The sequence below is a fragment of the Cucurbita moschata genome, unplaced genomic scaffold, assembly GCF_002738365.1.
Source record: "Cucurbita moschata cultivar Rifu unplaced genomic scaffold, Cmos_1.0 Cmo_Scf00038, whole genome shotgun sequence".
Classification (NCBI taxonomy): Eukaryota; Viridiplantae; Streptophyta; class Magnoliopsida; order Cucurbitales; family Cucurbitaceae; genus Cucurbita; species Cucurbita moschata.
The window spans coordinates 640,224-708,801 of NW_019268554.1; the positions used below are offsets into that span (position 1 = coordinate 640,224).

Genomic DNA, 68,578 nt, shown 5'->3' on the forward strand with positions numbered 1-68,578 from the left:
ATTATGTTAATAAACTTATTGCAGGTTGAATTAGAAACGATGTCACTTTTGAGCTGTCATCTTATACTAAAACAATGACAAATATGATCTTATGTATATGATAACATCAGATACGATGTCGGTTTTGAAGTAACTTCATAAATAAAATTCATTTCTTTCAAACACAATTTTTAACCGCTATTTTCTTCAACTTTTCAGTTAGTGGGTTCAAAGCGTTTCAGTCGAGTCAACCCGACTAACCCAAATATAGAGTTTATAACATAACCCTACTTTAAAATTTTTATAAAAATTAAAAATATTTAACGTTTGCAACAAATTTCAGTAATGCAGTGTGACTCGTGAATACCTCATATTTGAATTGCATGAATTTTTAGGTAATAATATATATATAACGGATAATTAATTATTTTTAAATAATTAAAAAATAAATAACCCGACAAACCAAATCAACCCGAAAAGTAGAAGGTTGGGTTGGGTTGTGAACTAATACGGGACATTCGGGTCATCAACTCAGCCAACTTAAAACGTCGAGTCGTTTCAAAAAATATCTTTTTAACCTGATTGATTCTATTGAATATAAAATATAAAATTTATATTTAATAGATTAATTAAGTTTTAAAATTTTTGAATTTATAAATAAATTATAAACACAAAATTAAATAATAATAATAAATCATCGAATATATTTATTTTATAAAATAAAAAAAAATAAAAAAAAAATGAAAGAAAAGCGAAAGAAGGGGAAGTTAGTTATAGGCGGAAGGGGGAAGAAGGAAGAGGAAAAAATAAAGAATTAACAAAACTGCGAATTCTCTCCCAATTCCATTCATTTTCAGTTGAGATTACGGTGGTGCTGGCGGCGGCACGCGGTGGCGGTGGGCGTCGTTTTGTCATTGTTCTCCAACTCCGACGATCACCATTCGTAAACAAGAACAACAACAATTACAATAATGGCGTACAGGAGGAGACAAGGAATTACGAGGGCTTCTACTTTCAAAGAGGAGATTCATTATCCTTCCGATGACATTGATCACATTTCCATCTCTTCTTCCTCTTCCGCCTCTTCTTCTCTTGCCGCTCAGGCGATCCGAGCTTCTGCTGCTGCTCGTGATCCTTCGCATTCCTCTGTCTATGGCAGTACCTCCACTTTTTCCCCTGGCCATTTACGATCCAAGGTGCTCTGCACGTTATTATTGTTATTGTTATTTAACTCTGCAATGTTGAATCGATCACTTTTAAGTTCCTATTGATTGACTTGACGATGTGGATTACAAATGATGAATTCCGTGAAATCTCACATTTGATTGTGTTTGTTGCTTTCTCTCCGTTGTTGCGTTAAGTTATTGCAGATCAATATTATTTTTCGAGTACCGAATTCTTCCGAGGAGGTGATTCATCAAATTATTGGTTTCATTTCTCAGAGCATGTGATTTTGCGTGAACTCCTCTGGTTTTTGGCAAATCTTGTGAATTCTAAACGTCAAATTTAATTTCATCGGGATTTTTTCTTGTCTATATGTTTAACTGCCCAACCAATTGGAAGAATCATGGCATTTCTTTGTGGTTCATTGCCGTGTTTGAACTCTACTGCAATTTCTGTTGTTTTTTTTGGTCATTCGAAAACGCTTTTGCAGCTGCTGCCATATAACATCCTTTTTCTGAATTTATCCATTGAATTCCAGAGTTTTGCTGGAGAGAAATTGACTTTCAAAAGTGAGAAATCAGGGTTCTGGGGCGTACTAGCTCGGAAAGCTAAGGCCATCCTCGAAGAAGATGACATACCCATAGAAGAAGAAACAAGTAGGTTCCACCCCATTGATAGCTCAACCCATTGTCAGGTGAGCACCAACTATTTGGCTTCGATATATTGAATTGATACAGGCACAAATAGTTGTGACTATGATTAATATACCTAAGGGGAGCTAGAGATTTTTATGTTACATTTTAATTTTATGCATGTGTCGTCTCTCAAATTTGAAACAGTTGCTTCTTTTTCATTCCTTCCATATTTTTCTATGTCACATAACTCAAAAGGTAAGGTAAAATTTATGGTCCCCAAAACCAAAAGAAAAAGCCATGAATGTCACTTTCTAGTTTATTTTTACTTTGATACATGATAAACCATGCTAAAATTTGTGCAACTTCCACCTGCTTGACTTACATGGAATCTCTTCGATTATCGATATAGCTTTCACAACACACACTTTGTATAACTGTCGAGCCAACGTTTTTGTGCAAATCTATGGAACTACTAACATCATATCATCAAACATACCGTAGGGATGATTCTATCTTTCTTTTAAAGAAGTTATCATCTCCTTGAATGAGAGAGACAATGTCAGCATCTAACCTAGAGCCATTTGACAAACCTACTCTATCAAGACAATTCTTTTCATGTTTCTAGATTGATATGCATTCCCAACAACCTTTCTTTTGCACGAAGTCTTTCTTCTTATTTTTCTAGTTGTTAATTATCAGTGTTGAATAGATTTTTTGTGTTCGTAAGGTAGAAGTGACAAGATAAGTGGGAGTGCCTTATTCTCATCCTTTATCTTCACTTCAATCACCTCTAGCTTAGAGATGATGTCATATAGTCTCTAATTCAGTTCCTCACAATCTTCCTCATTTATGTTGGACTTCTTAGAACCTCTATTCACCACTAACATTTACTAGTTCCTCTCATTCTTCTTCACTCATGTTGGACTCCTTAGAACCTCTATTAGAGCCACTACTGACTTCACTAAATCACCATCACCGCTTATCTTTTCAGAAGCACCACCGCTTGATATTTCCATCAAAGTTTTGTGTAATCTAGATTGCATTAACACGTCTTTAATTTGTACTTGCTACAAGTCGAAGTTCATTCTTCCATCAAATTTATATGTCAATCTTCATTGGACTTATAAAGCTTGTTGAAATTCCATGCACATATGCTAGGGTCCATCACTTTCTTGTAGCTTTCTACGTAGGAATACTACTCTTCTAATATATTTTATTAAAAATCCAACATGTATTAGAATGTCCTTCCACCTAAAATGTCATGCTATATTTTCAAAAAGGAAGGATTAAAATAAAACTCTTTGCAGTTTGTAACCTTCTCGTACCAACATAGAGATTTACCTTGTATGCAATTCAATTGTTCTTAGTGCTTTATTTTTCTGATTTTCATACTCTGCTCGAGAAATGGTTTCAGGAGCCATGTCAGTCTACTGATTGCAACTCAAAGAAATCGGACAATCCTGCAATCACAACTTCGCTTAATCAACGTGGGGACACAGTTGAAAAGCGACTTGAGGTAATAGCAGTGACGCTCCTTCTCACGTAAAACATCTCTGATTGGTTTTATTGTATTCTTGTACATCTTGTTTTCTTCCTGCATCCAAAGTAGCTTAATAATTTGATAATCAGCTGACCCCTTCTCAGATTGATCAACCTTTTTATATTTGAGAAAATATATTAATTATAGTCCAATCTGACTTAACTTTGCAAGATGGTGAAATAAATCAGGATATCCATAACCATGACTCAAAGATTTAAAAGCTTAAGGCTGTTATTAACATCCTTATTTCTTAACATTCTTCTCACTCCTGAATTTTAAAATTAACACAAGATCAAACTGTAATATGAAATGGAACATAGACATTGTAAAAGTTTGAATTCAAAAACCTGTACTCTAATATACTATTGTGAAACATATCGTCACTAAACTAAAAACTGCAGAAATATGAGCAAATTTAATTGTCATTCAGTTCCAGCTGTAGCAGAGCCTGTTTCAAAGTCGAAACTTCATTTAAGAGTATCTTGGACTTGTTTTCTTAGTGGACGGATATTCTAAATTAGCTTTGATCTCACCATTTTCAACATATCTTCTTGTTTGCAGGAAGGTCGCTCAATTATGGAAACTAAGACTGTAGACATCATTCAAGAAACTGGCAAACTGCATATTAGGAGAAAGAGCAACAATTCTGAAGGATTATATCCAGCTTTGAACAGTCCATGGCAGAAATCGAATATGCGTTCTCTCGAACCACAGATGCAAACTCATCATGAAACTCAACTGAAGGCATCTCGAGACGTAAGGTGCCAACTTTGTAATTATGTATTGTAATGCTACTATCGACGTTTTCTCTCTCGAATTAAAGTCAAGTTGTTTGGATTTGAGTCATTATCTTAGCTAAGTTTATTCTGACAAAGTAAGAAGCCTGATATGAACCAAGTTTTCTGATTCTAATTCTGCAAAAGGAATTGAATGTTTCCTAGCGTTAAATTTTCAATGTAAATATCGTCAATTACAATCTGATATGAACCATCTTCTGAGTAGTTTTACGTGATCGAACTTTTGTATAAAAGAAAAATACCTTGATGTGAACCACTTGTCTTGAACTGTAGGTGGCGATGGCGACAGCAGCCAAAGCCAAAGTATTACTTCGGGAGCTGAAAACCACTAAAGCAGATCTGGCTTTTGCTAAAGAAAGATGTGCACAATTAGAGGAAGAAAACAAAATACTGAGGGAAAACCGCGAGAAGGGAGACAATCGTGCAGATGATGACTTGGTATGTTGTTTTTTATTTTTGCAAACTGGATATCTAAGAGTTGACCCTTTGGATCCTTCAAAGGATAAACTGTCTCTAAATTCTAACACCAGATTCGGCTTCAACTGGAGACTCTTTTGGCTGAGAAGGCTCGTTTGGCGCATGGGAATTCAATATATGCTCGGGAGAACCGTTTCTTAAGGGAAATTGTAGAGTACCACCAACTGACCATGCAGAACGTGGTTTACTTAGATGAAGGAATGGAAGAAGTTACAGAAGTGTATCCCATGTCCACCTCTCCAGGGACCATCACCAAGATGCTTTTTAGTTCGGTTTCCCCGAACTCTCCAACCTCACCTTCATTTCTCTCTGTGAGTCCACTAGCAGCAGCCATGGAAGATGTTCCAAAGGAAGACAGTGATGGAGAAGAGCCAACTCCCACAACAGTTTCTGAGGAAGAAGATACAGAAAAAAGCCTCCATGAGCCTTTCTAAATCTTCGTAAGGAGATTGCCTACTATTCTTTGAACTAATAATCTGTGAAAAAAAAGTTTGATTCTTTTTGTTCCATTATCTTTATTCTTTGTTGATGAGGAGTGGGGTGAAATCATACAAGAACTATTGCATTGCGGCAACAAGGCAGAGTTGGTGGTGGTGGTTTCATTTTTTCTTCTTTTTTCTTTTATTGACCATTTTTTTGCTACTAAAATTAACAAGTGAGAATTGTAGAGTATGCCAATGCCAGGTGAATTGTTGCAAAGTTTATCATAATAATAATAATATCAATTCATTCTGTTTTTAATTTCAATCTTATCCCTAAGCTTTTCAAAGTTCACTGACCTTTAGGCACAAACGACTAGACCTAACTAACAACTAAGTATGCACGAGTTGACATACACGTAAGATACAATTTACTGAAAGAAAAGCTAAAATATTTGTTGCTAAACATTTACTTATTTAAACTATAAAATTAAAATTAATTATTCACAATCTTAATGAAAATATGCAAACTTTTAACCTCATAATCGAGAGTAGAGGTCAATTACATCGAGTAGTTTCTTTCATTTTCTTCAAATCCACAAGCAAAGTGAAGGGCCAAAAAACGATCAGATTCTGTATGGGTATTTTAACACTTTCTAACACTCCAAAAGATTGTCATTCTATGCATTTTGACTCATATTGTAAATCAACACATCAACTGCCTATGCTATCAAATTTTCACACAACTCCCAACCAATTCATACAAATTTGCATATATATACATATATGTTTAAACTCATCCACCTCCGCCTCCGCCTCTCGAACGTCGAACGTCGATCGTCCTCCTCTGTAGCACAAAAAGGACTACCATTATGGTCGCCTTTCCGAGTACACCTTGTGAGCAGCAGCAAGCAGTGATGGTTTCGCTCTCTCCAGGGCAGCAGCTACACAGTATTAGTTAGATGTACATTGTGTGTAGGTAAAAATGCTATGGCTGGCTTTAGCTCTCTTCAAACCAGAAGCAAATGCCTTAGAAAACCTGGAAAAACAGACTTGTTGATCCATCCCCAAATGACCTGAGATCCGCAGGCTTAACCAAAGCCCTACACAATGGACATGTCCGTTCCCGCTCGAACCTGCACACAGCACCATCCAGTCCGATATTCATGTCCGAATGAACCATAAGTTTAACGCCAGAAGTTAAGTCACACAACACCAATCAAAGAACAAGACTATAGTGAGTTTGTGTATTATGATATAACCCTTCGTCTCGAACTTTCAACCATATAGAAGTAGATGAATAACTTATCTACTGACCTATGCTCAAAATAACTATGACACGTGACTATTAAACACTCAACACGGTCGAACTTAAAAGGCTCGACACCATAAAATGAAGAAACAAATAGTACTGCCGGGTTACTGAAATCGAAATCATATCCTTTTAGTTAATGCACACAAATTTATTATTATGTATGCAGAGCACAGATTGTATGTGATAAACTTACCACTCTGATACACAATCTTCACAAAATATGTGTTTACATCGGAGTAAGATAGGAGCATGCATCTTCTCTTGGCAAATAGCACACAAATCACCAGCTGCACTGACCTGCATTTCACAAATGTTCGAGTAAGATCTCTACCAAATTTCGCTCTCTCCGTTCCACTTTTATCAAAACTTACAAATACATCGCCAGCAACCAATAACTCGGACCCCTAGAGATTATAGATTGAAAAAAAAAGCCCAAAACATTACAAATACAGCGCTCCAACTACTCCATCGAAGTCGATAGCAGATACAGAGTAGTCGGGTAAAGATAACAGAGAGAATGAGAGGTGGGGCCTTTGGAAGGAAAGAAATCAAAGAGTCTTTATGTAACAGCCCAGCCCAGCCCAAGCCCACCGCTAGCAGATATTGTCCTCTTTGGGTTTTCCCCTTCAAGCTTGCCTTCAAGGTTTTAAGACACATCTACTAGGAAGAGGTTTCCACACCCTTAAAAGGAATGCTTTGTTCTCCTCTCCAACCGATATGGGATCTCACAATCCACCCTCCTTGGGGGCCCAACATTCTCGCAAGCACACCGCTCGGTGTCTGGCTCTTATACCATTTGTAACAGCCCAAACCCACCGCTGGCAGATATTGTCTTCTTTGAAGTTTTCCTTCCAGGCTTCCCCTCAAGGTTTTAAAACGCATCTACTAAGGAGAGGTTTCCACACCCTTATAAAGAATGTTTCATTCTCCTCTCCAACTGATGTGAGATCTCACACTTTATAGACAAAGAGGCCCCCTTTGTAGTGTTTTCGTGGAGTAAATTGTCTAACCTCTTAGATCAATTGGGAAAGTCTTTTGTGACCATAGATTGCATTGTTTTTGTAAATTTACAGATACCCAAAGAAAAAAAAATACAACGGAGAGAACGTTTGGTTAATTACCTGCTCCGATGTTGCATAGGCCCCATAATGCACCTCTTTACGCGACAATGCTTTCAAAGCAGCAAAGAAGGATTGCACCTGAAATCCACATCAGAAAGAAACAGGAGATAACAGACATTAGAGACTGAGACCATCGAGCAACAAAATGCTCGGTATAATAGTAAAGAGTCGAAAAATCAAAATAGTAGAAAACACACCTTTTCAACAACAGATGTGAGTTTGAAAGTTAAGTACAGTCCTGTCAATAGTGACGAAAATAAACTTCCGTACTCTTTGTTCAAAAAGAAACGATACCAGACGGGAGTAGGCAACAATGCACGGTACAGTAGAAGCAGATATTCGACTAAAGTTAGCATTTGTCCCTGAAGATGATGTGTAAATAAATGTTAATAGTGACCACTTTGTTCACTAGAAAACAAAAAATTGTGAAGAGAAATCAATAAAGAGTTTAATTAAAGGATGACATTGTAGCATAGATCCACTTTTCGTATAAATAAAGGAGCTTAATGAACAAACAAGAGTCCACTTCTATATTACCTCACCTGTTTACGATAATTGCGGCCTCGACTGTTCTTGTAATACATCAATAAAACACACTTGACCACCATCCCTGCTTGACGGACCAAAGTGTCTGCGAAACCAAAACAAAAGCATACAATTCACTAAACCAGTTACACGAGCCAATGCAACGTGCATATGATACCGAGAAGCAAGCATTGTGCATTTAGAGCAGAAGATTACCATTCACCATGATGATGAAAATAGCATGCCAAAAAGGAGGTATTGCTCGGGGAGGAAGCATGATCAACGGATATAAGAGATCGTCCTTCTGATACCACCAGTACACACCAATAATATGGAAAGTGAATGCAAGAGAAATGGCAACCAAAACAGAGATCTTCCTCTCTCCCTGCAGGAATCAACAAATCCTATGATTAAAAATCTGTAATAAAGAAAAAGACATCAGTAACATAACGGCAAGGTTGGTGCCATTCCACAGAAAGATATCCAATACGTTTCGTCACCGCCCTATATATAGTGATCTCCTAGATGTTACCCAACAGAATAAGGAGACTAAAATCACATGGAGAGAACACCAAGGGAGAACAATATATATCAAGTGATCAAAGATGGAAATGAAATCTTAGGCCCTATCTTCAAAGACGCGGTGATTCCTCCAAGCAAAATAGACCAAAGAATGGATTTGATGATATATACCCACATAACAGCCTTTCCTTTAGTGAGTAAAGTGGGTGCCCCATTATCAAGGATTCCAGTATGGTGGTCATATTTCTGGGGAAGGTGAGAGACTTAAATGGAAAGACTTGAGGACTTTCTCCAAAAAAAGTCGGGTATACTGACAAGATATGAACCAATGCAGCATAGATTCACTACTATTTCTACAAAGGGTGCAGCAATTTGGAAAGGGGACAATCCAAGGAGTTGTTTTGAGCTAAGTATCTGCTGTATCGTTCGGTATTGGACCCTTCCAAATGTTCTAGTAGAGTTCTATTCTCCGTGCACCACCAAGAAGCTAGAGAATGCAAATTACTCCAAAAGAGGAGGCAGCATCTTCAAAGAGATGATGACTTCTTTCAAGCCATAAACATCACAACAAAGCTCGAGCCACTGTACTTGTAAGATCCCACATTGGTTGGGGAGGAGAACAAAGTATTTTTTATAGGGGGTGGAAACCTCTCCTTAGCAGACGCGTTTTAAAAAACCTTGAGGGGAAGCCCGAAAGGAAAAGCCCAAAGAAGACAACATCTGTTAACGGTGGACTTGGGCTGTTACAGTACTCCACAACACTTTACCTCTTTTCCTCAAATTTCCACCTCCCAAAGCCTAAATAAGCCAATCATCGACTTCGTTAGGTAAACAAAAGGATAGGTTAAACTCCTTGAACAACCGATGCCAAGTCAGAGATACAAACGTATAGTGAAGGAGCAAATGACTTAAGGTTTCTTAATTTTCAGAACACGCAAAGCAAATACTAGGAGAAATAGCCCAATTCACACATTTCTTTTGGAGAAATAGCTCAATTCACCTTAACCTTCTTGGGGGCATCGTTTTTCCAAAGGGCGTCAATAGGAACATGTAACAAAGAGGAAGAATCTAAAAACTTAATAGAAGCAGATTTAATAGAAGTTTTAAAAGCAAGAAGTAATACACCATGAGGTTACTGAAAACAGAATGAGCCAACGTCAAATACCGCCATTTTAAGATGGGGAAAGATTTCCATTAATCAAACTTGAGTTGAACTTCTCTATCAAATGATCCCAGAAACAAAGGGCCTTGTGGTTGATTCCATTTTACAGCCAATCCTGGAAGCAAAATCTGTAAGTCAATGATCTGGAACATTTAACCCAACAAGAGCAGTTTTAGAGATATTCAACACAAAACCCGAGCATTGTACCGTAGGGTTTGCCACATTAATACCCTTCAAAATCCGCACATAGCAGCGAGTAACCATCACGCTTTCCTTACTCACAATAATACCCTTCAAAATCCTCCTTTCACAATAATAGTGAACCAATCTACTAACAGCCTCCCCCACTTCAAGGTGAAGAGAAATGGGGAGACGGGTTCCCATTGTCGTAAGCCTCTTTTAGTTATAATCTTTCCCTAGGGTCTGCCATTAATAACGATCAGAAAAATTATCGTGGAGAGTCATCCCTTAATCCAACTCCTCCATCTAGAGCTGAAGCCCTAAAGTACTCCCAATCAATATCATAGGCTTTCTCGTAATAAAGCTTCAGGAGACACCTTTTCTCCTTTTAGCAATGCTCTCTCCCATTGTCTCGGAAGCCAAAAAAAACAACATCTAGAATTTGCCTCCCTTCAACACAAGCTGCTTAAGAGTAGCCAATTATCGAAGGGAGGAGCTTTTTCAATCTTTTAGCTATCACTTTGGAAATCACTTTATCGAGAGAGGAGACTAGACTAATCGGTCAGTAACGCCCCACTTTACTAGCCATTAGCTTCTTGGGAATTAGCCAATGTAAGTCTCATTCGTGCACATATCTATTTTTAATCATTTCTTCTAAAGCTCCTCCCCCCGCCCCCCCAAAAAAAAGGAAAAAGACTATATAGAACATTCAAATATATCATAACACACCTTCAAAGCTGTTTGTTTTCGCAATATATCATTAGACTTGTACATGAAAGCAGCAATCCAAATTGTCACAAAGAAGCCTGCAAGTAAGTTGAGGAGGCAAGTATCAAAACCAAATTGTCATTAAATATTTTCATATGCACAAGCTACTTATAACCAATAATGTCTTAGGTTTCTTTTTTAGTTCCTTCTCAAACACTGATTAAAGAAGAAAAACATTTTATTTCACTTCTTTTCCTTCCTTTCATTTTGAATTCAAAATTCAATTAACAATTTTCTGTCTTTCATGTTGTCATTGTTCTTCATCTAAAGTATATAGACATAAGTAAATCTTCGGAAAAAAATTGAGAAGTTGAGGTATCTTATCAAGTTTTCTAAAAAAATTACATGCTTTGATTAATGCGCGTTACAATTTGAGATCCCACATCAGTTGGGGAGAAGAACGAAACATTCTTTATAAGGGTGTAGAAACCTCTCCCTGCTGTACGACTGATTTTTGTCCTTTATAAGATTCAGGCGCTAAAAAAGATTTAGTGACTTCTCCCGGGTTGATCCTGGTCGGGATGCTACTGCTTGATTAGTGATCTTGGTCGCATTCTCAATATAGAAATGAAGACGTATTTTAAAAACCTTGAGAGGAAGCCTGAAAGGGAAAGCTCAAAGAGGGCAATGTCCGCTAACGGTAGGTTTGGGCTGTTACGAATGGTATAAGAGCCAGACACCGGACAATGTGCCAGCGAGGAGGCTGAGCCACAAGGGGGTGGATACGAGACGGTGTGCCAGCAAGAACGTTGGGCCTCGAAGGGGGGGTGGTGGATTGTGAGATACCACATCGGTTGGGGAGGAAAACAAAATATTCTTTATAAGAGTGTAGAAACCTCTCTCTAGTAGATGCGTTTTAAAAACCTTGAGGAGAAGCTCGAAAGGGAAAGCCCAATGAGGACAATATCTACTAATGGTGGGCTTGGGCTTTTACATACAATATAATATAATAAACAAGCAAACACGTGTACGGGATTGTTTGGAATAACTTTCCAAATACTTAAAAAAGGGTTCTACATAAATTTCCGTTTTTAAGCCAAGTTTTCTTCGAAAATATGCATGTAAGATTCATATTAACTATTTACTCTCTGTAACTTAAGAAGTTCGTTCAATCGTCAAGGACGGAAAAGAAGAACAAAATAAAAAACATAGCTAAACAGTGAGTTAAAGATTGTCCAAATCTTTCTGTCTGCTTGTCCATAATTCAGCCACATCAATAAAAATTTAAAATAACGTTAAAATCTTGATAAAAGTCGAGGCAGGTACCTTGCAAATGCTGTCGAATGAAGACTACCAGTAGAAGAAAACTAAATGGAAGAATCTGCTCAATCCCCCGGGCAGCCTGTTGAATATCGTACCTTTGGTAAGAAGAATCCCTGCTATTTCCCCCAGCTGCCTCCGATGCATCTCCATCAGGACCTTCGTTAACCGGTTGAGGAATACCCTCTATCACACCTCGTCCAGTAGCAGCATCTCCCTGGCTAAACTCTGATGATGCCAACCCCGAAACAGATTGCAAAGATGCTGAATTCTGACCGCCGACCTCCCTCACTTGCCCAACTACTAGTCCAGCACTGTCCCTAACATGTTCTTGTTCCCCTGCTCCAATTATCCTAATCGAAACCTCTCCGTCGTTAGTGACACCAGAAGATTCTTCAATCTGACTACGAAGATGGTCCCGCAATCCCGAAGGTAATCGTGCACTTATCAATGCTTCGGATTCTTGATGACTAGGTCGGCCACGAAGAAGACCCGAATACTCTAACAGAGCGGAAAGCGGAGCCTGAATCATATTAGAGGCAGCTAACATTCCAAACCTTCTTGAACTACCACTGGTGGAAGCAGTTCTATGAGAATCGGGGTCGCTACCAGACGCTTCCATTCGGGTGAATGGCCTAACCCTAATCGCCATGATATCCATCACAACCATTGCAACAACAGACAAAGATTTTGACCATAACATAAAGAATGACAACAAATTTCTAAGTTAAACATACAGAAAAAGAGCAAGAAAACAATCAAAAATGAAAAAGAATCAGTAAAACAAACAAAATTCAATTACCTTCTCCGCAAACGAGACTCCGTGGAGGATCTCTGATAAAGAAAATCACGACATGGCGACAACCCAGATAAGAAAATCCAATCCACAGTAGTTCAAGCAACAAACAAGAACTCAAAAACAATACTCAATCAGCAAATCCAGCAACTGGGTCGCGATGATCGGATTGAAAGGTCAAAGAAATCGGCGAATCACCGAAAGAAGGGGAGAGGGGTAGGGTTTGATTAGATAAATGGATGAAAAGGGTTTGATGGGGTTTCGATGGCGATGATGAAATGCAAAAATGGCGGAAATTGAAGGCGTATGAAGGACGAGAGAGAGGGAAGAAGATAGAAAGGGGAGAAAGGTCAGGTATCTGTCGCAAACATAATGGATATCTTGATCGCAATTTCAGACACGCTTGAATTTGACACCTTTATTTCTATTACACTCGCTTTGATATTGACAATCGTACATGGAAAACTAGCCAGAAAAATCTTATGGAATGGAAAAATGATTATGAAATTATCGATTTGAGCAGCTTTGATCGATATGAACAACACATGTTGGTTGGTCCAATTTAATCTAATGGATTTTTTTTTTTAATTACAAATGTATGAAATTTTCAATTTGTGAGATAATCCAAGAGATGTCGAGCTTGGGGAGGAGAACAAAATACCATTTAGAAGGGCGTGAAAATCTTCTCCTAGTAGATGCATTTTAAAGCCTCGAGGGGAAGTTCGAAAGAGAAAGCTCAAAAAATACAATATCTACTAGCAGTGGATCTGGGCCGTTACAAATAGTATTAGAGCCAAACACCGAACTATGTGCCAGTGAGGAGGCTGTTCCTCGAAAGGGTAGACACGAGACACACAAAGGTTGTTCCTCGAAAAGGAGGATGTTTTCTACTACTTTATTTATACATATATTTAATTTTTTTTTTTTTTTTAGAGCTTAGGGATATTTTGTAATAAAAATAAAATATAAAGTTTAGGGATGTTTTTATTAATTTAATCTCACTTTTACCTTTTAAACTTTATTTGAGGGCTGCAATATTACACGAGAATAGTTTAGTAAATAAGATATTTTCTCATTTCCTTGAAGCCAATGGTTTAAACTTTTACCCCGACATTTTTTGTATTAAAAAATATATATCATAATCTAGACGTAGAAGTGATGGGACTCTTTATAGCCAACCGCCCACGTGCGCCTCCACTGGTATATCAGACTCCACTTGAAAAGAAAATTGAAATAGCAGGGTTGAGTGTAAAATATATTCAATAAACAACTTGTTGGTGGTTCTTAGTCGTTCTTAAGTTTTATGAAATAAATTTTGATCGTTCATCTGAGTTTGTTTCTAAGAATAAATTCTTTTTAGGTTACGTCCTAGGTTAGTTTGCTTCACCCAAGCTCAACAGGTTCGATAGAAAATTAGCTAGCAAACTTCGTAATAGTCCCCACAAAGTACGGTCATAAATCATAAGTCAATTCTATAATTATCTAGACCCTGACAATTGAGTCGGGTTTACGATTAGAGGCTAGTTGGCAAATTCCTTATCATCCTCGTATAACTACATAAAATCACATGCATGAACCGATCATCATAAGTCTCAAGTTCATATCCCTGCCACTCGTGACACACTCACTCAAAGGAAGCTAACTGACAAGCTCCCTATTAATCCCCACATAATACAGTCGTAATATTATAAGTCAGTTTTATAGTTATCCAGACCCCTAACCAACTCCTTCTCCAGATCAGTCACGAAACCAAGGTTTTCAAGTTGTCTTTTGCCACCTGACTCCATTGTCCTCGACATCAGTGACATCGTACCGTGGCTACCGCCACACGCATTTTCTGTATTTTCATTTTTCTTTTCATTTATTAAAAAAAAAAAACAGATATTACACAATCTGACTTTTCACACATATACTAGTCGAAGTTTATACATTTACTCATCCAAATGGTGGATTCGACAGTGTCAACACGACAACAACGTTACAACAATGACGACAACACGACAATGGTCGAGCATTCAAGCAATAAGCAATGATGGTACTAAGTGTTGCAAAATGTATGGCCGTGACATTCTTCGCTCCTCCATAGCGATCATCGGTCGACGATTGGGTCAGGTAGACGGTGATCGATTGGAGAAGAGGAAACGAGAAAGGATGGAAGAGGGCAAATTTGTAATTTTATAAATATATCTCACCATTTAAAAACAAACATCAAAATAAATATTAGAGGGCAAATTTGTAATTTAACTAATAATTAAATACAATTTAAAATAAATCTCTCTCTTAGTCATGGTTTTGCGTGCTAATTGCCAACTTTAATTTACACGATAAATAATTATTATATGTTTTTTTCAAACTCAACGCACATTGATTTCATAACCAAACCGAAAATTCCACCATTCTGGGGGTAGAATGGTCATTTAACTCCACGCTAACCTTCCATAATTTATCATATTTATACAATTCTCGAAGTGAATTATTTTTAAATACTAATAAAAACTTGCATGAATATTGGCGTAAAAGAAAGATTATTGAATTAAAAAATTAATAAATAATACAAATAACCAAAATTACAAGTTTACCCATTAGGTTCAGGTTTATTTTGATAAATTGAATTTAAAATATATTTCGTATAGATTTTAAAGGTTAGATTCTAAATTTTTTTATTTTTTATTTAATATATCTTTAATATATTCGCTATTTTGTAAAATTTACTGACTTACTAAATCCAAAATTACAAGTTTCATATTTAAAAATTTGAAATATATCGAATATAGAGTAAGAGTTTATAAGCTTTTTATGCTATAATCTAAAATTTTCAGCTTTGTCGAGCTGCTTCGCTCCTGTGGTTGCGAGCTAGAGTTGCCGTAGGAGGCCCCAGCAGGGAGAACAGTAAGGATAACGAGCACAGAGCCCGCCAAGTTGGCGACAGGAGCAGCGGGCAAGTCGATCTGAGTTCTGTTCCACACGCTTTCGTTTTTAAAAGTTTCGCTAATCAATAAAAACCCTAATGAACCTAAAAAAATGATACAAATTTGAGACCGGCCATGTGTGTACATGAGTAGGGTTAGAAAAGTCTTTTGGATCAGCACGAAATTTTGTGTATATTGGTAACTCGAGCAACTTGAATAAAATTTACAACCCAACCAACCCTTTATTTTTTTGGTTGGATTGTCTAATTATTATTTTTTAATTATTAAAAAAAAACCTACCTATCTACCATACACATACACGTTACATTAATAACTAAAATATCTTAAAAGTTCAAATATTAAACATTTACAAGTCACGTGCATCATTAAAATCGGTTACAAACATTAAATATTCTTTATCTTTTGTAAAATTAAGGTTAGGTTGACCGACAAAAAAAATGTCAAACTACAAACCGAACTTTCAATATTTATGGTTTGAATTGGGTAGTCTAAGTTGGTCGAGTTATTGAATTAATTTCATTTTTTATATTATGATTTAATTATATGTATTTTTTTTAATTACGTTAATTTTGGCAGGTTTGAATTGATTTTAAATTTAAATTTTGAAATATTTTTGAAATGCTATTAATACATAATCTTCCAAATTAGTCATCAATATTTAAATTGTCATAATTAATATAACTCCATTTCATTAATAATTTAAATAAAACATATTCTTCAAATACTTTTGTAATTTTTTTATTATAAAATTTTGAATTTTATATTTAATTGATTTTTTTTTTTTACATTTAATAAAAAATAATAAAAATACAATTCTTAAAAGTTGATTTCCAAGAGACAATACTCCAAAAAAGACAAAGTTTGTTTCCTTTTTTGAATGAAACCCACTTACATTAAAAAAAACAAAAAGAAAAGTCCACGTCATCTCTAATTATAACGTGGGTACCATGGACCATGAATCAGGACTGAGTTTAGACATTTTTTTAGACCTAATTTAATTATTTGGATAATAAAGTTTTCAACTAAAATAGTTCTTATTATATAATGAATCGAATTCGACCTAACCATAAAATATTGGGTTGGGTTGGGTTGGTTTAGGTTGACTGTCTCGTCCTTGTGACCATGTATCTCTCGAGCACTCTTCCACCTCGACTACTGAGATCTCATTAAGCAACTTGTAGGTTTTCGAACCTGACCTAACCATAAAATATTGGGTTGGGTTGGTTCAGGATGACTGTCTCGTCCCTGTGACCGTGCAAATTCTTAGCACTCTTCCACCTCGACTATTGAGGCCTCGTTAAGCAACCTGTAGGATCTCGAACTTGACCTAACCATAAAATGTTGAGTTGGGTTGGTTTAGGATGACCGTCTCGTCTCTGTGACCATACAACTCCTAAGTACTTTTCTACCTCGACTACTAAGGTCTCATGCAGCTCCCGAGCACCTTCCACCTCGACTATTGAGGTCTTGTTAAGCAACCTGTAGGATCTCGAACCTGACCTAACCATAAAATATTGAGTCGGGTTGGTTTAGGATGACCGTCTCGTCTCTGTGACCATGCAGCTCCTGAGCACTCTTCCACCTCGACTACTAAGGTCTCATGCAGCTCCCGAGCACCTTCCACCTCGACTATTGAGGTCTCGTTAAGCAGCCTGTAGGATCTCGAACCTAACCTAACCATAAAGTATTGAGTCGGGTTGGTTTAGGATGACCGTCTCGTCTCTGTGACCATGCAGCTCCTGAGCACTCTTCCACCTCGACTACTAAGGTCTCATGCAGCTCCCAAGCACCTTCCACCTCGACTATTGAGGTCTCGTTAAGCAGCCTGTAGGATCTCGAACCTAACCTAACCATAAAGTATTGAGTTGGGTTTGATTCATGATGACTGTCTCGTCCTTGTGAACATGCAACTCTCATGCACTCTTCCACCTCGACTACTAAGGTCTCATGCAGCTCTCGACCACTCTTCCACCTCGACTACAGGTCTCATTAAGCAACCTGTAGGATCTCAAACCCAACCTAACCATAAAAAATACTAGGTTGAATTGGCTTAGGATGACCGTCTCATCTCTGTGACTATGCAGCACCTGAGTAATCTCCCACCTCGACTACTAAGGTCTCATTAAGCAACCGGTAGAATCTCAAACCTAATCTCTAAATCATTTAGAGAGACCTCAAAGTTTCGACCAGTTCTATTAAGAATAGTCTATTTTACCCGCTACCTCAATAAAATAAATCAAATAAGTTAATAGAATCGATGGAAGACGCTAATTAGACATTAAAAAAATAGATTAATTAAATTATATCATTAAAAAAATAATATTAATTGAGAAATGGTTTGACTGTATTAGTACCACGTGGCAGCTGACAGCCATTGAAGTTGAAAAGCTCCGTTTTTTATTTAATTTTTTTTTCCATTTCTTTTCGCCGGTGGGTTTAGTATTTAATCATAATGCGATTTTTCGAAAATCGAAACTAAAAAAGGAAAAAAATCCTTCGCCGTTGTTGTTTGTTCTTCATTCCTCCGCCCACCACTCGCCACTCGCCACTCCCCAACTCACCTGAGTCACTCAATCCGAGTTCCAACAATCATCAAATCATTCCCTCATCTTTTTGCCCAATTCCTTTGTGGGTTCGTTGTTTCAACCTCTTCTTCCTCCTTAATTTCCCGTTTTAACGCCGCCATTGTTGCCCCTTTTCATCACTTCTTCTCCTCTCTGTGCCCTTTTGCTTATTTGCTCTGTTTTTCTTGGAACTCGGAAGTGGGGAGAAGGAAAAGTGGTGGGGTTTCGATTTTCTTTCGTTTTTGTTCTTAGTTCTTCAGTCGTATGGATTTTAGCTGCGACTTCGAGTGATGAATCTGTATGTCTCTTCCATGGCGACGGGTTGTTTGATTCTTTTGATTGCGATTCCCTAACTCGCTTTCTTTAAATACCCACATCTTGATTCTTGGTTTTTCGAGCGGGGTTTCGTTTCATTTCGCGAATCTTTTCGATTCCGATTCGGTTTGAGATTCTTTTGGGGAATGCAGGATGTGTTTTGAGGATTTTTGAGATTATTATCCTCTGCTGCCGTCATGTGCGGCGTAGTTCTTGCGAGGCGTTTATTTTGAAGAATTTAATGATGATTTTCCTCAAGATTCTAGGGTTTATCCGTTCGTTTGCGGCTGATTTCTACTCGGATTTTCAAGAATTTGTATTCTGAGATGGTTTCTTTTCTCCTCCAGCTCTGCGATTATCACACATTGTCGCCATTGGAACCAATTCCATCAGGTACTCCGTCGTCTATTTAATAAAATCGCCATTGTTGTTCGCTTGCTAAGCTCTCTAGGGTTCTTCTTGATTCTGTAACGTTGAAGAATCTGATTTCTGGGTTTCTGTGAGATTCCATTGATTCTTCTCCTTATAAGTACTCTTTTTCAAGGATTCCAAAAGGGAAAAAGTAATTTCTGGAAGAGAATAAGGATTTGCAACGGCTTAAATTTATCTCCTCCTTCAAAGCTGCTTTAGATTTTGACATTATTTTGAGCCATTTCCGTTTCCAAGTGATTTATTGCCCATTTGAAGATCTTTATTGCGTATTTATCTATCATTTGGGCGTTGCTCTCTTCATATCTAAGTCCATTGCTGTGAGTTCTGAGATTTTGAAGCATCCATGGGGCTTCCTAGAACTCAGCTGATGCTGATTGTTCAAATGTTGTTCTTGTTTGTTGCTGATCCGGTTGTGGTTCGGTCGGTCGATATCGATTCTTCAGCGAGTTCTCTTGATGCTCTTCTGCAAGAGTATGCTTATAAGGGTTTGGTTAATCCGAAAACTGGTGTTCCTTATGATGCTGCTGCTCCGTCGAACATGTCTGGTATTAGCATTCGAGCTATGAGGCTGAGGAGTGGTAGTTTTAGACGGTACGGTGTCGATTCGTTCAAGGAGTTTGAGATTCCGATGGGGGTTATCGTGCAGCCGTATGTCGAGAGGCTTGTTTTGGTGTATCAGAATTTAGGTAACTGGTCTGAGGTGTATTACCCTGCATTGCCTGGTTATACCTACTTAGCACCAGTGTTGGGTCTTCTTGCTTACAATGGCTCTAATCTCTCTGCAACGAACCTTCCCGAGCTCAAAATGAGAGCTTCCGGGGACCCAATACACGTCAAGTTCGACAATATCAAGTCCCTCCCGGATGGGACCGTTGCAAAGTGTGTTCGGTTTAATCTTCAGGGAATGCCCAATTTTAGCAGTGTGGAGTCTGGAAACACATGTTCAACCATCCAACATGGTCATTTCTCCATTGTCGTCGAGTCCATTGCTCCTTCTCCTACACCAACGTCGCCCCTGGGGACAGTACCTCCACCTTCAAGGAAGAAAAACACCACCAAAGTATGGATCATAGTAGGATCCGTGTTGGGTGGAGCATTGCTATTGGCGCTGCTCGCACTCCTCGTAGTTTCGATTTGCAAGCTAAAGAAAAGAAAGAAAATGGAAGAGATGGAGAGAGCAGCAGACGTAGGAGAACCTCTACAAATGGCAACGGTCGGCGAAACAAAAGCTCCGACTGCAACCGTGACACGAACGCAGCCAACTCTGGAGACAGAATACGTGCCTTGAGCTGGTTCCGTCGATCGAATCAGGTACTCGAAAAAACACAATTCATCCTCTCTCATTTGATATGGGTTCTGTCCTTGGTTTTTTATGTGTTGTTTTGAGATGGTGTTGTTGTGAGTAGTAGAAGTTTTTCTATGATGATTCTTGTGTAAATGTGTATGATGAACGATTCATTGTTTTGCACCAAAAAAAAAAATTGTAGTGAGAAGAGAGTGTTTTTGTTGTTTTGTTTATGCAATTTCTCCCAAAGCTAATAATAATAAAGAGATTCTCGTGAAATGTTTTGTTTTGTTGAGCTGTGTGTGGGAAATTAAGGTTCGTCGGTGGCTGACTTTAGAGGAAAGTGAGTATTACTGCACTCACGGGAAGCCATTCTTTGTTCTTTTCTGCTTCTATTTTGGTGTCGAAAGCTTTCGTGGACCGACGACGTTTTGCTACAGATGATCGTTAGGTTACCAGGGTGCTCCAATTTGGGGGCTTGAAGGACTTAGCGCCATCACAAGGGGTATCGGAGCCAAAGGTTCGGCCAAGTCATGGCTAGTGGAAAAAAAAAACTGTAGGCTAGTGTCGTCGAAGAGGCTGGGAGTAGACTCGTAATCGTGTGGATGCCTTGTTACACAATTGAAGGGATAGATTTCGAGCAAGTGGGTTGCTTTTTCGGAGAAAGATGCGTTGGTTAGGCGGACCAAAAGACGTAAAGACTTGGGTAGTTGTTGTTTCTGGTGTTTTAGTCATCTTTCAATGGCTCCCTTAATTATGTGCGAGGAATCTCTCTTGTCGAGTAATGGGAAGTGGGCTAGTCCCCAAGAATGTCCATACCTTTGTCGTTGGGGTTCAAAATCTTCCTAAATACACTTAGCATGTTGTTACTCTAACAGCTAAAGCCGGTTGTTAGCAGAAATTGTTCTTTTTGAGCTGTGATTTGACACGGCGTTTGCTAGGAAGAGGAAATGATTCGTTGGAGAGGGGCCGAGGTGAGATTTCACAATTACGGTGTAGCTGCCACCCTCCAACCAAATCTTAGATTCAGATTCTCTTGTACATCTAACGAGATAGAATTGCTCGTTAGCCAGGTTGAACTCAAATGAGAAAAAAAAAACGTTATTTTTGTAATTATTAAATACATTTAAAAAAAAAATCGAAAGGATTTGATTGAGAAGGAAGTGGTGGAGGCCATGGAGGAGAGAAATATAAAGAGTTCAATTAAACAGGCAAAAGCCAGAGCATTTATTAAATTGGCCAACTTGCTTTTCAATGAAACGCTGCGTTTTGATGGTTTGAACACTTTATTTTATTTGGAAGGTTTGGAGAATTTGGTGACATGGAAGGAGGAGAGAGAGAGAGGGACCAAACTGTAATTTCCAGCCTATTTTTACCTGTTTTGTTTTTTTTTTCTTTTTTTTTATTTAGGTTAAATTACACCCCTTAATCCAAAATAATAATAAAAATATATTAAATTTTATTTTTAAAAAAATACTATCTAGATTTTCAAAAGTTTCAATAATATTCTTAAATATTAAATTTTTTTTTAAAAGTTTAAAAAATATTCTTAATTTTGGATAGAAATGGTGAGTGTTTTGTTTCAAAAAATACCCTTCACTCTTATTAGTATTTAAAAAATATTTTAAAAAGTTTTATTAATATTATTTTAACTTTTTTAAAAATAGGCATATTTAAAAGTACACAAAAACAAAATTAAAAAAATAGTATTAACACTTTTAATGTAAAAAAAATAATTTTTTTCATGGGAAAAAACTATCAATAGACACGTGTAATAATGATAAGATTATTTTTGAAATTTTCAAAACAATTTAAAATGAGAGTATAATGAAACTTTAAAAAAATTCTAGGGTATTTTTAAAAAAGTTAGAGTGCTTTTTTTTTAAAGTGCAACAGAATTTTTGAAATAAAGTACTTAACAGTATTTTGATTTTTTTTTTTGTTTTTTTGTAAATTTTAAGAGTATTTGTTAGACGGTTTTAAAAATTTAAGATATTATTAAAATTTTTAAAAGTTATTTTCTTTTTAATAAAATATAAAGTTTAAGGGTATTTTTATTTTGTAACAAATAAATTACCAAAGATTAATAACTAAACTAATACATATTTAATTTGACTTTCAATTTAACCTAAATTGTGATAGTTCATTTATCAATTAAATATATTTACAGAAATAAATATTTATGGTCAAATACAAATAGGTATCTTAGATTTCAGAACAATTTCAATTTGTTAATAGTGAGACAAGAATTATGCACAATAAAAGTAAAAAAACTAAAATAAATTATAAATTATTTGAATATTTATTATTGGACTTAAAAAAATAAATTCCAACAAATAAAGCAACCCATGACAGTTTTATGGGCATAATTTGACTTTCTTTTTGTCTCTACCATTGCCTTCCCCATTTGTCTCTGCCCATCACAAAATTAAAAGAAATATTCCTTACTTATAAATCGATGATCTTCCTCTTAATTAACCAACGTGTGATACTACTCTTCTTAATAATTCTCAACACACTTCACAATATTATGCATTTTTTTATCTAGATTAGGTGTAGGGTAGATAGTTCAACGGCCTTTGGAACACTACGTGTGGACGAGTGCCAAGTTTTCTCGAGTCCTAAGCTGGTTTTAAGCTAGTTTTCCTGGTTTTTCGCCTCGAAAAACTAAGGAAAAAGATCTAAATCGTTACAAATTCAAGCCAGTTTTCCCAAGTTCACTAACAGCCGCAACTCCTTTCTTCCATTCCCATTGTAATTGGGAATCCATACTCTTCCAGCTTTAACTTGCACTGTTTGCCACCCTGTCCCACTTTTTTGACACCTATCAGGGCAATAATTATCACAAACAGCTGACATTTGTTCATGTGGGAACAGTCGTACTTACTATAACAGCCTAAACCCACCGCTAATAGATATTATCCTCTTTGGACTTTTTCTTTTGGACTTCTCATCAAGATTTTTAAAACGCATATGCTAGAGAGAGGTCTCTACACCTTTATAACGAATGTTTCGTTCCCCCTCTCTAAACGATATGGAACTCACACCTACCACCACATGCTCTAATATAATTCCAAACGAAATGGGGTGGGCTCTGCCAATATTTTCTAATGCCCTTTCACCAACATTCCACCACCACTATTTAATGCAAGGCCCACTTCTGAACAGAAACTCAAACTACACAAAGAAAATAATTATTTCAGAATCAATTTCTGTAGGTTTATGGTTGTCGCCCTATCTGTAAACAGCTACTGCCGTTTGCTATGGGAAGGGTGGAGGGCAACAGTACATATTTTCACGAATGCGAGCCTGGAAAGCAACCTGGTGTTATTGAACATTATGGCACATGATCCAGCCACATCCAACTATCATGTTTTCGACAACTCTGTTTCGTATGGGATAAGGGTGAAGAAAAACAAAAATCTACAACAATTTCAAGCTATTCATCAATCATTTAATTTAAGTACAGGGGTTCACCTGTTCGAGTAGGCAAGTGTAGCTTAAGAAAACAGAACTCAGAAATCAACATTCAGGAGAACATCTACTTTGATATAGAAAGTAATTATGGATGATCAATTCTACATATGTTCAGATCAAGATTGGAACAATGAAGAAAACTGACAGTGTATGGCCGTGATCATCCATGCACAAACATCTGCGTTCTGCAACAAAAACTTTTATTCCTTCGTCAAGAGAACATCCGCCATAACTCCTGCACCTAGGACTACATCAGCGTTAGTGCTAAATACAAGAGTCTCCTCAAGTATAGTGAGGAATTAATAGAAAAAGAAAAAGTCTAAAAGGCTTTAGTTGCAAAGCTGAGAGTGGTGAAATAAAATTGAAATCTTGCACGAAACCTTCAAGTAAATGTGTACGTGAGAAAGGAGTCTTACAAATGTTCAAATTTCAAAAGAGAGCATTTTGAGTTTCGAGGCTCTATGTAGCTAACAAAAGGGATTTGACTTGGCTTAGAACTTCCTCTTTTTACGCAAGGCGTTGCTTGATGTGATATTTCAGAAAGAAATCCTTCCAATGCAGCAGCACCACAAAATTCACACCAATAAAAAGAGGAAATAAAAGTCAAGTTTATGCCTAAAACTGTTCAGAAAGGACTAGCTTAGGCTTTAGACATCAATGGAACTTGTCCCAAACTTTTAAGAACTTTATGACAAAATGGGCACTAGAGCTGCCACAAATCCAATTTTCTTGATAAACTCAGAGAGTTAAGCTGGCGCACAAACTCCGAGAGGTGTGAACAAGGGAATCAAGAAAACCAATCAAAACCAACATCGGCCGTCAGCTTGAACCACACACATCGGCTGGAGTGGCCAGAAAATGCCTTTCCAACCAATTGAAAAAACAAGTAAATAAATTTAAAACCTGCTCTGCACTTCTGCATCGTTTGGCTCCCTCTTACCTTCTGTTTTTTTCTTTTTTGTTGAAAATATTTACCTTAGTTTTCTTTTACGTACTGGACACCCTACCTCTCATTTCTCAAATCTCAACCAGCCCTAACTCACTCAGCCCATGCCGCATGCCTCCGACTTAAGCTCCCTCTCAATCCTCACTAAATATCCGCAGCGCAGCTCTCCCTCTCAGTTCTCACTCTCAGCCCTCTAACACTGACTCTTACTCTCTTAATTCCAACTCATGCATTGGCCTTCATCTCAACTTCACTCATTCTCATCTTATCTATCAGTCACCATTGAAACAAAGCCAACCAAACTGACGGGTGATTATTCAATTTAAATAGATCGCCAGAAGCCATCACTTTACACTATGTGAAAACCAATACGCCAGTTATGGCATCAGTTTGGACCCAAAACCACCGCTAACCAATTGTTATGCACCCCTAGTTCTTTCTCTGAGGTTTTTTGTTGTAAATGTACAAGCTCTATAAACAACAATTAACCTAACCAACCATCAGCAGCTAATCAAAAACTGAATCACATAGCCTAGCAACACAATGGACGCACAAACTAGCTTAAATCTGCCATCATATTTTGGGGGAGAAGAGAAACAAAGCACTTTCGATGAAACAGACAATTTTGGAGATTTGGGGATCTTTCAGACCACTTGACCTTGCTAATGGAGTGCCTGGACATTTTTAAAATCAACCTCCGTCAGCTTTAAAATGAGTGTTACCACAACTCCTTTGACTTAGAGATTATCTTATTATTAATACGTATGCACTGGGTTGGGGTAGAGAAGGGGAGTATTGAGGGTTTTAGGGTGGGTGGATACAGAATTGGGCTCTAGTATCTTTAGATTTCTTATGGTACCCTTTTCTTTTGACCCTTCCAAGTTGAGTTCATGAGCTTCTTAGTGTGGTGTTGGGTGAATCACTTTCCTGTGGCTGTCTCATATCCTGGGCTTCTTCCACGTCATAACCTCAGGAGTAAGGTTTTTTGGAATCCGACTCTTGAGAGAATTCAAAATTGTTTCTCTTCTTGGAAAGGACTTTTGTTCCCTGAGAGAGGTATACTTACCCTTGTTTATGCGGTTTTGAGTGGGGTTCAAGTCTATTTCCTTTCTCTTTTTAAAATCCTAGTGTGGGTTAGTAAGGCAGTGAAGAAGATCTTGAGGGATTTCTAATGGGAGGGGGTTGATAAGGGGAAAGGATCTCATTCAGTTAGTTGAGAGTGTTTTGTAGCCTTTAGAGTTGGGGGGTTTCGGCATTAGTGTAACACCCCATGCCCAGGATTCAAACTAGGATTTGGAATCCAGATCGTAGCCCAGGACTCAAGCGTCACAGTTTGTAACCTAAGGTGCCAAAATGAGGCTTTGTTGGCTAAATGGATGTGACATTTCTTTTAGGAGGCTAATGTTTTGTGGCATAAGATCACTGTGAGCAAGTATGAGCCACACCCTATCAAGTCAGTCTCTAGTAGTGGGCATTTGGGTTTGCTTAACGATCCCTAGAAAGCTATTTCTTCCTTGGTCCCCTTCCTCTCTCAATTTGTTTCTTGTTCCATTGGGGATGGATTCATGACTTATTTCTAAGAAGACCACCGGGTGGGGGAGAGATGTTTTCTCTTTATTACCTCAGTTGTATCACCTTTCTGATTTGAAGATGCACCTTGTGGCCTTTCTATTGTACCTTCAGAATCCTCTTCCTAATTGTCCTTGAAGCTTTGTCGTCCATTGACAAATAGGGAGCTGTTGGAAGCTTTTGAGTTGCTAGTTTTTTTGGGGGGATGCCAATGTCTTTCAAGGGAAAAGAGGGACTTCCACTTTTGGACTCCTAGTCCATCCCAGAATTTTCTTGCACCTCTTCTTGTTGCTTTTATATGCCCCCTCTCTCATCCCCCAATGCCGCTGTTCTCGTCGCTTTGGAGGGCTAAAATCCCAAATAAGATAAAGTTCTTTGCTTAATACGAGAAAGTCAACACCCTAGATTGTGTGGAGAGGCATTCTTCTCTCCGTTTGGAACCTCAGTGGTGTTCCCTGTGAGAAGCAGTAGAGGAACTTGACCATCTTCTTTAGAGTTGGGGGATTCCTTTTGTGGGGCATTTTTTTTTTTGGATGCTTTTGTATATTCGTTCAGTTTCTTGAAACATACACATACACACACACACACACACTGAACCTCGAGTATCAAAATCAACATTTTGTAATCGTTGCCTACGACTATTTGCAAGCATTCATTTCAAATTCAACATTCTCCAAGTCCAAGAGATGGAACAACTACCCATCAAGAAAGAGGATTGTCTGATGAGCTCCATACCCCCAAACTTAAGATTTTCAAAAACAAAAAAAACAGTAATAATAACGTATAAACATGTACCAGGAGATGCAGGTCTAAAAAATTATCAATGAGAAGCGGCGGAGAAATTCTCCACGAGTTTCTTGTCCCTGCGTTCCATGGCAACGTCCCACATATCATTACCAATGTGCTTCGGCTGCAAAACAAAAAAAAAAAAAAAAAACGAACAACATATAGAGATCGTTGATCGAAACTGAGAGAAAGGGGATCCATTGAGCAAAGAAGAGAGGAAAAATCAAAATTAAAACAAGTACAAAGTAAATTACCCGGCCATGCGCTGCTTTGTGAATATGATATTGAGCATTCCCCATTATACAGAGCATTCCCGCGATAATTCCTAGAGGAAGTGCCGCTTCCATCCATCTCCATGCCATTTTTCTCTCTACTGTCAAAAATTCCGGTGTCTTCCGATGGCTGCTCGAGCTCGACGATATATCTCACAGGGTTCATGGGCCTTGAATTGGGCTTGGGCGAGATCCAATGACCCATTATTTAATGGGCCAATGGTCGAATACGGCCCAATAATTTTTTAAAAATCAATTAGTTTAATATTATTTTGTCGTTCACAATCACACTCTTACAGCAGCATGACATCGATTGTGCGACACTTGTTTTAATTCGACAAGTCAGCCGTGTGAAAATTAAACTTTGTGGATAATCTTGACGAATGATCGAGTCTCGAGTCACGTTTATAAAAAATATATATATTTATAAAACGTGAGCGATAAAATGCATTCGAAGCAGTTTGAAAGACAGTAATGTTCTCGAGCTGTTTATTCTCGATCTTGATATTGAATCATTAACTAGTCAGATATTTACATATTTGTTGTATAACAGTAAAAACCTTTACAATTATTGCATGAAACTCTTAAGTTAAAGTTTTGTATATCGTTAAAAGTATAATTCCATAAGTTCTCGATGTAGGACAAAAAAAAGAAGAGAAGCTCTGCTCGCTTTCTACTTGAAAATGAATGTTGGAAACTGTTCGACAACATGTCCCTTTGAGAGGGCAATCATACCTTGGTTGTGTCGGTTTAGTATCAAGCTCTTTAAAGGCATTTCTTCGTTCGTTCATGCTGGTAGTATTGTTAGTCGAATTCTTTGTAACAGTCGACACCCCAATATTCAACACGGTTATCACTATTTGTACGTCTCTATTTACATATCATGATGGGACATGTGGCACAGTGTGTGATATTCTTTGAACTTTATCTCAATGCAATCAACAATGTCGTAAATATATGATTTTTGACTCGATGTTTGGGTAAGATAGGAAAAAGAAAGACGTCTTTTTCTAAATTTTTTTTATGGGTAACCGTAGCTTTATGGTAAGATGTCGAGGCGTGTTCGATAAAAAAATTCAAAATTTTAATATATAAATTTTTATTTTTTTTGAAAATTTAATTTAATTTCTTTATATATATATATATGCAAAAATAAAAACCCTAAAAATTAAAGAAATAATTTATGCAAAAGAAAAAAAAGAAAAAGAAAAGAAATGAAAAGAAAAGAAAAGAAAACGACGACCATTAACAATCATAGATTTTCCACATTTCAGCCTCCATATTTACAGGCATCCACCCTTATACTCCTTAGCTCCGCCTCCGCCTCCCTCGTCGGAGCTCTCCTCATCCACCGTCTTCTCCGGCGTCATCGCCGCCTCAATCTTCCAAAGACCCTCCTTCTACTTTCCAATCCCCAATTCTCTGTATCCGTCTCTGCTCAGAGCAATAAACACAAAGCGCTATGTCAGGTATGTACAGTACCAATTTCTCCCCGGCAAGAACTGCTTCGCCTCACATCAGAACCACTCCTGATGTCGACAGGTACCTCCTCTGATAACCCACTTTCGAGAATTTCCCTTTCTTCTTATTTTTGTTTCATTTAGATTTTTGAGTTTGCTCAGCTTGATTGAGTTGATTAATCGCTGATTAATTGTTGAATAATTAATTCTCCTTTCATTCTTTGTTCTTTAATCTCTAGTCAGTACTTGTCGGAGCTTCTGGCAGAGCATCAGAAGTTCGGCCCCTTCATGCAAGTTCTTCCGATCTGCAGCCGACTTTTGAATCAAGGTACTGTTCTTCTCTGAATTTTCGGTGTTCTGAATATCCTTTTTAGTGTTTTTGAGCTGCTTAGTTGTTGTGGAGATGTGTATTTGTATGTTTAGATCGGAACAGCTGGTGGATTTTGAGCTGCGTAACAGCGATTGCTCTCTTTGTTCTTGAGTTTGGCTGTTGAATTGTGGATATGTTAGTGATGGATCATTTATTTCACATTCTACACTCGGGTTTTAAGGGATTGTGTTTCTGGAGGCTTTGATCAATGATTAATCATCCTTTTTAAGTTTGTTTTTTTCTTGTTTTCCTTGTTTTCCTTGTGTGTTGATAGTAATTTCATCTCATCTTTGTTCATTTGTCATTTATTGTTTTTTCTCCCTTCATTACTTAAAAAGTTGAAATGGGTTGTTTTTTGTTTCTTATTCTGTGTTAGCCTATAATAAAAAAAGATTAAAAGTTAGAAATGTTTCTAAATATATAAGAATGAGAGTTCAAAAATATTATGAAATGCATATCCATTTCAAAACGAAGAGCAAGCAAGACAAATCAGTGAGTGAAAACACAATCGAACGAGCTCTTTTGTATTTGATTCAATTGATTCAAGCTGAGGGCTCGTGGCACTAGGCGTGACTGTGTGTTCGTATTTGTTGGGAAATGTCAAGTTAATCTAGCAGACACTTGCGTATTGGTAGCTTTTGTTTTGACTTGTGGTTTCTTGCCTTAGCTAACTTAATTCTTCTAAGACATGAGGTCCAAAGCTTTATACATACCCATTCTGGTGGATTTTTCTTCTTAAATGTTTTAGAGATATATTTTGTTTACACTGATTTCTTTTACAAAAAATCTCTTCTGGTGTATCATGCTCATTAACAAATATACCGTTAACAGACCAACATTGTCATGGCTAAGCATTTTCGAGTTTTTCTGTTATTCCAATTCGAGACTAGAAGAAATGAAAGTTAAGCCATTAAGTTTCGTTTAGAATGTTGTTAACAGTCAATATTTGACCTACTCATCAGTGGTGGAGGCTCAAATTCATGTTGACAATCTGCCCTTTGTTATATATATATATATATGCATTGGATCCATCTGGCCCGGAATCCAATGAACCGATGGTTAACCCTCTTTTTTTAGTGATTGCCAGAGAGAGAAGTTTGCGCTTTTTCCTTAGAAGAAAGGTCCTCAAAGCCTCTTCATTCCAATGAGAATGATGAAGAATCCAATAGCTCCTCTTAGGACCCACAATCATCGAGATTTGAGAAAGATTTGAAATCGGTGAGTGTTTGGGTCAGGTTGTGCGCACCTTGACTAAACTCACTGGCAACCGCTTGACTCTATTACGTTTGGTTGACATGAAAACTTGTAGGATATTTAATATTAAGAAGGTGCCCACTATGGATTGAACCCATTTCCTCTTATTTTTCAAGACCCTTGTGACCAGGAGGTCAACCATGATGGTTTTTTGTTAGTCACTTATAAGTTAATAAGATCTTAATCTTTGACATGAGAATTGAAGGCTGTGTGTTGAATTTGGAAAATCTTTGCAACTGAAGGTTAGCCACTTAAGGTCGTGAAGATCTGCAGTAGCTTAAGAAATCAATGCGTAGGAAATATGGTGCTGTTAACAGTTGTATATGCCTTTACTGGGACAAGATCTATTCTTTAGGTTGTCTTTGAGTTCTTAGGTTAAAAGTCGGTGCGACTACACTTCTGGAGACCTTCTTGGATTATTTTGCAAGTAATGTTCTAGGGGTCGAGCTTCAACCTCTATTTAAATTGCCAAATGAACGTCATCTCGCTCTTAGTCCCTTCCAAATTGATCTTATTACAAATTACAGTTTTTCCTACGTATTCTTGTTCTCTGTAGTTAATGCACAAACAGATTTCTATATATTTCTGCTTTTCAATTCCGTCCGTAACTTCTCACTGCAAGCACTTTCAATGCAGAGATATTGCGGGTTTCTGGAATGATGTCCAACCAGGGTTTCTGTGACCTCGATAGGCTTCGGCATAGAAGTCCTAGTCCAATGGCTTCTTCAAACCTTATATCTAATGTTAGCAGTGCAGGTTTGAGTGGCTGGAATGGTCTTCCTCAGGAGGTAACTACTGTTGCAAAATCGAAACTTATTTGTAACTGGCTCCTGATACTTGTTGATCTCATCATTTTGAGTCCAATTTTACTATCTGTTGATATAGAAAAACATATGCCATAATTATTACTTGATAGATTAAAGGTAACAGTGAAATACCCCCTCTGTGTTAGGCTTGTAGCTTTAGGGAAATCATTTTATTTTGTTTGTTCTCAATTTGACTGTGTAGTAATACATTTCATATACTTATTGAGATTTTGATTCTTTCATTTCTTCTCAATGAAAGTTCGGTTTTCAATTTAAAAAAGGGAGAGAATTTATTTGCACTCGTAAATGCACGTTATTTTACGTAAAAACAAATATGTTTCCACAATATGTTTTTTGTCGACGGCTGTTGACCTGAAAGATCTTGAGACTTCTGGAGTCATGCGACAGTGTTATTGATTATGAGAGGGTGAAACTTGCCTATGTTAAGATCTTATCGTCTTGAGCCCTTTACTAGCATTAAACATCCAATCTGGAAAATAATATCCCAATGTCTTCCTTCAAAAATAAAAGAAGTGAGAGAGAATTTCTTTGTGAGATCCTACATTGGTTGGAGAGGAGAACCAAGCATTCCGTATAAGGGTGTGAAAACCTCTCCCTAACAGACGCGTTTTAAAACCGTGAGACTGACGGCTATACGTAACGGGCCAAAGCAGACAGTATCTGCTAGTGGTGGGCTTGAGCTGTTACAAATGGTATTAGAGTTAGACACTGGGAAGTGTGCCAGCATAGACGCTGGGCCTCTAAGGGGGGTGGATTGTGAGATCCCACAACGGTTGGAGAGGAAAATGAAGCATTCATTATAAGGGTGTAGAAACCTCTCCTTAATAGATGTGTTTTAAAACTATGAGGCTGACTACGATACGTAACGGGCCAAAGCAGATAATATCTGCTAACAGTGAGATTGGGCTGTTACATGCTTTGACTTCTCCAAGTCGGGTCAAAAACTTATTCACAATTCTTGAGGATAATGTCTCACACTGGTTGCCCTAGTAGGTTCTCAACTTTAAAAATCAACTGAAAGCATCATCTATAACTCTGAAGAGCAGCCGTTTAGATGAATGCAAAGAATAACGATATAATTTATCATGCATTTATCCGTTCTAGTATGTGTAACGAATCTAGATAAACCCAACGTTTCTTGCAAAAGTTGGCCTCTTACTGCATCGTTATTCAAGATAATTACAAGAACACTTGAAGAATGTTTCAACTACATACAGATTACATTATGAAAATGTTTTTCCAGGTTATTTCTCTCATTTTCAATCATTTCCTTTTCGTTTGTAATCCCCCGATCGTTTCCCAGTCCTTTTATATGCTCATATAGAGAATTCTATTATGTTAATTTGTGCTCTGACCTGTTATTCTTAGTTTGTTTTTAAATCGTATTAAGATGCTAGAACCTTTTGAAATTTACAGCAGAGGTTAAGTAGACCCCCTGGGATGACAATGGACTGGCAAAGTGCACCTGCAAGTCCGAGCTCGCTCACAGTAAAGAGGATTCTACGTCTGGAAATACCTGTGGATACTTACCCCAATGTAAGTTCTGTCGAAGTATGAATGGCGTTCTATTTGCTGCGCGAACATATAAAAGAGTGGACATATTAATACGTGAAGTTTCTGTTTTTTGTGGACGTCAGTTCAATTTTGTAGGGCGGCTTTTGGGACCTCGTGGTAATTCCTTGAAACGGGTGGAAGTTACTACAGGTTGTCGTGTATACATTCGAGGGAAAGGGTCGATAAAGGATCCAGACAAGGTATTATAAGGATATTGCAATTTTAGTTTCATCGTATTTTATCGATATTGATTCAAATGATGGGTCTATCACGAGTCGAAACTATTGAATACATATTTTTTCTTCTCTCATTGGATTGTTGTTGTTCAACTTTTACATTATAAAGGAAGAGAAATTAAGGGGACGACCTGGCTATGAGCACTTGAACGAACCGTTGCATATCTTGATTGAGGGGGATTTACCAGTCAATATTGTTGATATAAGGCTCAGACAAGCACAGGAAATTATTGAAGAACTGCTCAAACCTGTGGTACGTTTTCAACGTTGGATTCGTTCTCGAGTGCTTTTATCACGTTTTTTGTTCTCAAAAGTATCATGTTTAGATAAGTGTTTTTTTTTTACCCAAGTAACTGTCACGGATGTTGAGGATTGTTGGGAGAGGAGTCCCACATCGACTAATTAAGAGGTTGATCATGTGTTTATAAGTAAGGAATACATCTCCATTGGTACGAGGCCTTTTGGTGAAACCAAAAGCAAAACCATGAGAGCTTATGCTCAAAGTGGACAATATCATACCATTGTGGAGAGTCGTGATTTTTAACATGGTATCAGAGTCATGCCCTTAACTTAGCCATGTTCATAAAATCCTCAAATGCCGGACAAAAAAACTGAGCCTCAAAGGTGAAGTCAAAAGTGACTTAGGTGTTGAACAGAAGGTGTACTTTGTTAGAGGGCTCCAAGAAGGAGTCGAGCCTCGATAAGGGGAGGTTGTTCGAGGGCCCCATAGGTCTAGGAGAGGCTCTATTGTGTACTTTGTTCGAGTGGAGGATTGTTGGGTGAGGAGTCCTACATCGACTAATTAAGGGGTTGATCATGAGTTTATAAGTAAGGAATACATCTTCATTGGTACGAGACATTTTGGGGAAACCAAAAGCAAAATCATGAGAGCTCATGCTCAAAGTGGACAACATTATACCTTTGTGGAGGGTCGTGATTTTTAACAACGGAAACTCCTTAAAAGCCCGAGTGTAGAACCAAATATTAGAGCGATTTGCCATCGAGCCATTCAAGGGATTATAATCGTACTTTTGCTGAACTTAAGCATAAAATTTAGTTGCAGCTTATTCACTTGTTTACTTCTTGTTTACCTCCTGATGCGCTCTCTTTTATTTGCCCTTATATTCTTTCACTTTTTCTACTTTCGGTTACGGTTACTCATCGAACAAAGTTGATATTTCTTTCAACGAACGATCGAACAAACTTCTGATTCTTTCAACATCTGAACCATCCACTTGCAGGACGAGAGCCACGATTACATTAAGAGGCAGCAGTTACGCGAACTCGCAATGCTAAACTCGAGCTTCCGAGAAGAAAGTCCAGGACCTGGTGGTAGTGTCTCTCCATTCAATTCAAGTGGAATGAAACGTGCCAAAACAGGTCGTTAAGCGCTCACATCATTCTCTACCCTAAACAATTTCCACCCCAGTCCAGAAATTCGGTCACTCGTATACCTCAAAGTGAATCACAACCAACCATGTGACATTGCTACAACCACGAGAAAGAGGAGAGCCTAACTCGAGTTCCCGGTGAGCGTTCTGCTGGCTTTTTCTGTGTTTCTTTAATATTTTTGACAGAAAAGACTTGAAAAAGAAAATAAAAGAGAGGGTGAAAGAAAACAAAAAAAGTGTTAGTATCAGTAGGGAATTCTCATGTTGAGTGTAGGTTTGAATAGGTCAGTTTTTGCAACAAAGTTATATATTCATTGGATTTATTCTTGTGTTAGTGACTGCTGAGGAGTGTGTAGTTTCTACATTATTGATGAACAAACATGAAGAACATTAGGAAGTGATGATGTTGTACTGTTTGATATCTGTTAGGGTATTGTATGCAATGTCAATGTCAATGTCAATGTCAATTATATATTTGGTGCTACTCGGTGGTTTGTGTTTGCTATCAGTTTCATAATAGATTCTTCCTTTTTGTCTATCATTTTGTGAAAAAGTTGCAAATATATGCCTTGATTACTTGACTTTTCGGTGTCGGGTTTTCGATATGCTCCTCTTTGGTTTATTCTTTCGAGTATTAGGGGTGTAAGTGGGTCGGTTTGGATTAGTTTTTGTATAATGTTGAAGTTGAACTGATATATCGGTTTGAGGAATATGGTCGCCTTTTTGAAAAGTTGGTTGAACGGGTTGAATTTGATCGATGAACTAGCAAAGCTAAAGCTAGTAGATATTGAGCAATTTTATCGAGATTGAGTTGATTAACTTGTATCTCGAAAGTTATTTCTGTAACGACCACACCTTTCCATTAAAAAATAAGGTCGTTACTGAGTATGGAGAATCTTTTAAAACAATTTGCTGAAACGTTCATACAAATTTCATCTTATTCCCAACATTCTAAATAAAATTTCAAACCAAGCGATTCTTAGAGAGTAGCAAGGTTTGACACCCTTCGACCGAAACTAGAACGCATGTTTCTCCATAAGCTTAGAAGCAAGTCAAGCGGTAAGAAAATCTATATCTATTGAGTGCTTGTTTTTTCATGATCTTGTTTGCTTCGATATGTGATATCCGAGACTTTTTCTTTCTCAAGTGGGTATGAGATATCCCATATGCGATCCGAGATGCGCCGCTTTCCAAACATGTTATATTACTTAATCTCTATGTTATTTCCGTCTTCCTAAGCTACCTTTTCTTTTGTAGGACTTAAAAGGGACTCTCATGGCCATTTTTCTTATTACATCGTTTTCGATCATATAATTCCAGCCTAAGGGGTCAACCAAGTGGCTTCTACGAGGAAAGTTACAAATTTCTAAGCTTTTGTATGATAAGACAAAGTTGCAAACAGAGTTCTACTTTGCTTGAAATTTTATCTTTTTTGGAAGTATATAAGAAATAGTTTCGTAAATGAATACATACATATATATATATAAAAGAAAAACGTATTCCACGTGCATTTTTTTGTAACAAAAAAGACGGATTTGAACCAGCGACCTAAGGATGGCTTTGAGAATATTTCTCCCACTACAGTCCTCCGCTCTACCAACTGAGCTAAGGTCGGATTTTCCTATTAAAATAAAAAGTATAACAAAAAAAATATTTTTTCTACTTAAAAAGAAAAGGAAAAAAAAAAATATTTTGACGTGAAACCCGCCACCTAAGAATGACTCCTTGACCAGTTACCTAAATTTGACTTTAAGAATATTTGTCTCACTACTAGAGATGTCCACATCTCGCCCCTGTAGAGACTAGCTTCGAACAAAGTAATCTTCAAAAATATATTCTCATACCGTCCTCTATCAAGTCAAATTTTTTATTAAGTATTTTTTTTAATAAAAATAGTGTTTTTACCCAATATATATATATATATATTAAAAATTAAATAATTAAAGATTTATGGACTTAAAATAGAGAAAGTAGTGAATATTAGAACAATTAATTAATTAATTAATTAATAGAGTAACATTTTCCAGCCAATTATAAAATATAATTGCTTTAATAATTTTAGTTTGTATATTTTGGAAATATCTGTATAATTTTAAAAAATGACAAGAAAAAAAAACTAAAAGTTAAATTATAAAATATTAAACAAATTTATATTTGCGTTATAAAAAAAAAAAAAACCATATATACGTATGATAAGTCAAAATTAGAGATAAAGTTTTATTTGGTTACGAATTTTATTTTCAAAAGAAAACAATCTCATTTTGGATGTTAATAAGAAATGAAAAAAAGAAAAAAAACGAAAAGGAAAAGAAACGAAAAAACGTAATAAAACGTTCCGACCTGCCGGATTCGAACCAGCGACCTAAGGATGGCTTTGGAATATATTACCACTACAGTCCTCCGCTCTACCAACTGAGCTAAGGTCGGATTTGCTTTGCCTAATCGGTTGATAATATTTAATACTAAATATTGTATCGTTAGGGTTTACAGAGAGAGAGAGAGAGAGAGAAGAAAAAAGCGAAACAGAGATTTAACTGCTGACGATTAACGCCTCTTCTCTATATATATACATTCCTCAGTTCAACAGTACCGTTCTTCACCCGTTTCCGCCACCAACTCCTCCCTCCCTTCTCCTCTCCATTTTTGGCTGCGCCAATTCACCTTCTGTCGTGATTCTTCTCTTTTTCAAGGTAATTCCAGTCTCCCATCATTTGTTTTCGTGTGTTTTATGTTGATCGTGTGATCCCTGTTCTGTATTGCCTCTTTCTCCCCCATTTTGATCCATTTTCCGCTTCAGATCTGGTGAATACTTGTTGAATTTGGTTGTTTTTGTTTTTCTGAATCTGTGTTTGTTGTTTGTTTTTTCAGCTTTCAGGAATTGGGTGCGTTTGTTTTTTTGAGGGATTTCTTTTGTGGAACTATGGCGTCCATGGCTCAGCTGCATTGCTCTGTTCGTCCTAGGGGTTATTATAATGTTCCCCGTAGTCATGCTTATAACGATCCTCCGGCTTTCTCTTTTCTGTCTAATTCGTCGGCGGTAGAATCGAGGAGTCGATCTCTTTCTCTTTTTATTGCGGACTTAACGAGGTCTAGGTTTTTGGTGAAATCTGAACTCTCTCTTGCTGGTGGCGACGGTGGAAATGGCGTTGGCCGCGGTGGAGGAGGTGGCGGCGGTGGTGGTGACAGTGGTGGTTGGAGCGATGATCGGGCTGATGGGGATGATTCGTCGAGTTTTGGAGTGTTTGGATTGTTTCTTCAAGGGTGGAGAACTCGAGTTGCTGCGGATCCACAGTTTCCTTTTAAGGTACTCATGGAGGAACTGGTTGGTGTGAGTGCTTGTGTTCTTGGAGACATGGCATCCCGCCCGAATTTCGGTCTCAACGAGCTTGATTTCGTCTTCTCCACCCTTGTTGTCGGATCTATATTGAATTTTACTCTCATGTATCTGTTGGCTCCCACTGCATCAGCTGGTGTAGCAGCCAAACAGCTTCCTGCAATCTTTGGAAGCTGCCCCACGAGTCACATGTTCGAACCTGGTGCTTTCACGGTCTTAGAACGATTGGGAACCTTGGTTTACAAAGGAACTGTCTTCGCCACGGTTGGACTAGCAGCTGGGCTCGTAGGAACTGCACTCTCAAATGGCTTGATCAAGCTGAGGAAGAAGATGGATCCTGAATTCGAGACGCCAAACAAGGCACCTCCCACATTGTTGAACGCCATGACATGGGCAATTCACATGGGGGTCAGCAGTAACTTGAGATACCAATCTTTGAATGGACTCGAATTCGTGTTGGCCAAGGGGCTTCCCCCTCTGGCATTCAAGAGCTCCGTGGTGGTGTTGAGATGTTTGAACAACATTCTCGGGGGAATGTCGTTCGTGATCCTCGCAAGGATGACGGGATCACAGAGCGTCGAGGAAGCTAAGCCAGCAGCACTGGATTTGGACGCCGCTGATACTAAAGAGAAGCTGTTGGAAGGGGATAAAGATGAGGAGTTAAAGTAAGGTATGGTATCATTTTTGGCTTTGTTTCCATTGTTAATATAAGCTCCCAATGCTCTTTGACTTAGGGATCAGTTTACTTTGCATGTAACAATAAGAAGCTCAAAGTGTTGTGAGATCTCTTTATGAACTGTTAGGTATTACTATGAGGCTTTGCTGATAGTTTTCATGGAACTTGAATGAGTTTGTTGGCCAAATGTGTCTATTTTTGCTTGAGCTTTCTCTGGGTTAGAGTTATTGATGCACATCAGACTTCTTCATCACTAATTTGTTCATAAAGTTCTTCTGGATTTGGGTTTTTTAATGCTTACTCTGAACGTTTGTTTTAAGTTTTAAGGCAATAAACCCTTTTTTTGTTCTTTCTTTGTTTCTGTACAAATCTTTTAGAAGATTAAGGCTAAAATTGAGAATTTCAAAGCCCAAGTTGAGAAAAAAAAGAAAAAAAACTCAAAAGATTATGAACTATTGTACTATCTAACAACCGCACCTAAACAACCATAGAGTACACTTGTTCTGATCCAACAAACAAGTTAGTAGTAAAAAATTTGAACTTTATAGACGAGCACACTTGTTCTGATCCAACAAACAAGTTAGTAGTAAAAAATTTGAACTTTATAGACGAGCACACTTGTTCTGACCCAACAAACAAGTTAGTAGTAATATATGTTTGTGTAAGACTACCTATAGCTATGGGCAATATATGGTATTGGACGTCATTTTAGAGCGAAAAAAACAAATCCGAAGAATCCATCTAAAACACAAAGATGTCACCTATGGCAACTAGTAAGCCTTCCTTGTCACTACCCTTACATGTCCTTGCTTTTACCTAAAAACATTTTGCCAAAAGGGGTTATTGACTTTGATGCTATATCCGCAAAATACCATTGATGACGTTCCAACAAACTTTAATTCGACACCCGTGCGATAACAGTAGAACTAATTGGACATGTCTTTTCTCGTCACTTATTGATGGTTAATACGGGTTGGATGATAGGATCTTTATATCAGTTAAGGTAGAGCTAGACAATCCTAATCCTAATATAAGGTATGCCATGAGCTAATAACCCACTTCGAAAAGAAAAGTGGTCGCTCAATCTGTTTTCAAAGTAAAGATAAGGGCCTAATCCTTCTCAGTCTTTCACCGATAATAAAATACAACCAAAAATTTTAAGGCATTATAAGATAAGTCAGAACCTATTGTATACAACAAGTTTAAACATGTGCCTGCAGTGATTGGCCCCTTCCCTTGCAAACTTGAGTGAAAAGCTCAGCCATGAATATTGCTTGAACTGACGTGGGAGCTTTTCTATTTACCTGCAACTCTCAAATGTGTATTCTGTTGCAAACTATGTCGAAATAATTACAAAGGTGAACACGAACACGGTTGTGTTCGTCATCGAACAGCCTCTGGTGCAGAATTGCAGTAAGGTGTGTGCAAACAAACCAACTTGGTGCACATCAAACACAAAATAGAGAACCCCAAACCAATCACAAGTCCACTGCTACTTTTCTGTGTATCCAACCGCATTGCTCTCTTGATTACACTTCCGAAGCTTGGAAGTAGCCCTCCGCAAGCCAGCACCATCACATGATCTAACCCGCTGTAGTCGATACCTGCGAGTATTGCTCCAATCGCAGAGATTGGACCCACGAATCCTATGAGGGCTGCACTCATGAGAGATCCATGCCAGCTATCAGTTGCTCCAAATATACAACTAGCTACTGCTACACCCCGGGGGAGGCCGTGCAGAGAAACAGGGAGAACCATGTGACGACCAAATCCATAAGCTTTCGGGGCAGCGACTCCTAGTGCAAGCCCTTCGGCTAAAGCATGAAATGCAACTGCTCCACATGATAGGAAAGATTGAAGGGTGTGCACACTTACTGAAAAGTTGGTCAAAGCGGGTAAATCATTCACCGAAGCTCTTTTCTGGCCAGCAAGCTTCAGCAGACTGGAACTTGAGAAGTGGATGAACGAAGCGCCTAACATTAGAAGCGTTACAAGAGGGATGAAATCCATTTTTGAAGAAAAGAGTAGCTGCAACGGTCGCCAGGCACCGAGGATGAAAGCAATTCCAGAAGCAGCACCCATGAGGAGGGCATGCTGAAGATGGAAAGCAAGAGTGAATGCAACGAGAACGAGGCCACCGAGCAGTGGCCCAACGCCAAAAAGTAAGGAAACAAAGAAGCCAGAAACATCTTCTGAGCTGAAACACAAAATATCAAATCAATCAAATTGAAGAAAATAGTAATGAAAACTATAAAGACGAGTCTGTTGCGGAAAAATCACGATAAGCCACAATTTTACACAAAGATAACAATAAGCTTATGACATCGTTCGCAGAACTGAGCAGCAGAATCACAAAAAGAAAGTTCTAGCATAATTTAAACAAGCACAGGAATCAAAAAAAAAAAAAGGTAGGTGCCAAAGAACTCACTTGTATTCATGGGTGAAACTTTGGAACAATGTGCTTAGAGCTTCCATGAAAGCGACAGAAAGTGTGGCTGCAGATGCAACTTGTGATGGTGAGGCTTCCTGTAACCACAGAGCAAAGGAAACCAAAATTACTAACTTCAAGTTATTCCAATTTTCCTCAATTTTGAATTTAACACGAACTTTTTTAAATAAACAATAGAAAAATTACGACAGCAAAAATGGTGTACGAACACCAGATAAGGCAAAATCTAAACATCATCGCAGAATGCCCTCAGTACACGCGCACTTAAAACTTCATTTCAAAAAATAAAAATAACGAACATTTAAAAAGAATGTCACAAGAGTGACCATATTTCGTCTATTGAGTCATATTTCGTCTAACGAGGCATCAGAAGCCTCACTCTTTGCATGTGCACTAGGCATCAGGAGCCTCAAGGCCAGTTTCAGGTGACACCAGGAGTATTAAGTAAATGAGTTTTCAAGTTCGGAGGAGATGGAGCTCAGGACCTTGTAGAGCTAAAGTATCTCCAATATTCCGAAGTCCTTACCACCCCGACACCCCTAGATAGTTCTATTTAGAAGAGTAGTTAAACGTAAATCCTTTTTAAGGACGATAATTTAGACCCCTTCAATTTTCTCAGTCTACCTTCAGGTTGATAGGGGGAAAAATGAAAGCTGGGAATACCTTAAATGCATCCGGAAGAACTTCAGCAATCACCATCCATATCATACATCCAGCAGCAAAGCCCGTACAGAAGGGAAGGAACTTATTAAATGCATCAGCACATATGAACGAAGGAACTGCTACAATAGGCTGAGACATTGAAATTGCAAAAGAGTTAAAAACTCAAATAATACAACAAAATTGTATACTTTCTGTCATATTTACTAGGATCCATTGAGATGACATGTAGATGACTGAGATTAATCGATTAAACATATAATAAAAATAAATAAAGAGAATCCCATCCAAGAACAAGCATTGATAATGTTATGGGCTATCCACCATGCCATCCAAGCACATGAGCCTCTTCATTATGAAAAATCAAACCAGTGTTTGGATGATGCATCTAGCGAGAAATGATCGAGCATACCCGAAAAGATTGCTCCAAAACAATTCCACTAAGCTGACTGTGGCAACAGATGATGTTGAAGGCTAACGGAAATGAAAGAGGAGGGAAACAACTTAAAAATTTATAAATGCAATACCTGAGGTAATGACGTAATCACACTCCATAACAAGGCATTCTGCGGTGAGACGCCCCTTGAGGCAAGAACCATACTCACAGCTAATCCCTCGGGTATGTTATGCACGGCGATAGCTAAAGTCACCAAAAGACCTTGAGAGAAACCCTTTGACCCCGCAAAAGAAACACCGACACCAGAGCCCTCACCAAATGAATGAAGAGTCATTATCCCAATTACAAGAACAACTTTAGTTGCATCCGCACCTTTTATATCTAACATACTCACTTCTCCATACTGTTCAAGAAACTGAAAATCAACATATGAAAAGAAGAAATGAGATCTCGATGTCGTGGTCAAATGATCCGGAAAATACAGATTAACTTTAAATATGCTATGAAAAAGATGAGCCATGAACCCATGATCCCGTCTTATCTTACATAAACAAAACAGCATAGTTTAGACTCCTCCACAATTAACGCATGGCAACAAGTAAAGAACGCTCAAGAAGCAGCGACTGAATTTACACGGTAAAACCTCAAGGGCAAGGATAAACTATATTAAGTAGAAAGATCAGGGCTACTACCTTCTTACAAAGCCAAATAAAAATTCCACCAGCTAGAATCCCAATTACAACCCAATTGCCGGCACCATGTTCTTGCCCTTCTTGAATAAGATCAAAGCTAGCAGCCAACATCACCCCAGAAGCCATTCCATTGCATAAACCAGCCCATTGTGGATCAAGTTCCACAAAGAAGAACGGAACGGCCCCTAAACCAGTGGCAGCAGCCATGGCCAATGTAAATACCGCAACAGTTGATACCGATACTCTGCTCCCTTCTTTTCTCTCATGCAGCAAGTACTTAGCATCCTCAAAACCAAACACATTCTCCGTACCAGAGCCATCAATAACTTTCATTCCTACATTTCTATCCGGAGCAGATATAGTCTTTTGCGAATTCCCATGTTCGAACTCTGCTATTGCAAGACCACAGAACAATAAGGACAGTAGAGAAAACAACAGAACTTGCTTATAACCCACTGCCATTTTTTCGCTTAAGTAGATTTCACACAGTGATTACTACTTCATGAATTGGATGGATGAACAGCATTCTTCTCACAGATAATTACGAACACATATTTGTCCAATCTCCCAAGCACCAGATCGAACAGTCTCACTACTTCACCACAATCCGAAAAGCGTTTCAGACACTGTTTCCAAGTCAAAGAGCTTATAGCATAAGACTTCAACGAGCAGGTATCGTTCAATTCAAAATTTTAAAAATAAAATAAAATAAAACCCCACCTTTTCTGGTTAGATTAAGACTAAGGAGACGCCTTTGCAGCTATGCTGTGAATCAAAGAATGATCATAAGAATAAGAATTTGCATTACATATTAAAAAAGCTATAAAAAAAATGCAAAAATTTTCCAATTGTTCAACAGAAATACAACTATACATCAAAATGAACACACCATGAATGGCATTCGCAGATCCAATTGTTCTGAAAATTTTCAAAACTAGCAACAAATAGAGCTGAAATAGATTCCCCTAAAAAACAGGCAATCCAATCGGCAATGCGATTTTCTGAACTTTACATCAACAAAATCTCCTATAAATTCGCAAGAAATCTTCTCCAAAACCCAAATAAAACAACACAAAGAAAGTGCGGGACACAATGAGAAGGTCAATAACCATCGCATCGAAAATCACTTCCACGATTTACAAGAAGAAACGGTCTACAGGATAAGCAATGGACGGCTACCGCAAAGTCAACCACAATTCCATAATTAAAATTACCAAAAACAAACAAGAATTTGATCAAATTCCTAGAAAATTGAACAAAAGCAACGCCAGAATCAACCAATTCCGCGATCAAATCCCACCAAACAGAATTTCCTAACACGATCGAGTCATTTCAAGCAATTAAAGACGAAACATCGAAAAACCCATTGAAAAATGAGCAAAGAAGGAAACAAGGATGTTGACGCATTCTTGAATGAAACTGAAAACAATGAACACAATGCAAACAAAACCCTAAAATGATGAAATTGAAACAAGAACAGACATGGGAATTACAGATGAATCAAAAAATGAAAAAAATTAACAAGAAAGACAGAAATGGGAGAAGAAGAAGAAGAAGAAGAAGAAGAAGAAGAAGAAGAAGAAGAAATTGAACTTACGAAGAAGATTTGGGGAAGAACAAGTCGCTCCCCAGACCTTAAGAGAGTTGGGGGAATGAGAAAGGCAGCAGTTTTGTTTAGGTGGTTGGTGGAATAACAGGAATCTCCACCTCACCGCCGATCATAAATTGGAAGTAAAACAATGGCTTCAAAATTTTTAATAATTTATATTTTAATCACTAAAATTCAACTAAAATTCATTATACACGCCAAATATTCTCATTTTCATAATAATTTTAAAGATAGGATATAGTTGGATGGTTAAACTGGTTGAGTTGATCGGATAAAAAAAATGTCACCTCTCAACCAACTCGATTTTTTTTTTTAAAAAAAAATCTACTGATTTTCGGATAGTTGGACGGTTAAGTTGGTCGAGTTGATCCGACACAAAAAAAAAAAATGTCACCTCTTAAAGAATTTGATTTTTTTTTTTTAAAATAAAATTCAACTTAATTTGACAAAAAAAATCCACTAATTTTCGGGTAGTCGGATGGTCAATCAAGTTGGTCGAGTTGATCCGACCAAAAAAAATGTCAGCTCTCAACCAATTCGATTTTTTTATTTTTTAAAAATTCAACTTAATTCAACGAAAAAAATCTACTAATTTTTTTGGTAGTTTAAATAATTCTAAAATTAGAATATTAAAATAAAGAATAGGATAAGAAAGAGGAGTAGCCAATTGTTTTGGTACAAAACAGACGACTCAGCCAATTCCACCTGTTTTCCATTTTTTTTTTCTTTTAATTAGTTGAGTTTTCTAAATTATTATTATTTTTAAACAGTATAAAAATTTTAATTTGTATTTTAATAATTTTACATAATTAAAGACTTTCAATAATTATAATTTAAATTTTATTATTGGTTAAAAGATTTAAATTTTAATTTCAATAATTTTTAAAAAATTAACAGAAATGACATTAACTATTTACGACCGTTCTAGCATATATATATATATATATATATATAAATTTAATATATATATGTATATGAATAAAAAAATTTACGTCCGTTCTCTATTTTAATATCTATAAATTTTTAAAAACAACCTTCATATATATATATATATAGGTGTACGTATATGTATATGTATATGTATACGTATATGTATATGTAGTAGCTCAGAAATTTTAATATTTTATGTTATTATTTGCAGTTTTGCACATAAAATTTTAAAATTTTATTTTTAAAGTTCCTAACATATTCAACATTTCTTTTAACGGATTTGGTACGTATAAAATTGTATTTTGTGTTCAATAAATTCCAGATCATTTTACATTGTACCAAATAAATTATAAATTTTAAAAAGCATCAACAAAAAATTAAAAGTTTGTGATCGTACTACATACAAACAAACGTTTAGAAACTTATTGAATAACACGTTAGAGAACTATGAATCCTACAAACATTGGCTAAGGACATATTAGGACTTGCAAGAGCATAGTTAGAAGAAGTAAGCAGAGACTATGTCAGCGAGGTCTGATGGCTGGCTCAACGCCACTGATGAGATCGCTCCCCGAAATGCTTCCCGATGCAAATTGGTCTCGGGCAATGTATGATGCCGATGCTGATGTCGACGTTGGTGAGGACGGAAGTCCAGTGCTCGAGCTCGGAGACAAGTTGGAACACAAGGTGCCACTATCATCATGCATCATGTTCAGTATGTTCTCCAGCTCCCTCACTACAACACGCATAGACGGCCGGTCTTCTGGCTTGTCATGGCAACAACTGAGTGCCAATGCAGCAAACCTCTCTAAACACTCGGCCGAGACCGAACCTAACCTGGTGTCGACAATTGAAAGCATTGTTCCTAGTTGATGTGCCAGCTTTACCTAGACGAGAAAAAGGTTTGATTATATGTTTAAATCCTCAACTTCTAGAGTCAGAGTGAGACACATATTCGTGAGCTTTTAAAAATGTTTTATAAGATGCAGAAGATGAACGGTGAAAGGAAATATACCTCACGAACGATGTTTTTGCCGTGAGAAATAGGATGCATTCCGGTTAAGAGCTCCAAGAGCACAACGCCGAGGCTATAGACATCGCTTTTGTCGGTCAATTTATGGGTTAAAAAGTACTCCGGATCAAGGTAACCCTGCACGATACGAAGAACTCTTCCACATCAGTTGAAGTTTTTAAAAATGTTTAAAGGTATTGATGAAACTTTTGAAGGCTCAAGGGTATTCCCATAAATTTGCATGCTTTATATAGACCATGTTCGTCGAGATATACTTACCGGGGTACCCTTCACAACAGTAGACACATGTCCAGAAGCGTCCCCTTCATAGTCGAGATCGGGAGCAAGACGTGACAGTCCGAAATCAGCCACTTTGGCAGTGAGCTTGGAGTCGAGGAGGATGTTTCTCGATTTTATGTCTCGGTGATATATAGGAGGATTTGCTTCAGTATGGAGATACAGTATACCTTTAGCTGAACCCAATGCAATTTGTAACCTCCTACGAAAGTTCAGGTTTACTGCAGTTTTGGCTGCCATAGAACAGTACAAGTTAATGATATAACTAAAATATCAGATGCAAAGCTGCAAACTACAAACAAGAACCAAACAATGTTATGGCTTCCCCTAAAACATAAGGGTAAAGACATTCTTCCAACAAGGAATAGGTAAAAAACGGCTTTTGTTAACAAATAAAACGCTAGCAGATATTGTCTTTTTTGAACTTTTCTCAAGGTTTTAAAACGCGTCTACTAGGGAGAGGTTTCCACACCCTTATAAGAAATGCATCGTTCTCCTCTCCAACTGACGTGGGATCTCAAAATCCACCCCCCTTGGGAGCTACTATCCTCATCGTTGTTCCCCTCTCCAACCGATGTGGGATCTCACAATCCACCCCCTTGGGGGTTAGCGTCCTCACTGGCATACCGCTCAGTGATTGGCTCTAGTACCACTTGTAACTGCTCAAGCCACCGCTAGCAGATATAGTCCTCTTTGGGCTTTCTCTTTCGGGCTTCCCCTCAAAGTTTTAAAATGCGTTTGTTAGGGAGAGATTTCCACACCCTTATAAGGAACGCATCGTTCCCCTCTTCAACCGATGTGGGATCTCACAATCTACCTCCCTTGGGGGCCCAACGTCCTTATCGTTCACCTCTCCAACAGATGTAGGATCTCACAATCCACCCTCTTGGGGGCCCAGCATCTTCGCTGGCACACCGCTCGGTGATAGGCTCTAATACCATTTGTAACAGTCCAAACCCACCGCCAGCAGATATTGTCCTCTTTGGGATTTCCCATTCGGGCTTCCCCTTAAGGGTTTAAAACGTGTCTGTTAGGGAGAGGTTTCCACACCCTTAGAAACTTTCAGACTTCCCCTCAAGGTTTTAAAACAAGTCTGATAGGGAGTGATTTCCAACTCACCGCTAGCAGATATTGTCATCTTTGAACTTTCTCTTTTGGACTACCCCTCAGGACTTTAAAACGCATCTGCTAGGGAGAGGTTTCCACACCCTTATAAGGAATGTATCGTTCCCCTCTCCAACGATCTGGGATCTCACAATCCGCCCCCCTTGGGGGCTAGTGTCCTCATCATTCCCCTCTCCAACAGACGTGAGATCTCACATAAAGTCTAAAAGACTTCAACCCATATCATCTAGAAGCCAAAGAAATAAACCTATACACAGAGACCTTCATATGAAATGAACATTATAATGAACTCAATGTCTAGTACCTACAAACTTATATATGTCTATATATATGGATTCATGGGGCACATAGGTGACCACCATAATTTTCAGTCCCAAGAGAATTTGTAATGAAGCATATAATGGAAGCCATGAACATGTAGAATAGATCAAGGTTCAGAACAAATAAGATATTAGCTGAGGCCAATACCAGAAAATTCACAACCAGAAATCCAGTCCCGCAAAGTCCCGTTCGACATAAACTCGTAAACCAGCATCTGCAGAACGACAGAACGAAATAAATCAATGAAAAGCATAGCAACTGGCTTACTACTTTGTCTTCAATTCATAGAACTCTTCGAAAAAACCTTGTCCGACTTTTAAAGTTGATATCAACATATGTAGTCAGTAACATGATTTAATGACATTCATAAGCTCAATGGCTAGCCCCAAGAGATCATCATAGGACCTAAATGAAATAAAACAAAGAAACCAAGCAACCAAGAAACGTACTTGCTCCCCTTCTTCATCACAATATCCGATTAGCGAAACTAGATTTCGGTGATGAACTCGTGATAAGAGGTGTATCTCCGTCAAGAATTCTTTTTGGCCTTGCAACGATCCTTCTTCTGCACGTTTGATAGCGACAACTGAATTATCAGATAGTATGCCTTTATAGACCTTGCCATATCCTCCATGGCCTACTTGAGATGAACAGTTGAAATATCCAGTAGCTGATTGCATTTCTTTGAATGAAAATGCTTTTACACCATCAATCTTCATACCGATCACCGAAGCTGTAACGAAAGCAAATTTTTGAGCACTTTATGTCATAATCATCAGAGATTAATTCGATCGTCAGTTCTATCGTACTTACAGAAGTTTTTCCTTGACAAATTGTTACGGCTACTCGAACGCCTAGTGAACAGAAGTATGACCACTGCTACAATCAAAACAACACAGGTGACAGATCCAACTATAATGGCAGCCAAGATGCCTGTACCAATCCCCACCTTCTCTGTATGCAAAGTAACTGCACTGATAAACTTGAAAGGTTAAAACAGAACAAGGCCAGTTGAGCAGCATTATTTAAAAGGAACATTGCAAAACAAAATACATACCGATCTGAGAATGGCCGGGGAACGTGAAGTTGAGAAGCTCGTACGGGCCAAAGAGGTCATTACGAGTAAAATTCCATGACATAAATTTTTCTGTAATTCGAAGCACCTCTTTGTCATTCAACAAGTGAGAACCACTATCAAATAATGGGAAAATCTTAAGATACATCCTCATACGAGATCCTTCCCAATCGTATGAATCGATCGACAATTGATACTTATCCAAAGTGAGTTCCTTTGTCACATATTCTTGAAATGAATATTTGTATGGAGGAAAGTAGGAAAAACTTGGACTCTTTAGCCTATATCCTATCCCAAGGGGTGCTGCACAAAAGCATGGATCTGGGGAGTCTGGCACGTATTCGAAAAAAACATCTGTTGGACAACCTCTGACTGGACATGATTCGTTGAAGGTGCTCGAGCTTCTAAACAACCCATCATCTACAGTTTTTGATGCACAGAACAACTTAGAGTTCTGTCCTCTTAAATTTAGGCAGAATGGATTTCCTTCAAGCCTGCAGAATCAAACATGGTTGAATGAGGATTATAGAAAGCAGCTTTCTGAAAATAAGAAGCCAAAGAACTCTTTCAAGATTTAACATAGACAAAATGATTGTGAACAAGGAAAAAAAGGCAACAACTCAGACATTTGAATGCCAGGCATGCATATAATACATGCAGAAACTTACATTTGGACAAAAAGACATCAGGAAAAAGAAAAATACAGGGAATTTACAATATATTGCGTGTATATGTGAGATCCCACATCGGTTGGGGAGGAGAACGAAACATTTTTTATAAGAGTGTGGAAGTCTCTCCTTAGTAGACGCGTTTTAAAAACCTTGAGGAGAAACCCGAAAGGGAAAGTCCAAAGAGGACAATATATGCTAGTGGTGGGCTTGAGCTATTATAAATGGTATCAGAGCCAAACACCAGCCGATGTACCAGCAAGGAGGCTGAGCCCCGAAGGGGAATGGGTTAGGGGGTCCCACATCGATTGTGGAAGTGAACGAGTGCCAACGAGGATGCTGGGCCTCGAAGGGGAGTGGATTGTGAGATCCCACATCGGTTGGGGAGGAGAACAAAACATTCTTTATAAGGGTGTGAAAACCTCTCCCTAGCAGACGCATTTTAAAAACCTTGAGGGAAGCCCGAAAGGGAAAGCTTAAAGAAGACAATATCTACTAGCGGTGGGCTTGAGCTTGGGCTATTACAGTATAAGACATCAGCTAAACTTCTAAAGAAAAAGATAACTCATTCTCGTCTCGACAGGGCCTATTAACAGTACTTTCCTATGATAGCACCTACAGTTTGATGTGGCCAAGACATATAATGCATGCCTACAAAAGATAGGCTTCATGGACATCAAAGCCAATAAAAGAACCTGCGCATTGAGTAAAATGCATACCTTAGAGTGACATTGACTGGAGGGTTCGTGCTTCCGGAAATGCCAGAAAATGAATTGTCCCGAAGATCACTGAATTAAAAAGAAAAGGAAGTGATCATTCATTAAATAGAAACGTCATCAGATCTCACTCTCTCAAGAACAGGAAGAAAAAAAAAAAAGGAACGGCGCTCCAATAACGTGTCAAATTCCTATCCTATTTTTTTGCTCAAGGATTTACAGTAAAAGTCGAGCACTCGAATTGAAGACCACTTTCTCCCATAGAGATGAAGGTACAGAGCCATTTAGAGAGTTGTTCTCAAGTGACCTGCAAGGAACAGTCATTGACAAGATCAGATGCTTTGACAAACATAGCCATTTTGTCATGAAAACATTTGTAAGACCATGCATTGATATCAGATACAATCTTACAGTTTCTGGAGGGCAGGAAGACCGGAGAAACTGCTGGGGATAGATCCATTCAGGTGGTTGTGTGACAAAATTCTACAACATAAATGGATTTGTTAAGCACGAGAAAACTCATCAGAACAGATGCAAGTACTGTTAGGAACCACGACTCTCCACAATGGTATGGTATTGTCCACTTTGAGCGTAAGCTCTCATGGCTTTACTTTTGGTTTTCCCAAAAGACCTCGTACCAATGGAGATAGCGTTCCTTACTTATAAACCCATGACCAACTCCTTAATTAGCCAACATGGGACTCCTCTCCCGACAATCCTCAACAAGTACTAATTGATAATTCAACATCAATAAATGGCATACATCGTTGTCATTTGAGAAGAGAGGTTATATGGTGGTATGGGTCCAGTAAAATGGTTCCAGCTAAGATCCCTGTAGGACAAGCAAAGTAGAAAATATCATAGCAATGATCATTAGCCATAAAGCAAAAGTAAACGCCTATAGAGATCCTGTAACTTACAAGTAACTGAGGTTTTCATTCTTGCTAAAGTTAAGAATCTGTCCCTCCAAGTTGCAATTCCTAAGACTTCTGCAAGAACCATAGTGATGGGACAAAAGCCTTAGCCTCCTTCGAGAAGATTTATGAAGCCTATTGGTAGTTCATGAATTGTCGAAAATTTACTCATGAAGGATTCGAATCTTAATCGATAATCTTCATGTCTAATAACCTTTAGAGTGGATAAGGTAAGAATAAACAAAGAACATGATTCCTGTTGAAGTGTATGTTGAGGATTGTATGGAGAGGAGTCTCACATCGGCTAATTAAGGGGTTGATCATAGATTTATAAGGAATACATCTCCGTTGATATGAGGCCTTTTGGAAAACCAACCGCAAAACCATGAGAGTGGGACAATATTATACTATTGGAGAGAGTTGTGATTCCTAACATGGTATCAGAGTCATGCCCTTAACTTAGTCATGTCAATAGAATCATCAAATGTTGAACAAAGAAGTTGTGAGCCTCGAAGGTGTAGTCAAAAGTGACTCAAGTATCGAACAAAGGGTGTGCTTTGTTCGAGGGCTCCAGAGAAGGAGTCTAGCCTCGATTAAGGGGAGGTTGTTCGAGAGCTCCATAGGCCCCAGAGGAGGCTCTATGGTGTACTTTGTTCGAGGGGAGGATTGTTGGGAGAGGAGTCCCACATCGGCTAATTAAGGGGTTGAATCTCCATTGGTATGAGGCCTTTTGGGAAAACCTAAAGCAAAACCATCAGAGTTTATGCTTAAAGTGGACAATATCATACCATTGGAGAGAGTCGTGATTCCTAACGGTGTATGCATGTAAAAATTAAAACACGTCCATTTAGAGAGCAACATTTTTAAAGGGTTGCATGGAAGGTGCAAACCGAAAGGAACACTTACAATTTCACTAATGTAGAAAAATTTTCATAAGATGCTGGAATTTCTCCTTCCAAGTTGTTGTTATCAAGTTGCCTGCCAAGGACAGCATAAAAGTGAAAATATAACAAAAAAACGGAACATAATAGAAACTATAAACGACCAACAACATATGACAATGTGATCAAGTAAAATAATAATAAGGATCGTCAACAAGGACGTTCTAGTGCTAGAACCTTGTTCGGAGATGTCTTTGCTGGGATTGACCCAGATATGGACCAAAGCTCAGGGAGGTGTATCCGTATTTGGATAGGAGATTGCTGGGATTGACCCAGATATGGACAAAAGCTCAGGGAGGTGTATCGTATTTGGATAGGAGAACTAGAGCGGGTTAGATATATTTTTAGTTCCTATATAACTAGTTAACATCTGATATAGAGCGATTGGGTTGAAAAAATAAAGGATTTTGAAAGATGGTCGAATGAAAAAATCTCATAATATAAAAGGAAAATTTTGTTTTAAATTTGGTTAAAACTAAAGAAATGTGTTCAATTAAGCATACATACTTAAAAGGGAAGTATTAAAGCAAATCGAACCTAAAACTCCTCCAAGACCCATCAAAAAGCAACATATTTGGAGCCATACTATCACAAAGAGTCATCATTGCAGAATTTTGAAGATTCTCTGGAACTCCTACCCTAAATCTTCATGACAAAACGTGATCGATGTCCTCCAACACTCACGAGGAATACACTACTGAGTGCCCAAAATTGTTGGGTTATGGAGCTTGCTACTTATCTATAGCTGACTCAATGTTTATACATAACGAAGCTATATATGGCAAATGACATAAAAAGTAAATGGTCATATATAGTCAACAACTTTATATAGTAAAAGGGTATATGTGTGAAGCTATATATGGTAGATAGTTATAATTGGTAAAGTTATATATAGTAACCTAAACCATATATATACCCTGCTTTGAAAATATACTTTTTGTGTTCTCTATATTCTCTCTTACTATATATATACTTGAAGTCATCAATAAAAACCTTTAGTCAATATTTTTCTTTGCATTTTCATCTAGAACGAAGGTGTGCGTTGTTGTGCGATTGACATACATTGAATATCCTCCAATGCTCAAACGAGCTTTGCTCTTTTAAACAGGAAAGCTACTCCTTAACTTATGATGCTGAAGTTTCATGGGAAGAGATTAGGAGCGCTATGCACGTAATTGCCTCTATGTAGATCTTAGTGTATAGGGTCTTCGGGATTTTGTGATATTTTTTAATTGTAAACAATTGGAGTCACTTTTTCGAAATGTTGACACCACTTAGTGTTCTCTAAGCCTGTGTGCTCGAGTGTTCTTATCATTGGGATATGATATTTAATTATATAGTCGGTGGTTATATCTGTTAAAGCTATATATAGTAAACTGAAACCATATATATATCCCTTAGTCAGTGCTTTCAAAATGTATTTTCTTCATTCTCTGTATTCATACCTGAAGTTATAGTCAATATTCCTCCTTGCATTTTCTCTCTCTTGTTCTTTGTGTTCATCTTGATCGAGTGTGTGCGTTGTTGTGCGATCCTAACACTTATAACATAGTTTTGAATGTGCTAAAAGAAACTTGCTTACAGAATGCTTATAACTGGCAAGCTCGAAAGTTCCGGTGGCAGAGAACCCGACAATTTATTGTTATCCAAAAGCCTGTCAAGAACAAAAAAACATCATAGGAAGTATGTCCACCATCACTTCCATATACACACATTTTTGGATAAGAAATGTTTTATTGATCACCGCCATACATATCAAATAACTTAAATAATACTCACAAGTGAATAAGCTTGGGTAATGTAGAAAGCTCAGATGGAATTTGACCACTGAGTGTGTTGTTATTGAAGTGGCTGCAAAGTAAACAAAGAAATGAGGGGAGAAAAGTTATTGTTTGGGTCAACTTACAATGAAAAAGAGATGAAGATACACTCACATGTGCTTCAGATTGGTCAAGTTAGCATATGATTTTGGGATAGGCCCTGAAAGTTGATTCTCATCTACTTGGAATCGGATGAGATTTGTAAGATTACCAAGCTCATCTGGAAGAGAACCAGATAGTTTATTTCCATTTAAGAGTCTGCACCAAAAACGTTCGAACTGTTAGATTTGGAAGAAACTAAGATTAAAAGTAGTTGTTTTACCTTGCTATACATAATCTATATATAAATAAATTCAATATAAACTCAAGCTCAACCCCGCCGCTAGCAAATGTTGTCTGCTTTGGCCCGTTACGTATCGTTGTCAACCTCACGATTTTAAAATGCGTCTACTAGGGAGAGGTTTCCACACCCTTAGAAGGAATGTTTCGTTCCTCTCTCCAACCGATTTGGGGGGCCAGCGTCCTTTCTGGTACACCGCCCGGTGACTGGCTCTGATACCATTTGTAATAGTCTAACTCCAACGCTAGTAGATATTGTCCGCTTTGGCTCGTTACGTATCGTCATCAGCCTCACGGTTTTAAAACGCGTCTGCTAGGGAGAGGTTTCCACACCCTAATAAGGAATGTTTCGGTCCCCTCTCCAACCGATGTGGAATTTCACAGTCCACCCCCCTTGGAGGCCCAGCATCCTCGCTGTCACACCGTCCGATGACTGACTCTGATACCATTTGTAACAGCCCAACTCCAAGGCTAGCAGATATTATCCGCTTTGGCCTGTTACGCATCGCCGACAGCCTCACAGTTTTAAAACGCGTCTGCTAGGGAGAGGTTTCCACACCCTTATAAGGAATGTTTTGTTTCCCTCTCCAACCGATGTGGGATCTCACAACCCATCCCTCTTGAGGGCCCAGCGTTCTTGCTGGCACACCGCCTAGTGACTGACTCTGATACCATTTGTAACAGTCCAACTCCACCGCTAGCATATATTGTCTGCTTTGTCCCGTTAGGCATCGTCGTCAGCCTCACAGTTTCAAAACGCGTCTGCTAGGGAGAGGTTTCCACATCCTTATAAGGAATGTTCCGATCCTCTCTCCAACCAATGTGGGATCTCACAATCCATCCCCCTTGGGGGCCAACGTCCTCGCTGGCACACCACCCAGTGACTAGCTCTAATACCATTTGTAACAATCCAACCCCACCGCTAACAGATATTGTCCGCTTTGGCCGTTACGTATCATCGTCAACCTCACGGTTTTAAAACACGTTTGCTAGGGAGAGGTTTCCACACCCTTTTAAGGAATGTTTCGTTCCCCTCTCCAACCAATGTGGGATCTCACAATCCACCCCCTTGAGGGCCCAGCGTCCTCACTAGCACACCGCTCGATAACTGGCTCTGATACCATTTGTAACAGTCCAACCCCACCGCTAGCAAATATTGTCCGTTTTGGCGCATTAAGTATCACCGTCCGCCTCATAGTTTTAAAACGCGTTTACTAGGGAGAGGTTTCTACACCCTTATAAGGAATGTTTCGTTCTCCTCTCCAACCGACGTGAGATCTCTCTCTCATGCGAAGAGTAACAGAAACAAAGCCCAAATGTTGGTAATAAGAAAGAAAGAGGATAATCACAAAAAAGCAGAGATCGTGTAGGTTCTCTTGCTGCAATGATCTTTAACAATAAGTAGAAGTAATTTAATATAGTAACTTATGAAATTTCTATAATGAACCATGAAGGAAAGAAAGAAATAAACTAAGAAGAAATTCAGTGAGATTTAACTTACAATAGTCTCAGGAACCTAAGACTGCCAATCTCCTTCGGAATTGAACCAGTTAAGTCATTCCACATGAAATCTCTTCCAGGATAAACCAAGAGAAGAAAATCATTACCAGAAAGAAAGTTTAGGAAAGTATAAATAGAACAATGGAATTTTCTTCAAGATACCAATTTCATTGTCAATTACTCACAACTTCTCAAGTTGGGACAATTGGCTGATCTCAGGGGCTAAGTTTCCAGATAGGTTCTGATTCAATAGATGGCTGCAACAAAAGGGGAGGATCAAATATAATACATTGCAATACCTGCATACCATGTATGTTACCAAATCACTGTTCAAGCCACAATCACTCTTTTGTTTTCGATGTAACAGCTCAACCCCACCGCTAGTAGATATTGTCTGCTTTAGCCTGTAACATATTGCCGTCGGCCTCACGGTTTTAAAACGTGTCTACAAGGGAGAGGTTTCCACACCCTTATAAAGAATATTTCGTTCCCCTCTCCAACCGATGTGGGATCTCACAATCCACCCCTCTTGGGGGCCCAATGTCCTCGCTGGCACACCGCTCGGTATTTGGCTCTGATACCATTTGTAACAGCCCAAGCTCACCGCTAGTAGATATTGTCCGTTTTAGCCCGTTACGTGTCGCTGTCAGGCTTACGATTTTAAAACGCGTCTACTAGGGAGAGCTTTCCACACCCTTATAAAAAATATTTCGTTCCCCTCTCCAACTAATGTGGGATCTTACAAACCAACCCTCTTGGGGCCCAATGTCCTTGCTGGCACACCACTCAGTGTTTGGCTCTAATACTATTTGTAACAATCCAAGCTCACCACTAGTAGACATTGTTCGCCTTGACCCATTACGTATCACCGTCGGCCTCACAGTTATAAAATGCGTCTGCTAGGGAGAGGTTTCCACACCCTTATAAGGAATGTTTCGTTCCCCTCTCTAACCGATGTGGAATACTTGTGAATCTCTCGTAGATCCGACATGGGGAAAATAAAGAAGTAATAGTAAAGGAAGGGGCGAGTGCTGGACAAAACATACAGTTCTTTGACACGTAAGTTCCCAACAGTTCCATTGGTAGAGTTGCATACCACTCCAGTCCAACCAACGATGCAAGGATCTCCCTTAGTCCAGTTTTTAAGGTTATCCATAGGATCAATTAGACTCCTCTTTATTGCTAGCAATGCAGCAACTGCAGATACATAAAAGATTATCAAAGAACTCATCTCACTACAGGGAGCAAATATGGAAGGTATTCAACTTATTTCCAAGATCATATGCTTATGAATTGTACATGATATCATTGTTTTGTAGACATATAAAGCACAACGAACTTTTTTATTTATTTAATTCGTAAGTGTTCACTACGACTCTCCACAATAATATGATATTGTCTACTTTGAGCATAAACTCTCGTGGCTTAGCTTTTGGGGTCTCCAAAAGGTCTCATATCAATGGAGATGATCATCCCCTTAATTAGCCGAAGTGGGACTCCCTCCCAACAATCCTCCCCTCGAACAAAGTACACCATAGAGCCTCCCCTGAAGCCTAAAGAGCCCTTGAATAGCCTCTCCTTAATTGAGGCTCGACTCCTTTCTCTGGAGCTCTCAAACAAAGTGCACCTTTTGTTCAACACTTGAGTCGCTTTTTGACTACATCTTCGAGGCTCACAACTTCTTTGTTCGACATTTGAGGATTCTATTGACATGGCTAAGTAAAGTACATGACTCTGATACCATGTTAGGAATTACGACTCTCCACAATGGTATGATATCGTCCACTTTGAGCATAAACTCTCGTGGTTTTGCAGCTTTGTGTAACACAAAATCTTAGTCATCATAGCTTCAACCCATTCTCTAAGCAATATGCGCTAAATAAACCATTCAAGGTTCAAACTCTATATGGTTAATACGAAAGAGAAACAAAATGCAGGCATATTTCCAATAACAATAGTCATTGGCAACTTGGTTCAATAGTAGCCAAACTTTCAAAAGCTCCCAAGTTGATACCCGGACTTCCTTCTTCATATATACCATGCTACAGAGAACATTAACCTTGAATTCAAACAAGTAAGAAAAAGAAAAAAAACCATTGCAAAACTGACTGTAACGGTCCAAGCGTGGACCACCGCTAGTAGATGTTATCCTCTTTGGACTTTCCCTTTCGAGCTTCCCATGGGATCTCACAATCCACCCCCTTTGAGACTCAGCGTCCTCATTGACACTCGTTCCTCTCTCAAACTGAAGAGGATGGATCGTGAGATCGCACGTCAGTTGGAGTGGAGAATGAAACATTCTTTACATCTTTACATGACACTAGCTTTAAACCAACCAAGAAAGTGCAAGCAAATTCATGAGACAAAGAACATACAAGACAAGACAAACTTACCATCAGAAGGCTCTGTGGTTTCAGCAGCAGCAAGGAGCAAGGAGCAGCAAAACCATAGCAGAAAAACAGACACACAATCCTTCCCCATCAGCTCACAAACAGCATCACAAGCAAACAAACGAACACCTACCCATTTCCAAACCATAAGCCACAATCACATTCAAGAAATTCCACACAAAACCCATCAAAGAAATCAACCAAACTCACAGAATTGAAAGAGTTAAACGGCAAACAATCAATACCTGTGGGAGAATGAAGCAGAGCGAGGTGGAAGAAATGGGTTCGTGAGAAACCCAAATAAGAAACAAGAAGAAGAAGAATGAATGAATTGGATGTGGTGAAGAAGAAGGAGAGTGAGATTGAAATGGGTATAAATGGTGAAAGGGGAAAGAAGGCATCCCGGGGTCAGAGTGGAGGAGGTTTAGTTGGCGCTTCCAATTTACTAATATTTTTGGCTTTTCCTTCACACCCATTGACAGCAGCAACATTACAGACTCTCCCGCTCTCTCTCTTGCGGAGGATTGTTGACTTTTCAAAACCTCAACGATGATGTAAACTCCACGCGCTATTCCGAGAGTGGGCTTATTATATGAAACAATCAAAATATCATTTTTGTTTACATGTCCCATCAAAATCAATTTTTTATAAATTATTAATTTCATGGAATTCCACTTTAAACTTGGAAAAATGTTTGATATTTTATTTTATTTATTTTTATAAATTAAAAAAAATTCATTGGATGTTCAAATTTTTATAAAAATTACAAAAATTTTCAAATCACGAGGTAAAGATGGTAATACATTTCAAAATTTTACCCCACACGATAAATGAAATTGATACGGGGACAAGATTATATTATTTATTTATTAATAAAAGAAATTATATTAGAAAATGGAATTTATCTATCCAAAAATTATTTGTTAATATATTTTTCTAAAAATATATATATTAAAGATATTTTTTAAAAAATCTCAGGTGGAAACTCAATCGTAATGAATTTCTACCGGGAATTTTCGTACTGATCCTGCAAAAATAAACAGAGAATTTTAAAGGGACGAGGATTGAAATTAGAGGTAGGGACGGAAATAGAAAAGACTTCCATATTCCTATTTCTACTCTGTTGACATCTCTAAATACAAATATTTATGGTCAATAAATAGTATATAAAAATATTACCCGTACTAATATCATATACAATAATTAATAAATTTTATCAAATGCAATCAAAGGTAATCCAATTGATATATATATATATATATATTAATTTATTTATTGGTCAAAGTGACTTTTGAGAGTTATAATAGGGTTGTTTGATTATGTTTGTGTTTTTTAAAATTAAAAAAAAAAAAAAAAAAAAGTCATGTTTATTTAATATTTTTTTCACCTTTAATTTTTTATTAAATATTTTTACAGCATAGTAAATTTTTTTTTAATTTTTTTTATCCGTAAAATGTTTCTAATATTTTGCATTTATTTAAAAAAGAAAGCATAACATATAGATAACGTATTAATAGTTTAATTTTTATTTTTATTTATAAACTATCTTTTAAAATTTTTAAACTTTAATTACCAATTTTTTTTAAATATTTTTTTAAATCAGAGTTGTAAATTTTAAATAAATAAATAAACATATAAATATTTTATTTTTATTATAAACAAAAAAAAAATTAAATAAAAGACGTGAACAATAGGAGCCAATCCAATCAAGAAAATTTATGGTTGGGTTCATTATTTAATAGAGATCTTTGTTCTAAGAAATTTATAGCTCGAACAGTTGTGTTGAGTCTATAAAATGCCATCACAAATTTCACGTTGGCCCATCTACCACGTGAAAGTTAACTCTGTCGTGACTACCCGGTATCAATCATTCTCAGTCTCTAAGGACAACTTTACCCTTATCTAAGAAAAAAAATATATTTTGAAAAAAATTGAGTGTTATAAATACATCAGTGATCTCGTAGCTAAATTGTTATTTATATATATAAATAAATAAAATTTGGAATAATAAGCAAATTTTTTTATTTTTATAGTTTTATTAATTTTTTTATAAATAAGTCAAAAATATTTTTATTAAATGAATAAATTAAAACAAAAAATATTTTATGACGTATTTATTATTATCCAAATCTAATCTTAACTACCACCAAACATATTAAATAATTTGCTAATTAAAATTTAATCAAAGTGTCGTATTTCATTTTTCAACTCTCTTAGTTAATACAAAGATAATGCATTAAATATTCATTACATATTTATTGGAAGAACTTTGTTAGGGCTCCTCCAATCGTTTGAACTCCCTTCCATTTACGACGTTTATAACATGTCATCTTTTTTCTTAGTTTTTATAGCCGTGGTCGTAGGTTTGAATCCTACTTCGAGAAATCTGATCATCCCAAATTAGAATTCTGAATGAAAGGGTTCGTGTTAAGAGTAGGTAACCCGTCCCCTGTGTCTTTGTTTCTATTACATTCTATTTGAGAATCACTGTCAATGTCTCGGTGTAGGTTCGAAAGAATCATTTTCCACAATCTGGGTCTATCTACAACTAGCTTAAGAATTATCATTGATTCTCTCGAGAGGTCACAGTTACCATGAGCAAACATATTAATGACAATGAATACATTTTTGCTATTTTACTAATACTTGTACTTGCTCTCTGCTAGTTTGTTGAAGCCTAGCCAAGGAAGAATTACGGAGCGTAAAACAAAAAAAATGTTGACTCGGGCTGGGTATACTATATTTAGTATATAACGAAACATGTGAATATCGTGTGTCAAGCTGAACGTAACTCAATTGGTTAAGACACTCTGCACCATCACACGTTGACCTTCCATGACTAAGTCTCTCTCAAGCCAATGAAAGGGTGAGACCCTAGTTGTTCGAGTTCCAAAATCAACACTTAAAACATGTTCAGAACTCCTGATTAAGATCGAGTCATATATGATCAGTCTATAAAATATTAATGAATTTATAAAAAGGGATTAAATATACGACGGTTTAGTCTTATATGACTTTATTGTATAGGATACCTAGCAGATATTGTCCACGCTAGCAGATATTGTCCTCTATTTGAACTTTTTCTCTCAAAGAGAGAGATTTACACGCCCTTATAAGTAACCCCTCTCCAACCAATGTGGGATCTCACAATCCAGCCGTCCTTTTTGAAGTTTCCACTCAAGGTTTTAAAACGCGTCTACTAGGGAGAAGTTTCTACACCCTTATAAGAAATGTTCTGTTCCCTTCTCCGACCCATGTGGGATTTTACACAAAAAAAAATTAACACGAAACTTCCGACATAATAACAATTTAACCAAAAATTTAAAGCAAAAGAAAATATCATTTAGTCGTTTTCAATCAAAACAATTTCTCTCTAGCTTATTTAATACTTAGATTGGTTCAATTTCAATTCGACCATTCATCCACTTGATTATAATCAAGTAGTCACTTCATCCGAGCTCATTCGTACATGTACAAACTAATTTAATACGATGAAGATTTGATAGAACAGAAGGGTTCGTGGGGAACGTTTCAAAGCTATTAAAAAAGTTGTCGTGAGCTCGAGAGAAAAATTTAAACATTATTAACTTTATATTAAATGAGAGATTAAGAAGTTTTCAATATAATTACTTTACCCTAATGATCAATATTATTTATTTTAGAAAAAAATGTAAGAAAATGACAAAAAAGGGATCCATTGACTATTGTTATATTATATATTCAACCAAAACCCAAGAAAGAAAACCGAGGGCAGTTTGGTCATTATCTTCAAACAATTTTCCAATTTCAAATATAAAAGTACTTAAAAGTACATAAGATTTGATACATATAGACTAATTTGTAATTATAAAATAAAATAATTATTAAGACCTCCTCGATCCGTGTTAAAAACCCGTTGATTAAGTTTCACGCTGTTTTCAAAGTCACAAGTGGAGCCGATCGTATATTATATTTTCTCAGTTTAATTTTTTAAGTTTAGTGGTGATTTATCAACTTGTGTAAGTCGGAAATAATTTGATTTATGACTTGGACAAGACGTTTTGCCTAGTGTCAGTATTTTGCATTCGAAGAAAACGACAACTGTAAAAATTAATACATCGAATAAAAGACCGCTTCGTAAACCCTAAATTTGCCTAATTTTTCTCTCTTTTTCATTTATTTCAAATAATAATTTTTGTACCAGTAGGTAAATATTGAAACGTATAATTTTTCATTTATTTTAATTAAAATATTTATTAGACAATTGAAATGAACCAAACAATGGATCGGTATATTTGAATGGTAAATTTTAGATAAACGACAAATACCTTTTTTAAATGTTAGTTAAGTTGACGGTCTTCAAAATGTAGCTAGTTTATTACGTGCATATAAGAGCATCTATTGGTTTTAGAGTTAGTAGATAACTAGATAATTCAACTACACATCTTCCGATACTGAAAGTTGACTTAGAGTTGACCGTTTTCAAATTTTAGCTAGTTTTGTACGGCATATAAGAGCATATATCAATTTTGGAGTTAATAGATAACGAGATACTTCAACTACACACTCCTAATACTAAAAATTGACTTAGAAATTGACGGTTTTCAAAATTTAGCTAATTTTACATACATATAAGAAGATCATCTATCCATTTTGGAGTTAACGAACAACTAAATAATTAAACTACACGTCCTTTGATACCGAAAGTTGACTCAAATATTACTTTAACTATTAGAATTCCCAAAATATCTTTACTTGTATCTTAGAGGAGATCCCATTTTGCTTCCACCAATAAAATATTTCACAAGTAGGAAGGATTCCCAACAAATATTCATTGGTTCATTACCAAAAATTATAGCCTCCACACTTTTTACCGGAGAATATATTATAGTATAGTTATGACAGAAACAAGATTGTGAGATTTCACATCGGTTGGAGAGCTGTTACAAATGATATCAAAGCACTAAACGGTGTATCAGCAAGGACATTGAGCCCCAAAAAGGGGTGGATACTGGGCGGTGTACCAGTGAGGATTTTGGGCCTCGAAGGGGGGTAGGTTGTGAGATTTCATATCGATTGAAGAGAAGAACGAGTGCCAACGAGAATATTGGACCCTGAAAAGGGCTGGATTGTGAGATTCCACATTGGTTAGAGAGGGAAACAAATCATGTTTTATAAGGGGTGGAAACTTCTCTCTAATAGACACATTTTAAAAACCTTGAACAAAAGTCCGAAAGGAAAACCTAAAGAGAACAATATCTGCTAGCGGTGGGCTTGAGCCGTTCATCTCGAGACTATATTCTAAATGACTTTGAAATAAAATTGGGTCTGCCCTAAATTTCTTTGTATCAAACAAAAATTCAACTTGAAAAATAAATATTTGGTGGTATATGAAGAAAATTGTAGTGAAATTTTCAAAGTTTATTAAATTTCAGCCAAGATCTCCCTAGCTATCGCCTGAATAGAGTATCGAAATGTAACAACCCAGATCCACCGCTAGCAGATATTGTCCTCTTTGGACTTTCCCTCTCAGGCTCGCCCTCAAGACTTTAAAACGCGTCTGCTAGGGGAAGGTTTCCACACCGTTATAAATGGTGATTTGTTATCCTCCCTAACCAATGTGAGACATCACACGAAACCTACATAAACATCTTAAAAGAAAGAAAAACCACCGAGTATTCAGAGATGAGAAATTCATAGAAAATTTTATGTATTATTTTAAATCAAATAATAAATTAAAATATATATTCGTGGAACAACCCAACTCACCGCTAGCAAATATTGTTCTCATTGAGTTTTCTCTTTCGAGCTCCTCCTCAAAGTTGTAACATGTCTACTATAAGAGGTTTCTACACCATTATAAAGAATGTTTTGTTCCCCTCTCCAACCGAGATGGGATCTCAAAATCCATCCCCTTCGAGACCCAGCGTTATCGCTGATACTCGTTCCTCTGTCCAATAGATGTGGGATCTCACAATTTGACACATTCGAATCAGAACTCATTCAGAGCTCACAAAATCTCGAACAATATACAATTTACCAATTTGAATTAGCAAATCCATTACATAAGATAGATAAACCTATCTATCAAACATCCACTTATGAACATTGAATTACATAGACCTTTCTTATGAGCCAAACAGCTCCAGTATTTGAACAGTACAAGGATAGTGAAGAATGTCTCTACACGTCCAGTTAAAATTGATATAACTTTCCCAAGGAAAATAGGATCATCTGCCGGAAGAGGAGAGCCACGTAGAACATTAATAGAAGTTGCACACAAGGTGTCAGATATTATTCATAAATATGGTGTATATACAAACCTCAACAATGGTCATACAAATATGACCATTAAAACTCATTCTTCCATTTTCATTCCAAGATCGGAAGAAATGTGACCTTGTCTCCAAGCAAAGATTCTAATTATGATGTTTCGGGTACCAAAACATGCCTTTAATTCCTTCGGGGTCGGGTTCGAAGCCTAGATTCCGGTAAAACTCTACCACTGCAACAATCACATTGTTTTAGACTTTTAGCTGAATCCAAATCCAATCTAAGTTATTCCATAAGCTAAAATTGGAGTTGAAGTAAGTTCGTTGTCCTACGATTGTGATATAGGGGTGGGAGGAAACCCGAAACCCATAAAGAAAATAGATGTAGAGCATCAAGATCTATGATAGTAGCCAACATGAATTAAGCTGGCAGTTAAAGCATCTATATTGTTGAGGATTATTGGGAGTGAGTCCCACATTGGTTAATTTAGTGGAAGATCATCGGTTTATAAGTGGGGAATACTATCTCCATTGGTATGAGACCTTTTGGGGAAGCCCAAAGCAAAGCCATGAAAGCTTATGCTCAAAGTGGACAATATCATACGATTGTGGAGAGCCGTATTCATCTAACATGGTATCAGAGCCATGCCCTAAACTTAGCTATGTCGATAAAATCCTCAAATGTCGAACAAAGAAATGTGGGCCTCGAAGGTGTAGTCAAAAGTGACTAAAGTGTCGAACAAAGGGTGTACTTTGTTCGAGGGCTCCAAAGAAAGGAGTCGAGCCTCGATTAAGGGGAGGCTTATAGTGTGCTTTGTTCGAGGGGAGGATTGTTGAGGATTATTGGGAGTGGGAATACTATCTCCATTGGTATGAGGCCTTTTGGGGAAGCCCAAAGCAAAGCCATGAGAGCTTATGCTCAAAGTGGACAATATCATACAATTGTGGAGAGTCGTGTTCATCTAACATATACTTCCTCCAAGAAGTTGTAGTTACAAAATTCTTCACCCCATATTTGATCTAATATTCTGAAAACCATTTGAGAGGTTAAGGCTCTGATACCATTTGTAAGCTCAAGCCCACCGCTAGCAGATCTGATACCATTTGTAAGCTCAAGCCCACCGCTAGCAGATATTGTCCTCTTTGGATTTTTCCTTCCGGACTTTCCCCCAAAGTTTTAAAAACATGTCTGCTAGGGAGAAATTTCCACACCCATATAAATAATGTCTCATTCTCCTCCCCAACCAATGTGGGATCTCACAATCCATCCCCTTTTGAGGCCCAGCGTCCTAGCTGGTACTCATTCATTCCCCTCTCCAATCGATGTCGTTCTTGGAGGATAGATGCTTTAACTAAGCTGCGAAGAAAGGTTACAGTAATTATTTCCTAGGGAAGCACTAAAGAGGGCTACTATACCTTGGCTATCTGCAAAGAGTGCTATATTGCCAATATCCCTTTGCAAAAGTGCCCTTATAAGCTTTTCAACAAGGGCCCTGCCTAGGCCTTGACCCTGAGCCACAAAACAATACATATATTGCCAATTCCTAACGTGGGTATGTTACCATAAATTGCAAATCCACAATACAATACGTATAATTTGTTAAGTTTTCACGGTAGCCAATGATAACCTGATAAGAAGGATCCACAAGAACATCCCAAATTGTAGCGTTGAACGCATGGTCTGATGTGGCACGAGCCATACCAATGAGCTTCTTTGGTGCATTCTCCTCTGTCAAATAACTTCTCAAAATACAATAAGTTGTTCATAATATTTTCAGACGTAGAAGTAGGGCAAGTGAATGAAAAATCAGCACAAAGTACCTGAAACAGGAGATTTCCGAGTTGAATGTAGTGCAGCTACCATATAACTGTTTCTAAGGGCTACATCTAATTTGTTTAGTGGTCTACGTGGCCAACCTACCTGTCAACAAAAATACATTACTAACACATGGATTGGTAAATCGTAATAATGTGCATCACAAATTTGCAATAACATCGGGCCAGAGAGGATGGATGTAGTAGCACGTACTTTCTTATATATAAAACGTACAAATTAACTAAACGAAACACAATTCTAGACCCTGAGATCATGGTCTACAAAACTAATATTTCTCAAAAGGTACTAAAATCTGAATGACTAACCTTATCACAAAGGGCTTGAAGATCATATATATCAACATCTCCACCCGTAGAGAATATTATTTGTTCAATTGTTCCATCCGGTAATGTCGTTTCAGTGAGAACAAACTCCTCAGGCAAGGGTTCTTCTTCCTCTTCCTGAAGCGTGGAAGGAGGTTCGACCACTTGGGTAGTATTATTATTCAAGAACCTGCAACAAGAAGCAGAAATTCCTTTGTAAAAAAGAGTAAAAACTTGTGGATCATGCTTGTCAGTAGGATGTAAATGATTCCCACCAAGAAGTTCAATGGAATTGAAATTTAGAGGAGAGAGAAAACCTCATAATCACACTCAAATATTTAAAACTTCTATTTTCTTAAAGGTTAACAAACCAGCATGACTTTACATGATTTCTTCACATCGATTGCAAATACCTCTCATCTTCATTAAACAACCCTCACATGAGAGACCTTCTACAAGGATCCTTCAAGGGAGAATGGTAAATGATTTTAAGTTCTCCGGTGTTTACTTGTTTTCTTGTTGACGTTTTCATGGTTCTTATTTACATAGCATAATTTCTCTAATAGTGTCCTCCTCCGAGGTTCCCTAGAGTAAAGAAGTGTTTCACTGGTATATTTCGAATTTCTGTTTAGCTTATCAGAATAGAATACATGTCGATCAAAATAGCGGGTATGATTACCACCCACTCTTTTTTGTTTCTTACCCCAAAAAAAACTAATATTGGTAAAGCAGCATATTGAACATATGGATTCTTACGATTTCCCAAAATGATTATCGAACCCCAATATTTACAGATGGTCAAAACGTCAGGGGCGGTTCCTGGTTATAAATTTGAAAATTTAGCTATATCTAATATCTAACATAGAAGGGCAACATACTAAAACAGCAATCAAAATTGTGTTATCTAGAAATCTGTCAAAGCATGCTTACAATAAAATTGCAGTGTGTGCAAAAAAAAAGTCACCAGAATAGCCATATCTCGAATTACCCGGATTTGATATTGTCCCAAAAACTAGCTCGGTGTCGACATACCTTCAGCTTTTTGCTCACTGCAAAACGATACACACGCAAAATTAGCATACAGAGGGAAAGAAATTAAGAACGAGTTTCCAAGAAACGTACGACTGAAACTAATGCTTCAAATTTTAATTTTAAACATTCAATATCCTAAAAAAAGGAGCAAAAGCAGGGTGACACTTAAGTTGGATAAAAAAGTGAATCAAAATCCATAAATTGGCCAAGTTCAGCAACAATGGCGATTCCTTCAACCACTAAAGACACGAGAGAAAGTTGTAACAGAGATTCATTCAACTAACATCCAATCTTTAACATAAACAGCAGCTTAAAAACAAAAAAATGGCTGATATAGCGAGGATACCTCTAGTGAACCCGTAGTTCAGATTGCGAGGAACCAGCAACGAGTCCGATCCTTTAGAGTTACAATCCAACAGAACAACTTGGCTTCTGCATCATTTCAACAAAAAAAAACGTAGCCGAACGAATCATACAACTAAGCGACGAAATTAAGGTGCATGCACAATCAAATTCAACTCGCGCTACGAAGAGAACAACTCAATTGGAAACCAGAGAAGTCAAATTTGAACAAACTTGCATGAAAGTGAAGATAGATCAAAATGGAGGCTGTGCGATGAAGATTACTTACGGAGAAGAAGCGCCGATGAGTTTCTGAGACATCATTTCTAGATGACGATCACCGAGCGGAATTAGTCCACTGTTGTGGGTAGCTTTGAGAGCTCCAATCCAAATCGGAACTTCAGAGAAATAGCCGGAGCAGCAATGAAGGTGAGGCGATTCGTTGTAGAAGAAGATTCAGTTGTGCCCTCGGAATCGTCTGCTCTCCACAGAATCCCCTGGTCCATCTTCTTCTTCAGGTGGTCGCTAGCCTATCAATTTTTGCCATTTATTGCTTAAACTAAATATATATATATATATATATATAGTTATTTATTTATTTATTTATAATAATCTTATTCA

The 68,578-nt window shown here is 37.6% G+C and overlaps 8 protein-coding genes and 1 non-coding gene across 13 annotated transcripts; 4 read left to right on the forward strand and 5 right to left on the reverse strand.

The window, feature by feature from the left end:
* The first annotated feature begins 747 nt into the window (after positions 1-747).
* LOC111432306 lies at positions 748-5,164 on the forward strand. Its single transcript, XM_023069130.1, has 6 exons — positions 748-1,175; positions 1,682-1,837; positions 3,193-3,294; positions 3,880-4,074; positions 4,389-4,553; positions 4,646-5,164. The coding sequence occupies exons 1-6, from the start codon at positions 951-953 to the stop codon at positions 5,024-5,026; spliced, it is 1,224 nt and encodes a 407-aa protein (XP_022924898.1). The 5' UTR covers positions 748-950; the 3' UTR covers positions 5,027-5,164.
* Positions 5,165-5,542: 378 nt separating this feature from the next.
* LOC111432304 (E3 ubiquitin-protein ligase RNFT1-like) lies at positions 5,543-13,162 on the reverse strand. Its single transcript, XM_023069125.1, has 9 exons — positions 12,667-13,162; positions 11,871-12,505; positions 10,566-10,642; positions 8,189-8,357; positions 7,990-8,078; positions 7,645-7,809; positions 7,448-7,525; positions 6,520-6,623; positions 5,543-6,147 (listed from the first exon to the last, which is right to left on the reverse strand). Exons 2-9 carry the CDS (start codon positions 12,484-12,486, stop codon positions 6,042-6,044), a joined length of 1,404 nt encoding a protein of 467 aa, XP_022924893.1. The 5' UTR covers positions 12,487-12,505; positions 12,667-13,162; the 3' UTR covers positions 5,543-6,041.
* A 4,887-nt stretch (positions 13,163-18,049) lies between these two features.
* LOC111432546 lies at positions 18,050-20,419 on the forward strand. The gene has a single exon (XM_023069482.1). The coding sequence runs from the start codon at positions 19,245-19,247 to the stop codon at positions 20,187-20,189; it is 945 nt and encodes a 314-aa protein (XP_022925250.1). The 5' UTR covers positions 18,050-19,244; the 3' UTR covers positions 20,190-20,419.
* An 8,053-nt stretch (positions 20,420-28,472) lies between these two features.
* On the forward strand, positions 28,473-34,812 carry LOC111432543 (KH domain-containing protein At3g08620-like). 2 transcript variants are annotated; one of them, XM_023069475.1, is made up of 7 exons: positions 28,473-28,778; positions 28,936-29,024; positions 30,957-31,108; positions 32,567-32,683; positions 32,785-32,901; positions 33,047-33,190; positions 34,179-34,812. In XM_023069475.1, exons 1-7 carry the CDS (start codon positions 28,699-28,701, stop codon positions 34,323-34,325), a joined length of 846 nt encoding a protein of 281 aa, XP_022925243.1. In that variant the 5' UTR covers positions 28,473-28,698; the 3' UTR covers positions 34,326-34,812. The 2 variants fall into 2 exon arrangements, with proteins under 2 accessions (XP_022925243.1, XP_022925242.1); XM_023069474.1 differs by having other exon boundaries at positions 28,474-28,778; positions 32,564-32,683.
* A 1,850-nt stretch (positions 34,813-36,662) lies between these two features.
* TRNAY-GUA lies at positions 36,663-36,755 on the reverse strand. The gene is made up of 2 exons: positions 36,719-36,755; positions 36,663-36,698 (listed from the first exon to the last, which is right to left on the reverse strand). It is a non-coding gene; the product is annotated as a tRNA-Tyr (tRNA).
* A 132-nt stretch (positions 36,756-36,887) lies between these two features.
* On the forward strand, positions 36,888-38,629 carry LOC111432542 (protein RETICULATA-RELATED 3, chloroplastic-like). Its single transcript, XM_023069473.1, has 2 exons — positions 36,888-37,018; positions 37,197-38,629. Exon 2 carries the CDS (start codon positions 37,249-37,251, stop codon positions 38,329-38,331), a length of 1,083 nt encoding a protein of 360 aa, XP_022925241.1. The 5' UTR covers positions 36,888-37,018; positions 37,197-37,248; the 3' UTR covers positions 38,332-38,629.
* A 706-nt stretch (positions 38,630-39,335) lies between these two features.
* Positions 39,336-44,254, reverse strand: LOC111432541 (putative zinc transporter At3g08650). Its single transcript, XM_023069472.1, has 7 exons — positions 44,134-44,254; positions 43,257-43,301; positions 42,537-43,162; positions 41,975-42,259; positions 41,451-41,579; positions 40,767-40,864; positions 39,336-40,535 (listed from the first exon to the last, which is right to left on the reverse strand). Exons 3-7 carry the CDS (start codon positions 42,996-42,998, stop codon positions 39,722-39,724), a joined length of 1,788 nt encoding a protein of 595 aa, XP_022925240.1. The 5' UTR covers positions 42,999-43,162; positions 43,257-43,301; positions 44,134-44,254; the 3' UTR covers positions 39,336-39,721.
* Positions 44,255-45,444: 1,190 nt separating this feature from the next.
* Positions 45,445-58,691, reverse strand: LOC111432540 (probable LRR receptor-like serine/threonine-protein kinase At1g06840). 2 transcript variants are annotated; one of them, XM_023069469.1, is made up of 21 exons: positions 58,439-58,691; positions 58,197-58,322; positions 56,850-57,000; positions 55,989-56,060; positions 55,805-55,876; positions 54,079-54,222; positions 53,924-53,995; positions 53,727-53,798; positions 52,110-52,181; positions 51,210-51,278; positions 51,053-51,121; positions 50,701-50,772; positions 50,510-50,596; positions 50,293-50,361; positions 48,888-49,399; positions 48,644-48,799; positions 48,280-48,563; positions 47,978-48,044; positions 46,367-46,617; positions 46,091-46,225; positions 45,445-45,962 (listed from the first exon to the last, which is right to left on the reverse strand). In XM_023069469.1, exons 2-21 carry the CDS (start codon positions 58,282-58,284, stop codon positions 45,600-45,602), a joined length of 2,877 nt encoding a protein of 958 aa, XP_022925237.1. In that variant the 5' UTR covers positions 58,285-58,322; positions 58,439-58,691; the 3' UTR covers positions 45,445-45,599. The 2 variants fall into 2 exon arrangements, with proteins under 2 accessions (XP_022925237.1, XP_022925238.1); XM_023069470.1 differs by lacking the exons at positions 56,850-57,000; positions 58,439-58,691 and having other exon boundaries at positions 58,197-58,251.
* Positions 58,692-64,015: 5,324 nt separating this feature from the next.
* On the reverse strand, positions 64,016-68,487 carry LOC111432339 (acetyltransferase NSI-like). Of its 3 annotated transcripts, XR_002708626.1 has the most exons (9): positions 68,247-68,487; positions 67,962-68,047; positions 67,572-67,632; positions 66,587-66,773; positions 66,266-66,365; positions 66,073-66,173; positions 65,861-65,954; positions 64,496-64,677; positions 64,193-64,406 (listed from the first exon to the last, which is right to left on the reverse strand). XR_002708626.1 is itself a non-coding variant. In XM_023069180.1 (8 exons), the coding sequence occupies exons 1-7, from the start codon at positions 68,279-68,281 to the stop codon at positions 65,793-65,795; spliced, it is 732 nt and encodes a 243-aa protein (XP_022924948.1). In that variant the 5' UTR covers positions 68,282-68,487; the 3' UTR covers positions 64,016-64,138; positions 65,768-65,792. The 3 variants fall into 3 exon arrangements, 2 of the variants coding, with proteins under 2 accessions (XP_022924948.1, XP_022924947.1); XM_023069180.1 differs by lacking the exons at positions 64,193-64,406; positions 64,496-64,677 and adding an exon at positions 64,016-64,138 and having other exon boundaries at positions 65,768-65,954; XM_023069179.1 differs by having other exon boundaries at positions 64,193-64,677.
* Between the last annotated feature and the right edge of the window lie 91 nt (positions 68,488-68,578).

Excerpts from the sequence above, each read along its gene's own strand:
- LOC111432540 (XM_023069469.1), bottom strand. The coding sequence starts at position 58,284 with ATGGGGAAGGATTGTGTGTCTGTTTTTCTGCTATGGTTTTGCTGCTCC. Across the intron at positions 54,223-55,804 it reads CTTAGGTTCCTGAGACTATT|ACTCTTAAATGGAAATAAAC; the intron begins GTAAGTTAAATC and ends TTTTTGGTGCAG. Across the intron at positions 48,045-48,279 it reads GTGATGAAGAAGGGGAGCAA|ATGCTGGTTTACGAGTTTAT; the intron begins GTACGTTTCTTG and ends GTCGTTCTGCAG.
- LOC111432543 (XM_023069474.1), top strand. The coding sequence starts at position 28,699 with ATGTCAGGTATGTACAGTACCAATTTCTCCCCGGCAAGAACTGCTTCG. Across the intron at positions 28,779-28,935 it reads ACCACTCCTGATGTCGACAG|TCAGTACTTGTCGGAGCTTC; the intron begins GTACCTCCTCTG and ends TTTAATCTCTAG. Across the intron at positions 29,025-30,956 it reads CAGCCGACTTTTGAATCAAG|AGATATTGCGGGTTTCTGGA; the intron begins GTACTGTTCTTC and ends CTTTCAATGCAG.
- LOC111432304 (XM_023069125.1), bottom strand. The coding sequence starts at position 12,486 with ATGGAAGCGTCTGGTAGCGACCCCGATTCTCATAGAACTGCTTCCACC. Across the intron at positions 10,643-11,870 it reads CATTCGACAGCATTTGCAAG|GCTTCTTTGTGACAATTTGG; the intron begins GTACCTGCCTCG and ends ACTTACTTGCAG. Across the intron at positions 6,624-7,447 it reads CCTATGCAACATCGGAGCAG|GTCAGTGCAGCTGGTGATTT; the intron begins GTAATTAACCAA and ends TGTGAAATGCAG.
- LOC111432542 (XM_023069473.1), top strand. The coding sequence starts at position 37,249 with ATGGCGTCCATGGCTCAGCTGCATTGCTCTGTTCGTCCTAGGGGTTAT.
- LOC111432339 (XM_023069179.1), bottom strand. The coding sequence starts at position 68,281 with ATGATGTCTCAGAAACTCATCGGCGCTTCTTCTCC. Across the intron at positions 68,048-68,246 it reads CTCATCGGCGCTTCTTCTCC|AAGCCAAGTTGTTCTGTTGG; the intron begins GTAAGTAATCTT and ends GAAATGATGCAG. Across the intron at positions 67,633-67,961 it reads GAACTACGGGTTCACTAGAG|TGAGCAAAAAGCTGAAGGTA; the intron begins GTATCCTCGCTA and ends ATCGTTTTGCAG.
- LOC111432541 (XM_023069472.1), bottom strand. The coding sequence starts at position 42,998 with ATGGCAGTGGGTTATAAGCAAGTTCTGTTGTTTTCTCTACTGTCCTTA. Across the intron at positions 41,580-41,974 it reads TGATTACGTCATTACCTCAG|CCTATTGTAGCAGTTCCTTC; the intron begins GTATTGCATTTA and ends TCAATGTCTCAG. Across the intron at positions 40,865-41,450 it reads TTCTTCCGGATGCATTTAAG|GAAGCCTCACCATCACAAGT; the intron begins GTATTCCCAGCT and ends CTGTGGTTACAG.
- LOC111432306 (XM_023069130.1), top strand. The coding sequence starts at position 951 with ATGGCGTACAGGAGGAGACAAGGAATTACGAGGGCTTCTACTTTCAAA. Across the intron at positions 3,295-3,879 it reads CAGTTGAAAAGCGACTTGAG|GAAGGTCGCTCAATTATGGA; the intron begins GTAATAGCAGTG and ends TCTTGTTTGCAG. Across the intron at positions 4,554-4,645 it reads ATCGTGCAGATGATGACTTG|ATTCGGCTTCAACTGGAGAC; the intron begins GTATGTTGTTTT and ends TTCTAACACCAG.
- LOC111432546 (XM_023069482.1), top strand. The coding sequence starts at position 19,245 with ATGGGGCTTCCTAGAACTCAGCTGATGCTGATTGTTCAAATGTTGTTC.